We start from the raw sequence: 61278 nt of genomic DNA, 5'->3' as shown, positions 1-61278 counted from the left end.
ACGGTCGAGCTACGTCCGCGACACGGTGATGATGGTAGAAGAACATACATATCAGTGCGACAGCCGAGTGGCAGCAGTGTCTCAGTTCTGTAGTGCTACTGTGGTCTCATTTCTGAACGTGTTTAACTATTGTTAGGTAATAAATAATAAAATACTATTAAAGCTTGTTACATCCGATTTAAATTTATATTTTTCAATTTTAAACGAATTACCTGTAGACATGGAAGATGAGAATCATAGTGCTGGTATATATTTCGATGCATAACAATACCACAGTCACGTATCGTAAATATATATCAGCAAAAAAATCGTTATCTTCTGCCTTACGCATATCTAAACGTAATTAGTTTTAAATTTAAAATCTCAAACACAGTGATGGGTTCCTTCTTTTCTACTTTTTGCTGTTTATTTTATTATATTATACCTTTGGCTTAAGTTATTTGGTTCTACTTTTACTTTTGGTTTAACTTCGTTCAATCATAGACGGTGACGGCGCGGGCACGGCTCGGGCATCAAACACGGTGACGGTGCTGACGCGGTGCGGTAGTATGTGTCCCTACACGTTTGAAAGCATTTGTTTTCTCACTCGCCGTAGTACGTCCGTCACTTGGCCGTGCCACGGCGCGGGCTCGGTGCGGATATGTGTGCCCCGACCATAATTTGTTTATCTTCTCATAAACAGTTTGTTGCCAAAACAGTCACCTCAGCAACCGTGTTCACATGATTAGTATTCATGTAGTGGATGGAGCTTCTGATATTAATTATATTGTCATGCTACTCAACTATTATATTTGCTACGAAACTGTAAATTGATTTATGTTGTGATATAAACAATAATAATTCAATGTAGAAAGAGAAGAGTGCCTTTTCCTAGTATTGACTACTTTATATATCTAACACTCCACCTTGAAAAATTCCACAAAGGTGAAACCCAAGTAGGTTTCACTCCAATATTGTAGTTCCAGAGAAAACTTCTATACTAGATTGTTTATTCTGAGGTAGTTCTGGAACTTGGATATTCAAGAGCTTGCCTTTCATTATTTATATCTAGCAATAAAAAAAGAATAATCTGAGAATAAGATCATGATTTTTGATATTTGCTACATTTTAAAAAGAAATACGTTGCTCTCCAGGTTTTTGGGGAATAGTATTCAGTTGTTGAAGCCAATCAAGTCTGACAGGTCGTTCACAAATTCGACTCAGTCGAAGATCGACGAGTTGCAGTCTCAAATGACAGGCAGATGTTCGAGTCGGTCCAGCTTTACAGATTTCTGTGTAGATGGCAGGGTCGATGAGAGGGCAGTGAAAAATAATACGTGAAGGACCAGCTGCCGGCTGATGTGGGGGCGATTTCCCAGATAGCGACCATGTTCGATTTTAAATTGGACAGGTAAAAGAAGAAAGAACTGATATTTTCGGGGCAAAAAGGTGCGGGCTGGAGATTGAAGAGGTCAGCCTCCCTGATCTGTGCACCCTGTTCGCTGTCGCGGCGGCCGAGGCTTACAAAATAAATGCATTCTTCAACAAGCCTGTTCGGGAATATGGCGCTCGTTCAGGCGTAGCCAGGAGAATAGTTCGCACCACTCTGGCCCAATACGAAGATTTCAACCTTCGGGTAGCCTTCATTCAGGGGAGGCTGCTGCTTTGTCATCTATAACAAAAACCACCTTGATTTTTTCAAGCTCTCTATAAATATCTCCGCATCAGATTCCATCGAACCGAACGCATTTTCTTTCTCATCTGTCTGCAATAAAGACTCTCGCCACAAAGGTAAAAGGTGGGCCTTGCATTTCTTATCCCAGCACCCCAAGGGAGTAGATTACACTTGGTTGAACTAACGCGACTTCAATGATGTTATAATATAATAGTTCCAACTATTATCCGTCATGAAGTTTTTTTCAGAATTGATGTATTCGATTGCAGACGTAAGCAATCAAGTGGAAGGAAAAGGAATGGGCTGCTTCGGTGCTTCGATCTTGTTCTAGATTCAATTTCTATGAGACATTTACGAATCCCCTGAGTGCAGACCGATAGTCGAGTAAGTACGTTATTCGGCATTCCTATCGTAGATTCGGCCTCACTTAAAGGTTTTTCAACGAGGCGACGCGTTTGTCATTCTATCTCACTCTCTCTCTCACTTGCACTCCCCTACACGCGTGCTCCGGCTTGTTGTACAATACTCGATCAAATGCAATCTGCTCTAAGAGTCTGCAAATATTGGCCGCTCTGAAAAGTGTTTGCTTCGACTCATTCCTAAGTTGCGCCACTAAAATCAGCTACTTCCTCTCCTACTCCTCCTCCACCACCATCTTATTCACTCCTTCTCTTTAGTCAAACCATTCCTTCTCATCATCACACCCTCTAAGCTCACACATCCTTCTTCCAACCCTTCCTCTTCAATTTCCCTACACTGCCACCTACAGAACTCATCCATTCTTCAACTCCACTCTGCTAGTTTTATTCACTTTAGTTATCTTCCCTTTTCTTCTTCTTCTTCTTCTTCTTCTTCTTCTTCTTCTTCTTCTTCTTCTTCTTCTTCTTCTTCTTCTTCTTCTTCAACTTGAGTGTGTGCCTCACTTGCACTTATAGGCTAGCCTTGTTCAAACAAGGCAAAAGAACACAGTTTGCCGTTCGACTGCAGTGTGCAGTAGGTGGAATAATAAATCAGTTGCCGTCTTGGCCGTTTTCAATTCGATCGGTTCTGAAGGAACTCGGATAAATTAATTAGTGTTGATACAAACACAAATGGAGTTGTGTCTCTTGTGAAGAGGGTAGGCTGCTACTGTCCTGGGGTTCATTGAATAGCGATGATTTGTCATCGATAGTTCAAGTTCAAAGAGAATGTAGGATGACGTACATATAAGTATGTATAGGGGCAAGTATAAATCAGGACTATCGTAAGTGAAAAGGATTCTGAACCCACTAAAAACAAAAGGAACATGAAGAGAATCAATCTTGTATTACTCATTAAATCAAAACTCTACTCCCTTAGTCATGATTACATCTATCTGTTCTCCGCTGAGGGTGATGCTCACATGAGTTGCAGGCTTGTATATCTATATATATAAAAGCGAAATGGCACTCACTCACTGACTGACTGACTGACTGACTCACTCACTCACTCACTCGTACAACTAAAAATCTACCGGACCAAAAACGTTCAAATTTGGTAGGTATGTTCAGTTGGCCCTTTAGAGGCGCACTAAGAAATCTTTTGGCAATATTTTAACTCTAAGGGTTGTTTTTAAGGGTTTAAAGTTCGTCTTTTAGCATGTATATTCTTCTTCTCCCAATATAATTGAAATTTCCATATCATATGTTACTATAGAACTATAATCTAGATAGAGTACCTCTTCGAAACAGTTTTGTTAACTGGCAAATAAATTAATAATATTGTCAGGTTGGCATTAAGTTGAGTTGACTTTGTTAGGTTGGCACCAAGTTGAAGATTTAAATGCATTTATTGCGGAAAAATTGTTTGGGCACTGCTACTTCAATCCTGGGAATATTACTAGCCGTCAGGCTCGCTTCGCTCGCCATATCCGTTTAGCCAGACGTTTAGTCTGGACCCCCGACTGGATTGTCCTAACATATGATAAAAATGCTCAAATGAAAAATGCAGGCGAGCAAAGCGAGCCTGCTGATCTCATTCTTGGACGATCCAGTCGGGGGTCCAGGGGGCGGAGCCCCCTTGCTAGATGGATATGGCGAGCTAAGCGAGCCTGACGGCTAGTGGGTAATAAAACGGATGTTAATGATACTGATACATTATGATTGAATCCAAAACACTAATGAGCTGGCGGATGATCTAATAAACTCTTCTGAGCTCTCTCCAGTCGATGAATGACTAATTATATTTCATTGAATTCAAAATACCAACCAATGAGCTGGCGGATGAACGAATGATCTCTTATGAGCTGCTCTCTCCAGTCGAAGAAGTAAATGTGTTGAGAGTGTCTGGAGTCTAGTAGTAGTATAGTTGACTTTTGGTGCAAAAAATACCTTTTCACTATTGAAGGTTGAAAATGGTGGTTTCCTGCCGAAAGGTGAACTCCACGCATCACTTTCTCCCTCCCCAACTTCCACGAACATGAGAAAGCATAAAAATGAGACGAAACGACAGGAAGTCAAATTAAAAAAGTAGAAAAACTGTTCCAAAAAATTGGTCACGCACAAGAAAGCTGGAACGAAACGAATTCCTCTGGCACATGAAACTAATATACAAGACTGAACTTCTTGTTACTTTTTCCATTCAATAATTCTCCTTCACAACGCCAAGATAAATGCAGCTCGATTGCCATTCAGCATTGAATATTAATCGTAGCACTGAGCATTTGTGACTTCAATGAAGCATCAACTCCAAAGAAGCAATTTAATAAAAATTTAGTAAATGTAGTAGATGTATAATACTATAAAATTATTAAAAAAATCAATTTTTTTTAGTAGTTGATAAGGAAATCAAACCAGTATCATTAAGAAGGTGAAATTAGAACATCGTGTCGTGAAGTAGACATACAAAAGGTGATGTGAAATAAGAAATACATGAATGATAAGCTGGCATTATTTAGTCTTCACAAGGCTTCTCTCTGCTACATATTAACACTACTCCATGTTATGAGCATATTATGCATTCAATGATATATTATGCATTATGTAATTTTGCTTCGCTTTCGAGATTGTAATGGAATTTATTTTGTACAAATATCATATATGAGAATTCGTTAGAAAACTGATGAAATTTTCAGTTATTAAAACCCACTCCCGGCATTCCAATGAATCTAAAATTAGGGTTTATTCATTGTGATTATTATCGCTAATGTCAAATGCTGATTCGAGTTGAGCAGGAATATTGGAGTAGTGTAGTTATCATCATAAACATGGAGTTCACATCAATGTAGGTTGATTGGTGAGGCGACGGCATAAGCTTTCACATCCAAACATGAATGTATCCAATATTTGTCTCTAATATTGCAAATGTGCGTGCTGAAAGCTTAGCTTCATCATTAAAACAGACACTGCTCATGATTTATTTATTAGTTATTCAAAAGCACTATGAAGTGCTCATTATGAAGCATGATACATCAAAAAATAATTAATAAGCACGCTTTCTAGATAATTTTGCGAATACCAAATGAAATGTATTCTTCTCGACAAGGTAATTTTAATCACTTACAATATTTTAATTTCAATGTTCGCATTGTCTAATGAATATTCATCTTATAATGTTTCCAGAAATCAGAAATCGAGAATTTTCTCTTTTGAATAAGCAACATATAATTTATATTTTCACTCAGCTAACTGTACGGCGTAGTTGGGAATAATTTCTAATGTTTCATTACCACTTGTATAATATTACATATTCAAGACAAATTCCAGTTATTCGTGAATGAAAGCGAAGCTGAAAGCGTTTAAGATACCAGTTTAATCATGGAGATGGTATGAATTCATAAATAGGTTATTATTAATTATTATCATGAATTATTTATAGATGGTATGGTTATGATTATTGCACCCAGATTATTTAGATAATTTCTATTATAGTTGGAATTTGGATCGCTGAATTGATTGATACAAATCCTTTTGGAAGCAAACTGTTGGAAGCATGGAGTGAATAATGGTATTTGCTTGAACAAAAAAATATAAACAATTTGTTCAATGGTAATCATTCCTACGAAATAAATACTCTTCATATTTTTAAATTTACACTAGAAACAGAGATGTTGCGGAATTTCTTCATATAAAGGTATGAAGGTAAGGAATTCAAGAGAACTGAAAACATCTCTTTTATTTAATCTTATATCATATTTTTGCAGTGCCCTCATAGTAGATAATGCTACTGTAACTATATTTTGATGATTTTGTGGTTATTTTTGAGAGGACACCACACCTCTCAAACAATACACGCTTTGTCAGGAAGTCAGGATAGTGTGTTTACTATAATCAGGATAGAATCAGATCAACAATAATGATCTACAGTCAAAAACCCAGCACCTGGTTAATTATTGTTGGGCTATTCGGATCCCCTCACACAGCAACCGAGGATTAAATCGTGACTGAGACGTCTGCAGCCAGACAAAACACGAGCACGCACGCGAGGGTGCAAAGGGATAAACGCCAGGATTTATACCTATCTACTGATTCTATCTATGTAGAATACAGAGTGTATCCTGGACCAAGGGCACGCGACTATAGTCAAGCTCCAGAGCAGAAGCAGCAAGCAGCCTGCCAAGACCAAAGACAAAGGCTCTCAGCCTGAGCAAGCAGCATCAGCAGCACCTCTCCTCACCCACGCACAAACACAGGCACGAGTCGTGGGCTGTGGGCACACGTACAGTGGGCCTACCCACACATCGTGACGGCGACAAGTACTGGCTTTCAACGCTTAACTGCTCTCTCTCACTATATAACCTTCGCTTTATGCATGTCCATGCATATAATATGAATCAAAAGTTCTAGGGTCATAGATTATGAAATGGAATGAAAACGAAATAAATCTTTTTTGGAGGATTCAGGACTTCTAAGTCCTATCTACCACTAACCTTGAAAAGATTATGATTTTAATGATTATATAAATGAATCTAAAGAGTCTAGGGTTAGTGTTTGGACTATGAATTTGGTTTAAATGGAACCAAGATCAATCGTTTTGATTTAAAGAGTATAGGGTTAGTGTTTGGACTATGAATTTAGCTAGAATGAAATAAAGACAATTCTCAAAAACAAAGTTTAGATTTAGATCGAAAAGAAAACTATGAAAACGGTGAAGATACGGAATCATCAAGAGTGCATAGACATTGATTGATATGATTGCATCGAACAATCAGTCTAATCTTCCACTTTTAATCATTAAAATTTTCTTTGTAGAAACTATTAAATTCATTCAGTACAGTGAATCAATTTTTATGTACATTTACTCTCATGTCCTGTTCTACCAAGACGTTTCAACATGGTCAAATCGCCTCTACAACGAGTGCACTGAACATATGATTTCTATAGCGATGGTTACTATCGATAATTACAGTGTTCATTTTCAAAGCGTACCCAGCTTGAACATGTTCAAATGTCTTGACCGAGATTGATGTAACCGGGTATAGGTTTATAGGTTGTATAGGTATCAAACAAATTCAAATTTTATTTATTCAATTTACAATAACAAGCAATAAGAAAACCAAAACATACAGCTCATTAAGATAAAAAATGAATAGAATAAATACTGGTGTGTTCTATTAGAAAGAAATTCGTGAATTGGGATTTAAAAATACTACTTACTGAGAGCATAGCCTACAATAATCCACGTTTGTAAGTAGGAATGAATCAGATTAAAAACAATCAGATTGAAAAGCCGAATCTGTACTTGTTCTTCAAAAATCTATCGGCTGAAGGGTTAAAATAAATTATTATGGGATTGTTCTGATCACTTCACGAATGAAACATAGGATTTCCAGAATATACTACAGTACATGATTTCTAGAGGAACATAGAATTTTCATTTACTCTAAAATCAGCATTATAATTATATATATTATCTTCGGAGAAGTAAAGTTAGTAACTGGACCCCTCTATTATTCTCGTATTAAGAGGAATTCGAACTCAAGAAAATGTGAATTTTTTTAATCCCATTGTGAATCAGGACTGAAAAAGTCTGGGAAATGAATATAATGGAGAGAGAACGTTTTTCAACTGGTGAGATAATCAATCCACTCATATTCATTCAATAGTCTATATTCTCTCAATGCCGTTATTTTAAAGCTTTCGATCGTCAATAAATTCATATTTAATCGGATTCAATCTCTAAGATGCAATCCATTAATTCAACGAATGAACCAAGATAGACTTGCCTTGAGAACAGATTTTGTTTGGGAAATATTGTCGGAAGCTGTCTGCATGAGCACGAATAGAATCATTCGCGGATTGTTTCTGATGCTTGGAGTAATGGGAAAAAGAAGCAGGCTTGATGTGGCAGTGGGGGAGGGGGGATGAAAACTTGACGTTCACCGCTCTGTATAAATAAGACTACTGACAAGTTGTGAATGAATTCGAGCTCTAGGGCAGCCGCAACTTGTCACTCACAACTCAGCGTCGGCAAGCGCAGGAGCGGGGCACGGGGCGCGGTGCGCGGGGTGCGCCTTGATGGATTCGGCGAAAAATAACGAGACAGAAACCTCAACTCGTCCACAAACCGCGAGACAACACTGTTACCACACCGGCGAAGGAAAAGTTGGTGAGAAAGAGGAGAAAATCCATTTGTATAATTTTCGTTGGCTTCACGCTCTTCTTCCCTTGCAACGCATCAGTGGACTCATAAGAATAACATGAGTTAGGTTCGGCTTCGAGTTTATGGGAGAATGTATAATTTTCGAGGTATGTGTAGTGATATGTTTGATGCTGTGGTAAAGTAGTGAAGGCCAGTGATAATGAGTCGTAACATAAGTGAAAGCAGGATATTTCACATTCTAATTAAAATTTATTCATTTTCCAAAAGTTTCAATTCAGATAGACAGGACTTAATAGACATTCATAGACACTATAGTCCAGTCAATATAGACATAATAAAGGGGGTGTGCTTGCAATTTATATTGTGGCTCTGGTTTTTTAATATATTATTTGGGTACATAAGAGAAGTCCAAAACTAATTTCTACATGCAAAATTTCCTTGTGCTAGATACAGAGTGGCCCAAAAACCTTGTATTTTCGGCTCATTTTCGAGTTTTCAGCTATTTCTGCCAAATCTCCTGATCGGACAGAACAATTTGCTCTTCCCTTTTTTTAGATCATGAAATTCTGAATAAAATGAGATCATTCACTACTCTTCATCTCCAATGAGTAATGAGTTATGATTTTTCAAAAATGAGTGAAATTTGAAGGAAAAATCAATTTTGATGAATTTCACTTTTTGATCAACAATATTCTCCGATTGTTAATATTTAGATGTATGATTCAAAATCCCTCTGGGCGTATTCTTGTGCTCTACAATCTGAGATCAGGGAGAGCGCTCTAGGTCAGAAATAGCTGAAAACTGGAAAATGAGCCGAAAATACCAGGTTTTTGGGCCACCCTGTATCTAGCACAAGGAAATTTTGCATGAAGAAATTGGTTCTGAACTTCTCTTATGTACCCAAATAATATATTAAAAAATCAGAACTGAATTGCATGCACCAATGTATATAGTGACTGGACTACTACATAGATAATTTATGATAGCACAAATTTTATTGTCCAGGTATAAATAGGTATAACGGATGAAACATGATAATTGTATGTAGAAATATAATCGTGTAATATTGTAACGAGATTTCTCTGTAAGGTGGTTGATGATATTTACTTTTCATTGACTATCTCATACGTAAGAATGCTCAAAATATCTTGAACAGAGCATGTAACGAATGAAGAAGTTCTAAGACGGATGAAGAAATCTAAAGAAATTCTGAACACCATTAAGATCCGTAAGCTTCAATACTTTGGTCACATAATGAGAATGAGTTCAGCTACTCTCTGCTGCAGCTCATCATGCAGGGGAAGATAGATGGAAGGAGAAGACCAGGGAGACGAAGGATATATTGGTTACACAATCTCATAAGTGGAAAAAAATAAAAATGTGTAAACATTAAGTTCAAGTTCAATGGACCAAGTTTAAAGTTTGAACTTCAACTGGACAGTTAAAGTTCAATTAATTTGTCAAGCGTCAACATTTGTCAAATGTTGATTGTCAAGAAGAAATAGAGACAGATAATGGATAAATGTACAAGGTGATGTTTGAAGTACATTGACTACAGCTGAAAATAAATTGATGATACACTTACATGATGAAAACATTCACAGCAATAGAATAATATGTAGACAGGATGAAGATTATGAATAGCTTCCTAAGCTCATCATATTTGTGCGTGCATACATTCTCCGTCCTCTATGAAGATTATGATAAAAGTCTATTTGAAAGGGCTTATGGAAAAATAAGAACAAGATTAGAATTAGTACAGCAACTTAAGTAGAGCGTGCATAGGCCGGTGGAGCGGCGCGACGCGGCGCGGCGCGGGGCGCAGCTCGAAAAGTTTCTGGACTTTTCGGGACCAACATTAAGTTGGCTCTCCACTAGAATATTTTTGAATTCTCTCAACGCCATCGTTTTGAGCTCGTTTTGAGCTGATTTGAGCAACTTTTATTTCGTTTTGAGCACCCACCGTTTTTGAGATATGACGTCTCAAAAATTGGAGAGCCAACTTAATGCCAGCTATCCACATTTCGAAATCGAAAAACTAAACACGCCATCGTTTTGAGCTCGTTTTGAGCTGATTTGAGCGACTTTTATTTCGTTTTGAGCACCCACCGTTTTTGAGATATGACGTCTCAAAAATTGGAGAGCTAACTTAATGCTAATTATTTAGTAAATCAAAAAATCAATTATAACTCCTGAACTAGAGGTGCTCAAAACGTGGAAACCTGCACAAGTAAAAAGGTCTATGAGGAGCTACTCTCAGCAGAAATTCACGTTTTGAGCCATCACAATTCTCGAGTAATTCCCACTCATAGTATGTCCCATGTACTATATGGTAAATCAAAAAATCGATTATAACTCCTGAACTAGAGGTGCTCAAAACGTGGAAACCTGCACCAGTGTAAAGGTCTATGGGAAGCTACTCTCAGCAGAAATTGACGTTTTGAGCCATCACAGTTCTCAAGTAATTCCCACTCATAGTATGTCCCATGTACTATATGGTTAATCAAAAAATCAATTATAACTCCTGAACTAGAGGTGCTCAAAACGTGAAAACCTGCACAAGAGTAGAGTTCCATGAGAAGCTACTCTCAGCAGAAATTGACGTTTTGAACCATCACAGTTCTCAAGTAATTCCCACTCATAGTATGTCTCCTGTACTATATGGTATATCAAATAATCAATTATAACTCCTGAACTAGAGGTGCTCGAAACGTGGAGACCTGCAGAAGGGGAGAGGTCTATGAGGAGCTACTTTCAGCAGAAATTCACGTTTTGAGCCATCACAGTTCTCAAGTAATTCCCACTCATAGTATGTTCCATGTACTATATAGTTAATCAGCTATGAGTGGAAATTACTTGAGAACTGTGATGGCTCAAAACGTCAATTTCTGCTGAGAGTAGCTTCTCATGGAACTCTACTCTTATGCAGGTTTCCACGTTTTGAGCACCTCTAGTTCAGGTGTTATAATTGATTTTTTGATTAACCATATAGTACATGGAACATACTATGAGTGGGAATTACTTGAGAACTGTGATGGCTCAAAACGTCAATTTCTGCTGAGAGTAGCTTCTCAAAGACCTCTACCCTTGTGCAGGTCTCCACGTTTTGAGCACCTCTAGCTCAGGAGTTATAATTGATTATTTGATATACCATATAGTACATGGGACATACTATGAGTGGGAATTACTAGGAGAACTGTGATGGCTCAAGACGTCAATTTCTGCTGAGAGTAGCTTCTTATAGACCTCTACTCTTGTGCAGGTTTTCACGTTTTGAGCACCTCTGGTTTAGGTGTTATAATTGATTATATTATTTACCATATAGTACATGGGACATACTGTGAATGGGAATTACTTGAGAACTGTGATGGCTCAAAACGTCAATTTCTGCTGAGAGTAGCTCAAAATAGACCTCTACTTTTTAGCAGGTTTCCACGTTTTCAGCACCTCTGGTTTAGGAGTTATAATTGATTTTTCGATTTACCATATAGTACATGGTACATATGATGAGTGGGAATTACATGAGAACTGTGATGGCTCAAAACTCCAATTTCTGCTGAGAGTAGCTTCTCATAGACCTCTACTCTTGTGCAGGTTTCCACGTTTTGAGCACCTCTAGTTCAGGAGTTATAATTGATTATTTGATATACCATATAATACAGGAGACTTACTATGAGTGGAAATTACTTGAGAACTGTGATGGCTCAAAACGTCAATTTCTGCTGAGAGTAGCTTCCCATAGACCTCTACTTATGTGCAGGTTCTCACGTTTTGAGCACCTCTGGTTCAGTAGTTATAATTGACTTTTTTGATTCACAATATAGTACTTAGTACATAATATGAGTGGGAATTACTTGAGAACTGTGATGGCTCAAAACGTCAATTTATGCTGAGAGTAGCTCCTTATAGACCTCTACCCTTGTGCAGGTCTCCACGTTTTGAGCACCTCTAGTTCAGGAGTTATAATTGATTATTTGATATACCATATAGTACATGGGACATACTATGAGTGGGAATTACTTGAGAACTGTGATGACTCAAAACGTCAATTTCTGCTGAGAGTAGCTCCTTAAAGACCTCTACCCTTGTGCAGGTCTCCACGTTTTGAGCACCTCTAGTTCAGGAGTTATAATTGATTATTTGATATACCATATAGTACATGGGACATACTATGAGTGGGAATTACTTGAGAACTGTGATGGCTCAAAACGTCAATTTCTGCTGAGAGTAGCTTCTCATAGACCTCTACTCTTGTGCAGGTTTCCACGTTTTGAGCACCTCTGGTTTAGGTGTTATAATTGATTATATAGTACCATATAGTACATGGGACATACTGTGAATGGGAATCACTTGAGAACTGTGATGGCTCAAAACGTCAATTTCTGCTGAGAGTAGCTCAACATAGACCTCTACTCTGTAGCAGGTTTCCACGTTTTGAGCACCTCTGGTTTAGGAGTTATAATTGATTTTTTGATTTACCATATAGTACATGGTACATATAATGAGTGGGAATTACATGAGAACTGTGATGGCCCAAAACTCCAATTTCTGCTGAGAGTAGCTCAACATAGACCTCTACTCTTGTGCAGGTTTCCACGTTTTGAGCACCTCTGGTTCAGGAGTTATGATTGATTTTTTGATTTACCATATAGTACATGGTACATACTATGAGTGGGAATTACATGAGAACTGTGATGGCTCAAAACGTCAATTTCCGCTGAGAGTAGCTTCTCATAGACCTCTACTCTTGTGCATGTTTCCACGTTTTGAGCACCTCTGTTTAGGAGTTATGATTGATTTTTTGATTTACCATATAGTACATGGTACATACTATGAGTGGGAATTACTTGAGAACTGTGATGACTCAAAACGTCAATTCTGCTGAGAGTAGCTCAACATAGACCTCTACTCTTGTGCAGGTTTCCACGTTTTGAGCACCTCTGGTTTAGGAGTTATGATTGATTTTTTGATTTACTATATAGTACATGGTACATACTATGAGTCGGAATTACTTGAGAACTGTGATGGCTCAAAACGTCATTTTTTGCTGAGAGTAGCTTCTCATGGACCTCTACTCTTGTGCAGGTTTCCACGTTTTGAGCACCTCTGGTTTAGGAGTCATGATTGATTTTTTGATTTACTATATAGTACATGGAACATACTATGAGTCGGAATTACTTGAGAATTGTGATGGCACAAAACGTCATTTTTTGCTGAGAGTAGCTTCTCATGGACCTCTACTCTTGTGCAGGTTTCCACGTTTTGAGCACCTCTAGTTCAGGAGTTATAATTGATTTTTTGATTTACTATATAGTACATGGAACATACTATGAGTCGGAATTACTTGAGAACTGTGATGGCTCCAAACGTCATTTTTTGCTGAGAGTAGCTTCTAATGGAACTCTACTCTTGTGCATGTTTCCACGTTTTGAGCACCTCTAGTTTAGGAGCTATGATTGATTTTTTGATTTACCATATAGAACATGGTACATACTATGAGTGGGAATTACTTGAGAACTGTGATGGCTCAAAACGTCAATTTCTGCTGAGAGTAGATCAACATAGACCTTTACTCTTGTGCTGGTTTCCACGTTTTGAGCACCTCTGGTTTAGGAGTTATGATTGATTTTTTGATTTACCATTTAGTACATGGTACATACTATGTATGGGAATTACTTGAGAACTGTGATGGCTCAAAACGTCAATTCCTGCTTAGAGTAGCTTCTCATAGACCTCTACTCTTGAGCTGGTTTCCTCGTTTTGAGCACCTCTGGTTTAGGAGTTATAATTGATTTTTTGATTACCATATAGTACATGGGACATACTATGAGTGGGATTACTTGAGTTATAATTGATTATTTGATATACCATATAGTACATGGGACATACTATGAGTGGGAATTACTTGAGAACTGTGATGGCTCAAAACGTCAATTTCTGCTGAGAGTGGCTTCTCATAGACCTCTACTCTTGTGCTGGTTTCCACGTTTTGAGCACCTCTGGTTTAGGAGTTATGATTGATTTTTTGATTTACCATTTAGTACATGGTACATACTATGTATGGGAATTACTTGAGAACTGTGATGGCTCAAAACGTCAATTCCTGCTTAGAGTAGCTTCTCATAGACCTCTACTCTTGAGCTGGTTTCCTCGTTTTGAGCACCTCTGGTTTAGGAGTTATAATTGATTTTTTTATTTACCATATAGTACAGGAGACATACTATGAGTGGGAATTACTTGAGTTATAATTGATTATTTGATATACCATATAGTACATGGGACATACTATGAGTGGGAATTACTTGAGAACTGTGATGGCTCAAAACGTCAATTTCTGCTGAGAGTGGCTTCTCATAGACCTCTACTCTTGTGCAGGTTTCCACGTTTTGAGCACCTCTGGTTTAGGTGTTATAATTGATTATATGATTTACCATATAGTACATGGGACATACTGTGAATGGGAATTACTTGAGAACTGTGATGGCTCAAAACGTCAATTTCTGCTGAGAGTAGCTCAACATAGACCTCTTCTCTTTAGCAGGTTTCCACGTTTTGAGCACCTCTGGTTTAGGAGTTATAATTGATTATTTGATTTACCATATAGTACATGGGACATACTGTGAATGGGAATTACTTGAGAACTGTGATGGCTCAAAACGTCAATTTCTGCTGAGAGTAGCTCAACATAGACCTCTACTCTTGTGCAGGTTTCCATGTTTTGAGCACCTCTGGTTTAGGTGTTATAATTGATTATATAGTACCATATAGTACATGGGACATACTGTGAATGGGGATTACTTGAGAACTGTGATGGCTCAAAACGTCAATTTCTGCTGAGAGTAGCTTCTCATAGACCTCTACTTTTGTGCAGGTTTCCACGTTTTGAGCACCTCTGGTTTAGGAGTTATGATTGATTTTTTGATTTACCATATAGTACATGGTACATATAATGAGTGGGAATTACATGAGAACTGTGATGGCCCAAAACTCCAATTTCTGCTGAGAGTAGCTCAACATAGACCTCTACTCTTGTGCAGGTTTCCACGTTTTGAGCACCTCTGGTTCAGGAGTTATGATTGATTTTTTGATTTACCATATAGTACATGGTACATACTATGAGTGGGAATTACTTGAGAACTGTGATGGCTCAAAACGTCAATTTCCGCTGAGAGTAGCTTCTCATAGACCTCTACTTTTGTGCAGGTTTCCACGTTTTGAGCACCTCTGGTTTAGGAGTTATGATTGATTTTTTGATTTACCATATAGTACATGGTACATACTATGAGTGGGAATTACTTGAGAACTGTGATGACTCAAAACGTCAATTTCTGCTGAGAGTAGCTCAACATAGACCTCTACTCTTGTGCAGGTTTCCACGTTTTGAGCACCTCTGGTTTAGGAGTTATGATTGATTTTTTGATTTACTATATAGTACATGGAACATACTATGAGTCGGAATTACTTGAGAACTGTGATGGCTCAAAACGTCATTTTTTGCTGAGAGTAGCTTCTCATGGACCTCTACTCTTGTGCAGGTTTCCACGTTTTGAGCACCTCTGGTTTAGGAGTTATGATTGATTTTTTGATTTACTATATAGTACATGGAACATACTATGAGTCGGAATTACTTGAGAATTGTGATGGCTCAAAACGTCATTTTTTGCTGAGAGTAGCTTCTCATAAACCTCTACTCTTGTGCAGGTTTCCACGTTTTGAGCACCTCTAGTTCAGGAGTTATAATTGATTTTTTGATTTACTATATAGTACATGGAACATACTATGAGTCGGAATTACTTCAGTACAGTGAATCAATTTTTATGTACATTTACTCTCATGTCCAGTTCTACCAAGACGTTTCAACATGGTCAAATCGCCTCTACAACGAGTGCACTGAACATATGATTTCTATAGCGATGGTTACTATCGATAATTACAGTGTTCATTTTCAAAGCGTACCCAGCTTGAACATGTTCAAATGTCTTGACCGAGATTGATGTAACCGGGTATAGGTTTATAGGTTGTATAGGTATCAAACAAATTCAAATTTTATTTATTCAATTTACAATAACAAGCAATAAAAAAACCAAAACATACAGCTCATTAAGATAAAAAATGAATAGAATAAATTTAATACTGGTGTGTTCTATTAGCAAGAAATTCGTGAATTGGGATTTAAAAATACTACTCACTGAGAGCATAGCCTACAATAATCCACGTTTGTAAGTAGGAATGAATCAGATTAAAACCAATCAGATTGAAAAGCCGAATCTGTACTTGTTCTTCAAAAATCTATCGGCTGAAGGGTTAAAATAAATTATTATGGGATTGTTCTGATCACTTCACGAATGAAACATAGGATTTCCAGAATATACTACAGTACATGATTTCTAGAGGAACATAGAATTTTCATTTACTCTAAAATCAGCATTATAATTATATATTATCTTCGGAGAAGTAAAGTTAGTAACTGGACCCCTCTATTATTCTCGTATTAAGAGGAATTCGAACTCAAGAAAATGTGAATTTTTTTAATCCCATTGTGAATCAGGACTGAAAAAGTCTGGGAAATGAATATAATGGAGAGAGAACGTTTTTCAACTGGTGAGATAATCAATCCACTCATATTCATTCAATAGTCTATATTCTCTCAATGCCGTTATTTTAAAGCTTTCGATCGTCAATAAATTCATATTTAATCGGATTCAATCTCTAAGATGCAATCCATTAATTCAACGGATGAACCAAGATAGACTTGTCTTGAGAACAGATTTTGTTTGGGAAATATTGTCGGAAGCTGTCTGCATGAGCACGAATAGAATCATTCGCGGATTGTTTCTGATGCTTGGAGTAATGGGAAAAAGAAGCAGGCTTGATGTTGCAGTGGGGGAGGGGGGATGAAAACTTGACGTTCACCGCTCTGTATAAATAAGACTACTGACAAGTTGTGAATGAATTCGAGCTCTAGGGCAGCCGCAACTTGTCACTCACAACTCAGCGTCGGCAAGCGCAGGAGCGGGGCACGGGGCTCGGGGCGCGGTGCGCGGGGTGCGCCTTGATGGATTCGGCGAAAAATAACGAGACAGAAACCTCAACTCGTCCACAAACCGCGAGACTACACTGTTACCACACCGGCGAAGGAAAAGTTGGTGAGAAAGAGGAGAAAATCCATTTGTATAATTTTCGTTGGCTTCACGCTCTTCTTCCCTTGCAACGCATCAGTGGACTCATAAGAATAACATGAGTTAGGTTCGGCTTCGAGTTTATGGGAGAATGTATAATTTTCGAGGTATGTGTAGTGATATGTTTGATGCTGTGGTAAAGTAGTGAAGGCCAGTGATAATGAGTCGTAACATAAGTGAAAGCAGGATATTTCACATTCTAATTAAAATTTATTCATTTCCAAAAGTTTCAATTCAGATAGACAGGACTTAATAGACATTCATAGACACTATAGTCCAGTCAATATAGACATAATAAAGGGGGTGTGCTTGCAATTTATATTGTGGCTCTGGTTTTTTAATATATTATTTGGGTACATAAGAGAAGTCCAAAACTAATTTCTACATGCAAAATTTCCTTGTGCTAGATACAGAGTGGCCCAAAAACCTTGTATTTTCGGCTCATTTTCGAGTTTTCAGCTATTTCTGCCAAATCTCCTGATCGGACAGAACAATTTGCTCTTCCCTTTTTTTAGATCATGAAATTCTGAATAAAATGAGATCATTCACTACTCTTCATCTCCAATGAGTAATGAGTTATGATTTTTCAAAAATGAGTGAAATTTGAAGAAAAAATCAATTTGATGTTTGAAGTACATTGACTACAGCTGAAAATAAATTGATGATACACTTACATGATGAAAACATTCACAGCAATAGAATAATATGTAGACAGGATGAAGATTATGAATAGCTTCCTAAGCTCATCATATCTGTGCGTGCATACATTCTCCGTCCTCTATGAAGATTATGATAAAAGTCTATTTGAAAGGGCTTATAGAAAAATAAGATCAAGATTAGAATTAGTACAGCAACTTAAGTAGAGCGTGCATAGGCCGGTGGAGCGGCGCGACGCGGCGCGGCGCGGCGCGCAGCTCGAAAAGTTTCTGGACTTTTCGGGGTCGGAACGGCGTCGCGCCGCGCTCCTAGTGCATGGAGGGCAGGTCGGAAAAATTCCGCGCTCGGGTAACTTCGTGAGGGCTCGGCTGTTTCCGAGCTCTGCTTCTTTTGAACATGGCCAGGCTACAGTCACTATATAACCATAGTTGTTGTAATTGTTTTGTTGTATATTGCTTTTTCTCATTGCATTTTTGTGTGTTGTGAATAAACTGAATAAATAAATAAATAAAAAAGTTACTGGTTATTGAACGAGTGTTATCGAGTTCTCACTTTTGACTTATTGAAGGCGAAAGTCGTCCGTCTGTTTGTATGTTCTACAATAAATCCTTCAGAAGGGATAGATCAATCAGCTTCAAAGTTTGAACACGTATTCTTCGAACAGGACATGTTCGTTGGACAACAAAATTGACACACTCCTTCGTCCTTTTTCAGGATATAAAAATAACATTAAAAGTGCATAAGGAAGAATTGTTATGATTTATCATTTAGTAATCTGAAGAATTTATTGCATGCATTAAATTATACTACAGTTTTTCCATTCATTCATAACATCAGCTGAGGCAATTTAAGAGCTATCACACGCTCTGACACATGATTTCAGCTGGATAATAAACAACATGATTCACAACTTTTACATCTACAAAATGATATGACTTGATATTTCAATGTGCGGTTTCTTTTATTTTATTTTGAAACACTGTATCGAAATAATGTATCATGAATTTGGATTCATTGGATTTAAAGCGACAGAGTAAGTTAATATTTGAAGAGTAATTTTTCATTTCAAATAGGATCCCCAATAAAACCTACTGTTAAATTATTCTTGTAAGAGAAGTATTCAGCTGTTTTCAGAAACACTGTATTATTGAAAGTTGCGGGTTTCAAAGATTACAATACAACAGTTCTTGAGCGAGTTATAATCAATTTTAGTTCATAATTCACAACTTTTACATCTACAAAATGATAATATGTCTTATATAAATGTGTGGTTTCTGCCATTTATTTTCTTTTGAAACTCTGTATCTAAATAAGTGTATCATGAATTTGGATTCATATAAGCATATTTAAGATGTTGAAGCGAGAGAGTAAGTTAATATTTGAAGAGTAATTTTAAATTTCAAATTAGAACTTTAACTTCAACAACTTAGACCTATTTAAGTCCTAATTCAAATCGCAATTGACAAGTCCACGTCACGACTAACTAGTCCAAAACGGCGCCGCGTCGCCCCACCGACCTAGTGCACGCGCAGCTTTGATTCTATGGAGGAGATTCCAGAAAATGAAGATGAAAACTTTCTTTCGAGAGTTTCACCATAGAATTCATTGTAGATGATGTAGAGTGTAGTGAAAACATCACTAGATCCTGCCACGTCTAAGACCATGAAGAGATCTGGGGTACATTTTCAATAATAATTTAAAAATCAGAAAACAGTTTGAATAATTTCTATTTTAGATCACTCCACAGATACCTCACCTCCATACTCGAATCTCATTAACTTTGTGACTATGTTCACAAAGACTATTTTTTTCTCACCAATGTTGATATAATAATATCTCTTTACAGTCCATGTTGACTTCTTACTATCATATTCCCTTCAACAATGCATTCATTCATTTTATCTCTCTGGTTACAAAATATGCCTATCTTTCGAGTTGTTTGGACAAGTCAAACACTCTTCCAACAAATTCACAGATGTCAGCTTGCCAATACAATTCGATTACAATTTATAATGACGTAGCAGAGGGACTTCTACACAGGTTCTGATCACGCCTGATTTATTTGTTTGTAAAAAGAAGGAAGAAACAGCCTGCTACAAATTTGGTATGCTTTCAATACGTTCCAGCCAACAATATTCCCCCGAGCATCTCATCATCAAAAATACATTCGACATTTGTGGCAACTCGGAACTCGCTACTGTTTGCTTAACGCGAACTCTATTCTTCCAGCGCCCACCCTCAACTCATGTCTCTCTGTCTCTCTCCTCCACCTCCATATATCACTCTCTTTCTCCACTTTCCCAATTTTCTCCCTCGACCCCACCTATCCAACCGTTCATCAAATCTTCCGCCTTCCTGACTCACTTTCTAACATAAGACTTTCCGAACCTTACTCAAACTCTGAAGAACAGTTTTTCCACTTCTGCTCGTATAAGCAGGCTCCAAGAAGCATATTTTAACGAACTCTACATTCACCCTTCAGTACTTTCTTAAGTACCGGCAAGAATTCTTTCTCAAACGGATAGACTTCGATGTTTCCAATTTATATTTCGTTTCCCTCTGTTCCAGTAGGCTTTCTTGATATTTTAAAAATCAATATCAGTATTGTGATTAGTAGCACTTCACAGAGCCTTGAAAAGTTATCGGAAAATTTATTATATGAACTCATTGGAATGTTCATCTCGACCAGATGTACATGTTATTATTAATATATTTCTCAATAAAGATTATGTATCCATCTTCATTCATACAATAAGTACATCATCGGAATGATTATGAAGTCTCACAACTTTTTGTCAATATGGGCTAATATTCTGCCAAAGTATACTGGCAGAAAAGTATGTAGAAATGGGAAGCAGGAGTATTGGAGTGAGCAGAAAGGGAGGGGATAAGCAATGGCAGAAACACCAAGTGGTGTTCGAGCAAATAAAGATGAGAAGTAGAATATTAGAGTGTGACAAAGAGAGGTAAGGATGAAAAAAGTAGAACAAGAAAATAATTATTCAGGAATAAGGAAGTTCAACTTTCAATTCTAGCTTTCTGATTACTTGCTTTCTGAAATCCTGAAAAATGCGTGAGAATGGATGGGAAAGACTAGTAATGCCTAACTTATCCGAGCTCGGAGTAGAACTCTACATCTGGAATTGGGATCACCGAGTACTTCTGAATGCAGAGCTTAATAGCAGGATTACAAGTCTGGCGAAGAGATTACAGCTGGTTAGCTTGAGTATCTCAGTGAATTCAAGATTTGCCTAATAAATATAAAGCAATGAGATTAGCATAATTGGCGGAAATAAAGTTGATGGCGCGAGTTCAGTAACTGTAGTAAGACTGATTCAATATTGTAGCGTGTAGCTTCAAGTTTAGTAGTCTCTACTCAAGTTTCATGCTTCATAGAAGAAGAGGAAAAAAATCAAACCCGAAGTTTCTACTTGATGGAAGTCATTCTGAAGTCTGTCCGTCATTGAATAAATTAGGTCCTCTATATTTTTCTTAGCGGATATGTGGAATAATTGGAATGATAATAATGCAATAAGGCAAGATCCTCATTCTGTTTCAATCAAAATAATTAGATCGTACTATCTATTATACGAGATGTAGTATGTAGTTGTAATAGAAAGACCTGCTAAAGTTGATGGTAGATCACAGCATATAATCCTGAAACTTGGACAATAGCTTCGGGAAAATCTTTGAACAATACTGCACAAAGATATTTGTTTTGTCCAGGGAAATTTTTACAGTAGTGGTCATAGAAGTTCCTATAGCTTCAGTATTTCTCTGTGGGTGATATACAATATGTCTGCTATGTGGAGAGCTTTTCAATGGATCATTTAACTATCTTCTCTGTGGTCGATGTATACAATTTCCGCTATACGGATATTTTCAATGTACTTTTTATAGAACATTCCTATTGTATTTGATTTAAAAGTATAGAATTTTCATTCTATGAGCATCGATTATCGTACCCTATCCCATCGTTATTTCTATCCTTCCATCGTTTATTTCTTGAATTCACCTTCATTCTAGAAATTAAATACTCGAAATAGGATTTATACGCGTATATAGCTGGTATTTGTATCTTATTTGATTTAAACCAAGGTGCGGCAGATAACTCCGTCTAATTCTTTTCACTAAATTTCGCTAGCTGGTTTACTGGTCCAAAAACTTGAACTCCAGTGAAAATATATGTATTTTATCCTGGTACGATGCTCGCAGTTGATTAGAATACGTGTGAGAATTTATTATTACTTTTTATTGCGGATTATGCCCTCATGAGCAAAGTTGTTGGTTTATGGTGCTATATGGATTAAGGAGCGCAAAGAAGCTTGACCAATGGGGGCAGATCGAATAAATCGATGGTGAGGCGTGGAAAATTTTCTCAGCAGCTTAGAAGGAGGCAGGCGACGACGTCCGGCGAGCGTCTATGCATAAGCCGATTAAAGGCTCGATAGAGAAAGGTGCGCTGACAACATTATGGATCAAAACAGTTCCCACACGATGAGAGCAGGACAGCGCGATGAATGTTTGACATCCTTCGAATAAGGAATAGTGTGACTGAGTGCAACAGGCCTACACGTAATAAAAGGGTAGACTGGTTTCGTCCCTTGGAGGATGTGAGAAGAGGAAGTTAGTTTGATGAGAAGAGATGAACAGTATGAGAGTAAAAAGGAGAAAGAGATGTTGGGAGAGAATGTGTTAGAGAGTGTGAGTGAGAGGGGAAAAGTGGAAGAAATATTGCAAGAAGAGAGGCAGATAGTGGAAAACATAGAAAGAGAACAACGAAGAGAGCAGATGTGTGTGAGATGAAGGGTCTGAGAGAAACACATCAAAGATAGTGCAAAAAGTGATTCAGTAGAAGAGATAGTGCTAGTGCCTGATATGGAAGTCAACTGATCGATCCTATCTGCAAAAACTGGAGCATCAAATCAAGTGGATTGATTTATTGCAAAATTAACTAGCTTTTGGTTCAGCAATTCAGGCAGCATATCTACAAATTAGAGACGTTGATGACATATCCAAGCGGATACACTCTCCAGAAAAGCCATCGGATTCGATGAGAGCTCCCAGCAAATTAGTGTCTCACAAACTATTTCGAAAATTCTAGCTTATTATTCGGTGTATTCATGAAGATTTGCTGTATATCTATTTGAATCCAAGTAGCAGTAGCTTAATTAGTGAAAAAAACACGGACTTGTTCTGTAGAATATGATTGTGTTCTACTTCATTAACATCGAAACCTATGAATCTAATGCTCCTCAGATACTACTTCAAATAACTGTCAAATCACTGATTTCCACCTAGACAGTAAGCTACTCTATTACTCATGACATAAAAATAAAAATATTACTCATGACATAATGATTGATTGAGAAATACTTGTAAAGTATAGAATGCATCATGGAAATTTCTTAAGAATCAGTTGTATTGTTGGGAACAGAATAATATACGGTAATAACAAAAAAATGTTTGTCATTATTTCAATTATTATTAATAATACCATCTATTTTCAATATTATTATTTCACAATCTTCATTATTTCTTTAAAGTAAGAAAAAATTAGATTCTTCTAGAAATATGTAGTCTATTAGGAATACTCATATAAAAGTAGTTGAATATCATCTACATTGAATTGCGTTATTGAGTAAGTTTAGGCACAGAATATATTCTGAGGTTTAGGATAGCTTGAACAAAAGTTTTTTTCATGAATCAAACTGTGGCAAATAGTTCAGAGCATTCTCATACTGCATTTACATGCTGCTTCCCGGCGTTTTGTAATTGATTCTAATCAGAAGGAACCCATTATTCTTAAATCCCTTATTTCTGATAAAAAGTAATTATTCTAATAGCTTACAATGGAAATCTGTTTTTCTTCCATGCTATCGATATAATGGAAATTTGAAATTCATCTTGAATTATGTTCCAGATCCTTATGCACTGTTTTGTTTTTTCATGGGGCCTTTGCTTATTGTATCAATTCATTATGAAATGGACTATCGATTTTGAAGCACACCACTGGTAGGACCTGTAGAAGACATATACATATACTACTTGAAGCACGTTCAATTGTTCTACAAAAAAACAATACGATTCAAATTGTCACTTGAAACGTCGATTGTCCAGGTAAACAATATTCAAGCTCTAAACCACTTTCATACTCATGGGAGTTCTGATGATTTTGTTTAATATTGAATATGCATAAATTTGAGGATTTGAATGTCTGTTGTCGCAGAAGCGTTTGATATGTACGAGTACATCAGGCTTTTAACTAAATGAATGGATGTTCAATATAAATGTCAGCGACGCTGTATTCAGATGAGTCAACCAAGAATAGAATATTAGGTTGGCCACAACCACCTAGCGTCAATCCACTAACTTTTACCCTGCAATATATTATTAACAGAGTGGACGTGTGCTCTATCCTAGTAGTATTTCACGTTATGTATTATATTTAATTAATTATCCATGGTAAACAGCGTTGAAAGTAATGCATTAGCCGTGTTGTACTTGATATTTCAATTCCTATCCCTCCAGAAGTGGACTGAGTGAACCAAATGTGTCTTGTATACATCGATTTTGTATTCATATCTATATCCATTGGTTTCCATAAACCTGGTTGAATTAGACTGTACATAAGACATAAGGGAAAAGTTTATAACAACTGTGTCCCAAATACGAGTATAGCCTACATGGAGTTTATATTTTAATTTATCAGTGGTGATAATATAGAACACTCCAATGTAGATCCACACCAGAGCAAGCAAGATAATTTTAGTTAATTCAAGTTAGTAACTGTACTAACTTAACTTTAATAAGTTCTAACTCAGTTAGATATTAGAGAGTTGCAGAGTTAACTCGTTTGCTGGGAATAACATCTATTGATCACAGTTGGCAACAAGTTAATTTGGGGCCAACTAATCTCTAAAATTATTTATTTTGACAAGTTAAATTTTGTTCAATCTCAATCATTCGAAACAACAAGTTTGAAAAGGTATCTTAAATTAGGAGTGGATGGAGAAGGAGTATAACATCGAAGTCGTCAATGGAAAAATACTAACAAAAGTAAAAATGTTTCCAACTAATAAAGATTCAAAGCAAAACTCTCTGAAATAATACAATCAACCAACAATTTGCCGGCTGTTAATGTTTGGATACATGTTCTTGTACAGCATACACATTTTTCACTTACTCAGATCTCCTCCAACATTCAAACCACTTGGAGGAGCAATGTTTTCTGATTTTTGTTGGCGAAGACTCGTCCGTTTCTAGCCATGAAAACAGAGAAAATGTAGTTAGCCTTGGGTGCTGTGGACTGTGGAGTGCTACTCAGCTCCAACTCACAATTTTGCGAGAGGGCTCCATTTAAACGACCAACATCATTGACTCTGCGTTTCCTGTGGACTGACACGAACGATTCTAGGAAATAAGTGAATCTCCCCATTTACGCACGCTCATGCACCTCCCGTCATGTCAGTCGGAAATTTGTTATGACCGATTCTTGAAAGTAGTTACAATCAGACGGCGTTATGTTGTTGGCATTTAAGCTGCTCTGCTATCGCTGGCGTATTTTCCTGAGTTTCTCGTTTCTCATTTCACATTCCACTTGGATCTGTCATACACCCACTCTATCGAAGTCACCCAGTTCCTTTTACATACAATGATGAAATCTGCCAATCCTTCCTTAAATTTGCTTCTTATAGTTAGGTCATTAGGCAACATGATGTGAATTCACAATTCCAGCTACTGTGACTGTGATATAGTGGAATTCTTCACAAATGCTCCAACTTTCTCTATTTCTCCATAAATTCCACGAAATGGGGTCTTTAGAAGAGAATTCTATTTGGAACTCATCCGAAATGAAAATAGTTACAATCTCATGTGTAATGGTTATCATGAAAATTGCCAGGGCAATTTTAATTAAAATCTGAACCCACCATGGTATAAAATCTTAAATCCATTAATTTCAAATTGAAAATGAATATAATGTATTATTATAAAATCAATATACCACTCCAAATTATTATCATCATCATCATCATCTTCTAACAAGGATTAAGCCTGTACCGGCATTTCTTGATTTTCCTATGCCTCGCTTTCCTTCGGGTTTGTACTCTCATGCTAATTAATATTGGGAGCCTATTGGATGGCATTCTGAATAAATGATTAGACCAATTTTCCCGATATTTCTTCAGAATATCCAATAGCGGTTCTACATCTAATTCAGCTCTTATGTTGTCATTCCTTATTTTTTCCAGTCTACTACAACCTTTGACCAACCTCCAAATTATTATTACTATTACTATATACAGTAAATTGAAAAAAAAACTTCATATCAGTGAAGTCTCAGTAAATATGCTGCAATGTAGTAGATACGGGTATTCTTCATGAGAGTTGAAAACTAGCTATGTACCAGCAGAGAAAACTTTTATTCTAGATGATTCTTTGGTACTAGCTATGACACGGTCAATAATCAATCCGCTATGTCTATGTGACCTTCTAATCATGAATGCAATGTAAATGATGTTCAATAGCGAAAATGAAGGTCTTCTCAACAGGAAATCTGTAACAAGAAAATTCTTGGAGTCATGGCCTCACGAGAAGAGGACTATGAGTAATCGGATTTTATTTATTTGTAAATTGTAACAAAGTGTGTTTATCGTTGACAATAGAGATGTGGCTTCTTGTCTTGAGTGCAAGGCTCCGTTGCTGTGAATGATAGCCTACGTAGTTGACTTACGAGCAAGTTAAATGGAAGGAACAGATTGCGAAATTCTTATTGTTATCGCCCACTCCACAATCTAAAAGCCTGTTTGGCTTGATGCCTGCTAAAGAAATAAACAGACTGATGCTATAACGCTGGTATTCCCAGCAGGCGACTGACTGCTGTGCTGTGCTGTGCGGTGTGGTGTGCGCTTGCTTGCTCCTTCAACAATCTTCTATAAACTCTGTCTCTTACAATACTTGGGTTGTGGGTTATCTCTTTTTTAATCATCTTCTCTCCTCATTTCAATTGCTCTCTCCTCTTCTTACACGCACACTTGCATAAACGATTAGTACACAAGCATTGTAGAAAATTGAGAAATTAGATAAGGGAAGCGTTGACGATAAATCAGTTTGAGGAGGTCGTGAGGAATAGAATGGCGGCGAGAGTCCATTTTGCGCGAGAATCCTCGAGTGTGCAAGGGTTGACCTGAAAACTGTCCGCAGCCAGCCAGCATCGATCCCAAAAATATTCCTAGCAGACGGAATTTGTATGAAATTTCCATGTTGTTGTCAACCATTCTCGGACCCTTTTGACTTGACTCACACCCGGACCATGCGCGCTTTATTGCCTTGGGGAATCCAGGTCATGTCCGTATCTCTCTACAGTGCACCAGACAGAATTCACCATTAATAAACTCACGATAACAAGCCTCCCATTCCCTGTAACAATTTCATAAATTTTTTGAGTCAATTATCAATTCAGTTCTTGTTGTGCCGAGTAAAAAGTGAATAAGTTTAATAGATCTGCTAGGCTTATTACTTAATTTATTTCTGTGTCACGAAATTAGCACACGAATTTCCTTATTATTTTAATTGCCAATGTTCTTACATCATTATCATTTGTATCGAGAATAGAATAAATAATCTCACGACAACAATAAAGGCGAGACAATCAGGTGTTTTTACATGCGTTTTCAGAGTCGGCAGGGCAGGAAGCTCTCCGATTGGCTGTTTGGGTTGGCGCCTATAAAACCACCTAATATGGTCTCGCCCTGATTCTTCATAAGCTTGATCTTATTGATAACTATGATACCTACAACAGTACCAACTGTCGTTTGGAGTCCACCTAAATCTGTAGGCTCACTAGTATCCCATCATCATCATCATTATTATTATTACTAGTACCCCATCATCATCAGTCTCTTTACCCAGGCAAAAGCCTGGAACTCATGCGGGCATCATCCAATATCAGTATTATAATAACTGCTCATAATGGTGCATATGAGTGTAATGATGCAGTGTAATCTTATGCATTCTTACTCGTCGTAAACTCTTTGTTTAGTATGAATACTAATGATAGGAATACTAATGAAATATACTAAAGTATATTTCGTTTCTTTTCAGAATAAACTCCATGACGATGAAAGTTGCCGGGAATATTTTGGCTGGTGGAAGGTTTTATATATGAAATAAGTTCTCAGCTATGAAAGAATACATATTGCCACTTGAAAAAAGACAGCAATCTGTGAGATATATTATGGATACAGAAGTCACTAGTGAACGCCAGCAAAACGCTGCTCACTTGGAAAGAAAATGAAGTTGCAAATAACTTGTTATTATCTCAGTTGTAGAGATTTCATCTCATTATGGAAACGCAACAAGTATTCCATCATTCGAAGCTCTTCATACGGCAAAAACAGGATAACACTCAATCATATCTCCCAATACGACACATCCATGTTGATGGGAGAGAAAAAAGACGGAGATTTCCAGCATGTTTTCGTTCTCTAAAAAACTAATCTGCAATCAATCATCCCATGGAACCAAACCAGTCGTTTATTATACCTAGATTTCAGAAGTTCAAAAAGCATGTGGCTCAATTTTACCTCTGAAATTTCAATATCGGAGTATGCTCAAAATCAAACGTTCGGAAATTGTTGAGCAATCATTAAAATTATTTCCATTGCTGAATTCTAGTCCTGCGTTGCGCTCTGCTAATTCAAATCAGTTTCACGTGGAAAAATCCGAACGAGTAAAACTTTTCGCTCAACTTTTCACTCACAGAAAAACAATCTCTCTGAACTCTATGTCGATACAGCGTCGGTTATCCAGAAATAAACGAGTACTTGATTACTGCCAAAGGCCATAAAATATTTCGAAAGCTTCAGACATAAGATTGACTCTTCACTTACAATAGATGAATCAATTGCTCCTCTTGATTAGTGTAATAATGTCATATTTGCTGAATCAAGTAATAGAGTAATTGTTTCATATTTGTGAGTGACTACAAAAGGCCCAATGGGTTCATTAACGAATAGCCCTGGCTCAAATTACAAATAGGCTCATTTCAAAAGCCGTGAGTTGATAGGGCATGGATGTGATATTAATGTGGATTGAGTTGCTTGCAAGTATTTTGGGCTGTACTGCTTGATCTGTATTAGGATTGTGCGAATATCAGAAGCTCTTACATTAACTTTGAATTACCGTCATGTGGAAATTACTTTTTTGGGCTATTTTTTAATAGTAGGGCTTCATTTTTGTAGTTGTTCATTGATTGAATCAACTAGTTTTTAAGTCTCTACTTTTATATACCGTATCTGAGTTTTGACGTTCTCTGTTTTTGAACTGATTGATCAAAATCTGGTATATGCTTATTCAATTTATTCTACAATATCACCCTTTAATTGAATTCTATTACAGAAGAAAAATTTGTATTTTATTGGTCACGGTTGTAAAGGACAAGAATTTGAAAAGGTTATATACATTCAAAGTTTGAAATTTAAAAGTTCAACCACATTCTAAGTTATTCATTAAAATAATAAAATTCAAAAATTCAGATTGGATTATCAATAGATTACTAGACAAATCATAGCTGAAAACAGAATGTCACGTAGAATAAAAAAAATGCCGTACGCATTGGATAATCATCTACTTGGTGAATCTTCATTTCAATTTTGTCCTGGATGCTGCTTACACCAGGATTAGCCTTGAAGGAACAGATTGCGAAATTCTTATTGTTATCGCCCACTCCACAATCTAAAAGCCTGTTTGGCTTGATGCCTGCTAAAGAAATAAACAGACTGATGCTATAACGCTGGTATTCCCAGCAGGCGACTGACTGCTGTGCTGTGCTGTGCGGTGTGGTGTGCGCTTGCTTGCTCCTTCAACAATCTTCTATAAACTCTGTCTCTTACAATACTTGGGTTGTGGGTTATCTCTTTTTTAATCATCTTCTCTCCTCATTTCAATTGCTCTCTCCTCTTCTTACACGCACACTTGCATAAACGATTAGTACACAAGCATTGTAGAAAATTGAGAAATTAGATAAGGGAAGCGTTGACGATAAATCAGTTTGAGGAGGTCGTGAGGAATAGAATGGCGGCGAGAGTCCATTTTGCGCGAGAATCCTCGAGTGTGCAAGGGTTGACCTGAAAACTGTCCGCAGCCAGCCAGCATCGATCCCAAAAATATTCCTAGCAGACGGAATTTGTATGAAATTTCCATGTTGTTGTCAACCATTCTCGGACCCTTTTGACTTGACTCACACCCGGACCGTGCGCGCTTTATTGCCTTGGGGAATCCAGGTCATGTCCGTATCTCTCTACAGTGCACCAGACAGAATTCACCATTAATAAACTCACGATAACAAGCCTCCCATTCCCTGTAACAATTTCATAAATTTTTTGAGCCAATTATCAATTCAGTTCTTGTTGTGCCGAGTAAAAAGTGAATAAGTTTAATAGAACTGCTAGGCTTATTACTTAATTTATTTCTGTGTCACGAAATTAGCACACGAATTTCCTTATTATTTTAATTGCCAATGTTCTTACATCATTATCATTTGTATCGAGAATAGAATAAATAATCTCACGACAACAATAAAGGCGAGACAATCAGGTGTTTTTACATGCGTTTTCAGAGTCGGCAGGGCAGGAAGCTCTCCGATTGGCTGTTTGGGTTGGCGCCTATAAAACCACCTAATATGGTCTCGCCCTGATTCTTCATAAGCTTGATCTTATTGATAACTATGATACCTACAACAGTACCAACTGTCGTTTGGAGTCCACCTAAATCTGTAGGCTCACTAGTATCCCATCATCATCATCATCATCATTATTATTATTACTAGTACCCCATCATCATCAGTCTCTTTACCCAGGCAAAAGCCTGGAGCTCATGCGGGCATCATCCAATATCAGCATAATGGTGCATATGAGTGTAATGATGCAGTGTAATCTTATGCATTCTTACTCGTCGTAAACTCTTTGTTTAGTATGAATACTAATGATAGGAATACTAATGAAATATACTAAAGTATATTTCGTTTCTTTTCAGAATAAACTCCATGACGATGAAAGTTGCCGGGAATATTTTGGCTGGTGGAAGGTTTTATATATGAAATAAGTTCTCAGCTATGAAAGAAGACATATTGCCACTTGAAAAAAGACAGCAATCTGTGAGATATATTATGGATACAGAAGTCACTAGTGAACGCCAGCAAAACGCTGCTCACTTGGAAAGAAAATGAAGTTGCAAATAACTTGTTATTATCTCAGTTGTAGAGATTTCATCTCATTATGGAAACGCAACAAGTATTCCATCATTCGAAGCTCTTCATACGGCAAAAACAGGATAACACTCAATCATATCTCCCAATACGACACATCCATGTTGATGGGAGAGAAAAAAGACGGAGATTTCCAGCATGTTTTCGTTCTCTAAAAAACTAATCTGCAATCAATCATCCCATGGAACCAAACCAGTCGTTTATTATACCTAGATTTCAGAAGTTCAAAAAGCATGTGGCTCAATTTTACCTCTGAAATTTCAATATCGGAGTATGCTCAAAATCAAACGTTCGGAAATTGTTGAGCAATCATTAAAATTATTTCCATTGCTGAATTCTAGTCCTGCGTTGCGCTCTGCTAATTCAAATCAGTTTCACGTGGAAAAATCCGAACGAGTAAAACTTTTCGCTCAACTTTTCACTCACAGAAAAACAAGCTCTCTGAACTCTATGTCGATACAGCGTCGGTTATCCAGAAATAAACGAGTACTTGATTACTGCCAAAAGCCATAAAATATTTCGAAAGCTTCAGACATAAGATTGACTCTTCACTTACAATAGATGAATCAATTGCTCCTCTTGATTAGTGTAATAATGTCATATTTGCTGAATCAAGTAATAGAGTAATTGTTTCATATTTGTGAGTGACTACAAAAGGCCCAATGGGTTCATTAACGAATAGGGCTCAAATTACAAATAGGCTCATTTCAAAAGCCGTGAGTTGATAGGGCATGGATGTGATATTAATGTGGATTGAGTTGCTTGCAAGTATTTTGGGCTGTACTACTTGATCTGTATTAGGATTGTGCGAATATCAGAAGCTCTTACATTAACTTTGAATTACCGTCATGTGGAAATTACTTTTTTGGGCTATTTTTTAATAGTAGGGCTTCATTTTTGTAGTTGTTCATTGATTGAATCAACTAGTTTTTAAGTCTCTACTTTTATATACCGTATCTGAGTTTTGACGTTCTCTGTTTTTGAACTGATTGATCAAAATCTGGTATATGCTTATTCAATTTATTCTACAATATCACCCTTTAATTGAATTCTATTACAGAAGAAATATTTGTATTTTATTGGTCACGGTTGTAAAGGACAAGAATTTGAAAAGGTTATATACATTCAAAGTTTGAAATTTAAAAGTTCAACCACATTCTAAGTTATTCATTGAAATAATAAAATTCAAAAATTCAGATTGGATTATCAATAGATTACTAGACAAATCATAGCTGAAAACAGAATGTCACGTAGAATAAAAAAAATGCCGTACGCATTGGATAATCATCTACTTGGTGAATCTTCATTTCAATTTTGTCCTGGATGCTGCTTACACCAGGATTAGCCTTGAAAGAATAATTGCTTCTCTGGGATTGCGCAATTTCCACCTGCATTTGTTTTGTACATTACGGAAACATGATTCAAACTCGCCAATTATCATCAAACTCCATTAGCTGACATTGACATTTCGTCATCCTTTCATGATTTGATGATCCAGAGACCTTGACCATGAAACAATGCTTTCCACGTTAGAAGTAAGTCAAATTGTCTTCAATTTTCAAACATAGAGTTGGAGAATTAGGATCCATACCATATCCATGCCAATAAAGCACAAAAATTGTACTTGTATTAGTTTTTTTTCATTGTTATTATAGCACCTAGTAAGAGACGAATAAGCTATTCTATTTTGACTTGAATTGATAAGAATAATGATTGTGAAGGTATGACCCATTGGTTCAGCCATTTAAATTGGTTGAGGAAATGAGAATTTAAATGACTTTTTTCCACACATTCATAATATAATAACAGATACTCTGCTTCTGCACTTCCATTCTGACACTCGAGCACTAAACTAGTTCATGAGGCTAGTTTACGTCTTCTCAATTTATGTACGTTGAGCAGCTGGATTGCTTCAACATTCACATGATGAGGATCTCTGTATTTAACTGGTGGCTGTCGCAAGTCTCAGGTCACGGTGGAGATCAATATTTTTGTACCAATGACACGAATATAAAGGGTACCCTAATTACACTAATATGAGATTGTGGAATTTAATAAGAAATATTCATTTAGCTTGTTGGTGGAAAGTGGTTCGGTAAGGTGCGGCCACAGATTAAGGCAACTGTTCATTCAGTGTATGGTCTGACCTAGCTCTTTCCAAAATATTTTTTAAGATCCTGGCCTGTAAGAAGAATTTGACCTTCATTTGAACTAATTTATTAGGAGTATTTCGAAACTAAAATCATCCAACAAAGAAGCTTGAGATAAGCCTTATAAAGTCTCCGGAGGCATGTTTCACAGAAGGTTGAGACGCGGGCATTATGAGCTACGTTGATTATATTCGACCAGTGCTCCAGTAGAATTTCTTCAGGTCGTGTTCTGTGATAGCGAAAGGTCAAGCAAAGAAGAGACGTGCGGAGCTATCAATTGTAGCGGGCAGCGTGTAGAGCGGGGCGCGTAATTTCCGTTTCGAGATGTTTTACACTGCTGCAGCTGAAATTAGAGCCGCGCACACCGAGTCTGACTCGGTTTCTGGCATTAAAGTGGCTCAGTTATGGCCAACATGGGACAGTTTTGCAGCCTCCACCAAGAAATTGATGTGGCCGCTACGGTACCGACACGGACACATACGGATACATACACGGACATATACGGTCACATACACGGACACATACGCCAACAACTGCTCTACTTGCGCAAGTACAGTACAAAACCATGTAAGCCCTCAAGCTCTCATAGGTTGGTTTCATGATGTTGCGAGAGTACAGAGTACTGTACATGGACACACCACTGTACTTGGTACAGAAGCATTTTATGCGAGAAACGGAAAAGCATTTCCGCATCAGAACGAAATATTGCTAAGGTGACTGCCAGTTCACCGTAAATCTGAATCGCCTTTCACAGATTTGTTTTTCGTATCAGCTAGGTAGTATATAGATTGTGAGAATTACAATTTTTGAGTATGAAACGAAGATTTCTAATGTTAATCCCCGTATAAGGTCAATATCATATTATGATTACCGTGGATAACATCTACATTGACCCCACCCCACCCTTACCATGAACAAGTGGAAAAATGAAAATGTTGGAAATTGTGTTTTTTTGGCTTACAACAGTATTTCCAGAGATGGATACTTATATCCATCCACTAATCAAGTTCTTTAATAGTGCTTCTTGAATATTCAATGTTATACAAAATCACTTGTCACTTGTTTTACATATATTATTAGCTTTCAAAACATATAACAAGGGTTCTAGTGATTTTTTATGGATTTTTTAAACCCATTTATTTGTTTAATCATATGAAATACATACGATTTGGGTAAAAACAACAGACATTTGCCCAAAACTGCTTTAAACCTTGATTATATAAAATAATTATATGAATATTTGAATGGGAAATAAGAATGGATGAAGTCCAGTCTATCCAAAGAATCCTAACATTCTCTTCCTAGAGATTTTAACAGGTTCAACTCTTTTGTTAGCATTCAGTACGGTACTAAGATTCTCAGATACATCGATTCTATTGATAAAATATTTAGTCAGTTGAACCATAGACTAGGTACTCTAGGTTTCTCTAGCCTTACTATATGGTTAAAGAGAGAGGTACAGCGACCATCAATGAAATTCTCTCATAAATCTATCATGATAAAATCATTTATTAAAGTGAATATGGTATAGACATAAACGAAAAAGAAACCCATTCTACATAAATAAATCTTAGTATCATACGAATACTGTTATAGCAAGCCAAACAATGGCGTTGAAACTAATCTTGATCATTTAACAGTTTTCATTTCCCTTTTTTTATAATATGGCAAATAAGTATAAACATCCAGGAAGAAGAAGAAAGACAAGAAGAAGAAGAACGAAAAGAGGATTTTCTATTTCTGCTTATTCACGTGCAGATATGACTGAGCCAGCTATGGGTGACACTACCCGGGACAGTGCTCGTACTGCTGCTAGAGGGAAATTATTCTCTCCTTGTTCAGTTGCAGGCGAGCAGCCCTTGGTTTTTTAACATCAACTCCACTATGTGATTATTCACTTCAATTCTCATTCTTTCAATTTTGTTAAGTAATTTTGAATATTTCGATATAATGAAGATATTTTTATATAAGTTATATTCAAACCCGCTATTAAAGGTGAACTATTTGTTATATTATATTATACTTTTGATAGAGCAGATTGATAGAATGCCGACCCCATTTAAATGGGATAAGGCACAGCCACAGAAGAAGAAGAAGAAGAAGACGAAGAAGAAGAAGAAGAAGAAGATTGATAGGTTATGTGCGAAGTTGATATTTAAAAATTCTTGTTCATTCTGAGAGTTGGCTTACTTAAAAAGTAATTCACGCAAGTATTATTATTATTTTGCTCCTATAAATATCATGTGATATAATTCTTTGAGGAAAGTGATTATCAATAGTTTTCTCAAACGTTATAATTTGATAATTGACTTAATGTGAAAGTAATGTGTATAATTATAATATGTTACAATTTAAAGGGTTGAAGTCTGAATGTATTTGATATAATCGTTCACACTAATGTAATAATTGAATTGTTCTTTTTAGAAAGATAAGTAGTAAGTTAGAATTTGAAATTATTCTTGGCTGTTTTGTTTCACAGCTGTTTGTGGCAAACTAATTTACGACTATGGAAAAACGATCCTTGTTGATGGCAAATTAATTTACAATTATGACTAGATTAAGCGGAGCAGATTAAACGGATATGGAGGATAGGAGACAATATTGCCAAGCTGTGTTTCCTTTTAAGCAATTATTATTATGGAACATCTTACTAAATACTCCGCGATGTAAAACGGCACCGAGGAGATGTGATCGATCAATTAATATTTTCCTGTCATTAATATTCATGAAAGACTTTATTAAGCCAATATACAGGGTGAGTGAAAAGTCCGAGAACGGCTTAATATCTCATACACAAAGGTTATTTGACGGTGGTTGTGATTGGGGATCCTACTCAAATTCAAAATACTACTTTCCTATGACTTTAAAAATCTGGTCCGCCATATTGAATGCAACTTTATTTTTCTAAATAGGAAGGTGGTCATGCGATACATGATTTCGAAATTTCAAGAAAAAATAGATGGCGAAAACCGCATATCGATATCTCAAACCGTTCAGGAGATATTCACATTATTAATCAATATCATGCATTATCAGAAATGAAATACATAAGTGGTATTGATTAATAATGTGAATATGTTCTGAATGGTTTGAGATATCGATGTGCGGTTTTCACCATTCATTTTTTCTTGAAATTTCGTATCGAAATCATGTAGCGCATGACAATCTTCCCATTTAAAAAAATAAAGTTGCATTCAATATTGCGGATCCAAGATGGCGGACCAGATTTTTGAAGTCATAGTAAAGTAGTATTCTCAATTTGAGAGGGATCCCCAATCTCACCCACCTTGGAATCACAATATTTTATGAGATACTAAGCCGTTCTCATACTTTTTTCTTTCCTTTCTGCTTTGAATAGTATTGATTAATAATGTGAATATGTTCTGAATGGTTTGAGATATCGATGTGCGGTTTTCACCATTCATTTTTTCTTGAAATTTCGTATTGAAATCATGTAGCGTATGACAATCTTCCCATTTAAAAAAATAAAGTTGCATACAATATGGCGGACCAGATTTTTGAAGTCATAGGAAAGTAGTATTTTCAATTTGAGTAGGATCCCCAATTAAACCCACCATCAAATTACTTTTGTGTATGAGATATTAAGCCGTTCTCGGACTTTTCTCCCACTCTGTATGGGCCCATCTTCAATTTAGAATAATGCTATTGTCATTTGTATATAATATTTTGTGATAATGGTATTTCTTTTAAATGATGAATTTCAAAACATTTAATGTGTTCGTTTGATTTTTTCCCGAGTTCATTCCATTTGATGAGAATACCGATTATTAGTAATGGGGTTTCCTTATTACCGTTCATAAACAATTTGTAAATTATTTAAATATTTTTAGAAAATTGTGGTCTTAACAAAAAGTTTTTAAATTTGAAAGTTTCTTCTCAAAAATAAACGACAGCGATTTCAGCATACAAAGCTATTACTGTAATTAATGCAAACTCGATTCACAAAATGGAATAGTCTGTATACTTATGTATTGCCTCAATTCATTCTCCATTGAGGATTCTTCCAATCTAATCCATATTGCAATCTTCATCAAAACATTAATTGAAATAATAATTTGGAATTAGGTGAACCTGTTTTTGTAACACATTTCACATGGGTAAATAATCACACACAAATATTGCGTGAGGTACTCTTCACAGTACATCTCAGCTTCTAAACAGTGTAACCAAATATCAATCAAAATGACCGAAGTTGGATGATAATTGAATTGATCCAATTAACGTGTTAATTACATAAATTTGTAATCAGTTTCGAACGCGCGTAGTGGATTTTCGTTTTCATGGAGGATACTATATTGAGATCTGTAACAATTAATTACTTTATCTGAACAGATTAAAATTTGTAGAACACGTATCTGTACGACTTTAGGTAGGCTGGTGGGCCCTGCGTCAAATCCAATTAGTTTAATCATCACGCAATCAAAACGCGTTCAATTAATTTGCCAGTCATGCTATAATGGTAATTATCAGTTTTGTTGATCGCATCATTTTGAGGTAGAAGCGTCCGTCCCATGCGTCACCGGGGGACGAATCTATACAATTTAATATCTGTGTAGTAGGCTCCAGTGGCATATATACCCTATAAATCCAAAGTTATAATGTACATATATATGCATGGTATCGTTATGAAAATTGATGATGCTAAGCCATTTACGGTTGGGGGGTAGCCAGTCATGAATAAATGATCATAGATATCGGAAATCTGTGCCACGTGATTGAATAACCTGGATTGGTGTGATTGGTGATTGTGGAATATCGGTTATGTGAACTGTTTTATGCTTCCCGGGACTGAATGAAAACTAACGCACACCTTCATTGAGTGTGTCATGTAACAGATCATGGAAATTTAAAATTATAAAATTCCACAATTTAAAGGACGTTCCCAAAGCGAAATCCGTTTGATTTTGATTCCTGGATTATGTAGGCTGTGGAATGTGATGTGAGTAGGACATGTGTTAAGCTATCAGGATATGCTTCATAATGATCAGAGCATCACTTTTGTCCGGATTTCAGATAGAATGCACATGGCTCTAATGATAATCTTCAACTAATGGCTGTATTTATCATGCACATGGCTTTTCAAGTTCCATATTTTGGTCGGTATAATATTCAGTTTCTTAATATGACGAACACTATTTGAGGTAGAACTTGCTAGACTTACTTTCAACAATATCAACTCCTATGATGTCAGATTGACTCATCTATTGATGGATAAAACTGAATCAGGCTATCCTTTATAGTTCACTTGGTCGCAAAACTTCTATATTCACACATGTCACGCGCACTTCAACAATTCTTCTTCTTCCTCTCCTTCATCTTTCATTTCCACTTCTACTCCTTTCCCTACTCTTCTTTTTCTTCTTCTTTCTTTCTGTATATGAGTGACCATACACAGTTTTACAAACTATTCATTGAAAAAAAGCCTTGAATTGATATAGATTATTTCAATATTAATCCTTATTATTTCGAATTATATTATTGAAATTTCTCATCATATTGAATATCACGTCGTATCAAACACAATCCGGCAGAAAGTATAGAAAATGTGTATCAACCATATTAATCCTATGAAATGATGATCAAGAATAACCCTACATAGATCCTCTTCAAATTTACATTGTAAATCAAACAATCCCATGCCTGACTCTCTCTTTTCAGACGCTATATCTTCTGCACTGTATATTTTATTTAATACTCCTCACGTTAGCTTTGATTAAAAGGAAAGCAGTCATGCACGAGTGACTTCGACGAGTAACTTCTTTCGAACTGTTCCTGTCATCTATACAATTCAATTATTAATTCTACTCGGTTTTGTTGCGGACAAAGCAAGGAAAAGGGCGAATTGTGCAGCAGATTGTTGAGGGAGCTTTTAAAACAAATAGGGCGTTCTATCGTTGAAATGAACCGGACCGATGTTTTGACATGTGTCAACATGTTTCCCCTTCACAAGCGGCCCGGTAAATACTTCTTCAGATCAAGCGGTCTACCCTCCCACCCCCTCCACCAGGGCACTGTCAGCATGATGTGTATCATGTCTTTGTATTGTTTCATTCCTTCTCTTAACAATGTTGTCGGGCTGATTGTGTCACCCTTTCTGCTCATCTTCACATTGTCGTCCACCCCATGTTGGTGGACTTTTGATTTGATTTGGGTGTTTTCGAAATAGCGAATCATTTCTCTGTTTTTTATATTTATCATACACACGTTCATTTTGAAAAATATACGGAAAATTGACGGTGGAATTCAAGCTGCAGGAATGAGGTTTCTAAGGAATAAATTTGGCTGTACTGGAATTGATAGAATCAAAAATACTGATATAAGACAGGTTTTATCGTTTGCTCCTCTGCATGAAACAATCATACAAAATAGACGCAACTGGTGCAGTCATTTGAATAGAATGCCTCCTGGAAGAATGCCACTTGAAGTCCAAAACTATAAACCTACTTGAAAAAGAGATGTAGGAAGGCCAAGAAAGGTATGGGTACCGGAACAGGTTGATTAATAAACCTAATCCCTGAGGTGAAGATGATGAGATGATGATGACGTACATTTATTTTTCCAAGATGAGATTAGATAACAAACTAATCGTGAGCAATACGATTCGATCAATGAGAAGTTATCTTGTCATACTACAAGAAAAAAATACCTGAGAACACCTAATTCTGATTACTATCAGAAGTATATGATCGAAGTAAGTAAAAAAAAAAATCGAAGCACACTTCATTTACGAAGACATCAGCTTCAAAGCAATTCTGCCCCTGCAGTGGACAATGTCAATATGTCAATGTACTATTTCTAATTCTGTCTAGTACCCCACTCTTTTCGTAAACACTATCTTATTTGTTTGATCACTTTTTAACTGACCGGTTGGGAGGGACGACTCGAGGCCCAATCCGTTACACTACTATCAGACTAAGTCATCTATTTAGCAATTTAAGGCTTGACCAACCTCGATGCAGGGGCATTGCCTAGTGGCGAACATGACCCTGGGGTCGGAGGGTTGTCGTTTTTAAAGGGATCAAAAGATTAATAGTAGCATCCAGGTTGCGTGATGAGCGCCCTAACCTCTCCACCCTTCTTCCCCCCATCAATCGTAGCTCTTAAATAAAAACGCGCCCTTATCGTTGCAGAGCATACTTTGTACGCTATCATGTGATGTCTAGCGTCTGTTTACTGTCACTCTGTCCTCGTCCAATCACAGTCGCAGTACCTAATATCGTCTTGGCTCTTGGCTCCCCTCAGCATTATCACTGTCTGATGAGCAATCGCCGCAATAATTTTTCAAATAGAGGGTGCGTCAGAATGCCGTCACTTTCTAATTGATAGATGCGTTCTGTGCCACGTTGCCCATCTTTTATATTGACGCATTCTTGTTTCGACTTATCTTTATTGCGTTGGGGTTGGAAGCACTCCCACCAATACTCCAGATTATTCTTGTACGTATCATTTCATGAGAATCTTACACACAGTACAGAAAACCTTATAATATATATAGCATTAATCGTTTACAGATTGAGTCTGGAGGTCGAGTGGAGATAACCTTATTGATCTCACAACAAATAAGTACATACAGCTTTATGAGCACTCATGAAGGGATACTGGACCTGTATCATGATTTATAGCGATCAGAAGGTTATAAGGAATGCAGTACAAACAAACCATTATACAGTCACTAATTTCTCTTTAGCTTTAAGTTAGTTTTTAGTTTTTGACTTTTTCATGTATGTTTTGGAAAGAAATAAATGATTGATTGATTGATTACATTGTAATCGCATAGAATGAAACTTATAATCACTCCATTAGTGGTCACATATGTGGTTTATAGATTATGTAGTTTGAGTTTATATTTATGATTTATTTATAATTTTGATTGTGAAAGATTGGAAATCAGATTTCAATCTGAAAATAATATATTTGCTGTAGTTGACCGAGACCTTCTGATTCAGAGCGATTGAACAACTGGAGTTTTAGTAGTGTACAGTAGACGTTGATTTGTGCTTTCGGAGTTTGAAGTAAATCAGCACACAGAGAAGTAGGAAGTAAGACTATTGTAAGCACGTTCTAAAATATGATCATTTATCGATTTATTGAACTCTGACGGTTGATCTAGTTTCCAAATTCAGATTGTTGCTGTATGAAAGTTGAGAGATGAAAGCTTGGGGATTCGTGTGAGGATAATTTCTAAAATTATTTGAGGGATAATCTATCTCAATTAACATCGGAGGTGAGAGACCAATTTTCTCAGCGATTGAGAGATTTTCCTGAGAACAAAGGAGGGATAATATCTCCAGAAAGGGGAAATTTGAATTAAAATCCAGCCGATGTTGATCCAATGGAGAGATCAAAGACTCGCTAGCTGAAAATACCTGCGCTCATACGTCCTGTTTTTCCACAGCGAAATCATGCATTTGAACGGTAAAACACGTTTAGCAAGCAAATTGGAAATGTTTTCAAAGCTTGGAGGATTAGATGCTAAAGAGCCAGCGGACTAGGAGTCATTAGTAGAGAGTCAAAAGTAAAGTGAATGTCAGACGGGCAAGCGCAATAATTTATGACCGAGGGTGAGCTTTACGATGTTTTTAAATGCTATTTCCACGTAAAAATCAACAGTTTATTGAACTTTTGTTGACTATGGAACCATGAAACCGGTTTTAGATTCAAGTTGGCCATTTAGCTATCGTCATTTGCCTTCTCATCAAGATATCTTCACATTGGGAGATGCTGTTTTATTCCATCATAAAATTTCTTCAATCATGGATCCTTCCAAGATCATTGATTACAAAGCTGTCTTCTCTCAATAGCTCTCTAAATTTTACACAGAGACGGTGGAGATAAAAATATGTTAAACAATGGTAAACAAGAAGGTCCCGCTTCCAAGCAAACGTTTTCCACTGATGATTCTCAAGAACCTGCCTGACTTTATTGCAAAGATTCCCCTATTCTTGTACAATCATCAAAATTATCTATTCATTTCATTGGAAATACAGAATAATTGGATGGTGGTTATTATGGACTTCTTATACTGACTGAACAACACATTATTATATTTGTCATTGTCTTGAGCAGTTTCCAGTTTACATAGTAGCATGATGTGAAATGTTGGATGTACTGTTACTGTAGCATGTAGACGCATAAATATTCTATCGATACATTTGTTTGAATACTAGTTAGTTGAGTTTCAATTGTGAATTGGAAATACTATGAATTTCTATGCAAATACACATTATATTCTCGGCCTCATCCGTTCTTGGAAAGCATTATATAATGTTAAAAATATGATCACCAAATTCATTTTTGTGATAGCCAACACCAGAGGGTAGGCATATATTTATTTCCCAGTGTTGAGAAAATAACGTTATAGATAAACAACTGCAGGCTTGGAAGAACAAACAGCCGTTGGCCACTCGGCTATTCGAGTTTAAACAGAAGATTAACCTTGGCAGCCGCTGAATTGTGATTAGCAAATGTTGACAACTCGTGCCTCTTCCGATCAGGAAAAGCTGTTTTTGAGCGGCTACAGTCAAAACAGATGTGAAATTCAAAACAAAGCTTCAAATAATATGTTTACGTTCGATTAGCAATTGAAGATCATTATTGCAGTAGCGGTTCACTTTCGTTTTCATTTGAGCTATTCATGCATTCCATGCATGGCCCACTCTCTGGCACAACTCGTCCCTCCATCTGGTCGGTGGCCGTCCTCGTCTCCTGGTCCTGTCCATCGGTACCCACTCCGTGCAAATCCTTGTCCATCGATCTTCAGGCAGTCTCGCTACGTGTCCGGCCCACTTCCATTTCATTACATGAGCCTCTTTTTGCAAGTACTTCACCTTTACTTTCCTTAATATATCCCTGTTTGTAACTCTTTGTACTTGCTTCAGGCCAAGAATACTTCTCAGCATTTTAGTTTGCGTCGTCTCCAGCTTCTTATCTTGATTTTCTGTGAGTGCCCAGGTCTGCGCTCCATATAGTATTGCAGGGTATACGCACATTGATAGAGTTCTCGCTTTTAGATTGTTGGAATAGTTTCCCTTAAATATTCTTTTCAAAGCCCAATACTTTTTCCATCCTTTGTCAATCCTGTGTTTCACTTCCTTTGCCGCTCTATTCGTGAATGATAGAATCTGACCCAGATACTCATATTCCTCCACATACTCAATACTTCCGCAGCCTACTTGCACACTTATTCTTTCTGCATTGGTCATTATTCTTGTCTTCTGTGCATTTAGATGGAGACCCATCGCTTCACTAGCACCAACTAATTCCTCTATCATTCCCTTCATCTCTATAGCGCTGCTTGCTATGATCATAACATCATCTGCAAATCGGAGATTCGTGAGCTCTTGGCCGTTAATCCGAAGCCCTCTGCCTTCCCACTCCAATCTGCGAAATATATACTCCAAACAACAATTGAATATAACCGGGGACAGTGGACAACCCTGCTTGAGTCCTTTCTCTATTTTAATATTTCTCCCTCTTCTCTCAAGCTCGACATATACCTCCGTGTTCTCGTATAAACTTCTAATAACATTTATATATTCTCTATCTATTCCCGTTTCTCTTAGTGCATCCCACATCCTACAATGATTAAGACTGTCAAACGCTTTATGGAAATCGATTAGACCCAGGTATATCGGTATACTATATTCTGTGCACTTCTCAATAATCTGATTCGCAGCCTGTAAATGATCAGTTGTAGAGTAGCCGGGTCTGAATCCTGCCTGCTCAGTTGGATGGTTTTCATATACTTTATTTATTATCCTGTTTTTTATGATTGAGGCAAATATCTTATATATAACTGAGGAGAGAGTAATCGGTCTGTAGTTTTTAATATCAAACCTTGATCCTTTTTTAAACAGTATTATGATCTTGTTTGTTTTCCAATCACTGGGTATAACCTTTTCCTTTAGAATCTTGTTGAATAGTATAGTGAGTGGTTTTATGAGTTTCTCCATTCCTGTTATTATTGCTTCACATGTGACTCCATCCTTTCCCGGGGCTTTTCCTTTTTTAAGATTTTTAATGGCATGTCTTATTTCATCTTCCAATATACTTAATCCTTGAAACTCCATTTCCACCTGAAGACTATCTGTCTCTGTACATATTTCGTTGGGGTTATCTTTTTTATACAATTGCTCATAAAAGACTGTTACTTGATCCAAAATTTGTTTTCTTTCAGTTGCTGTTCCATCTTCAGTATTCAACTTGGAGATCCATTTCCTTGTAGTGGAACTAAGCTTCTGATTTATCTTCTTTGTCGAACCCGAAGTTGACATAATTGTACTTATAACATTTTCTTCGTAATCTTTCAGCTCTCTCCTTATTCTTTTTCTTACTTCTTTCCTAAGATTGCTATGTTCGTACTTTTCCTCTTCAGTCTTCATAGGAATCCTATTTAGTGCTTCTCTCCTTTCAATCAGACACTTCGTTTCAGGCGAAATTTTATTGCTCCGTCTTCTCCCATTCTGTTGCACTCTCTCCAGTCCACTATAAGCCATATGAATAGATTGTATTATATTTTCATAAATCACTTCAATACTGCTTGTTTCCGTCAAGTTACGACTCCTACTCCTTATTTCCTCCTCTAATTTCTCCACAAACCTTGCATAATTTACTTGCTCTATCCTTATGCATTTCTTCTTTATGAAAAACCTTCGCTTGTGAAGTAATACTCCAGCCATCAACAATCTATGATCAGAGTCGTACTTGAATGTTTTAACTACCTCTAATTTCCGAACCATATCGTTACTCTCTTCAATAATCAAGTAATCTAATTCGTGCAGGCCTCCCAATGGTGATTTCCAGGTCCATTTATCTTCAATACTTCCTCTGAAACTCCTATTTACCACTTTTAGGTTGTTTCTTGAAGTGAAGTCCAGTAGCATTTCTCCTCTTTCATTTCCAATTGCTATTCTACTCTGATCTTTATTTGTTATTCCAATCTTTGCATTAAAATCTCCCATAATGATTAATTTTTCTCCGCATCGCTTCTGAGCAATTATCTCCTCTACTGCTTCGTAAAACATCTCCACCTCCTCGTCTGAGCTGACCGAAGTCGGTGCATGTACTTGTACTATCATCAACTTATTGTTTCCGATTTTGATTCTGAGAAGCGCAATCCTGTCTGACACAGCTCTGAATTCTGAAAATCCACCTTTAAGCTGTTTGTTAACGAAGAATCCAACCCCTCTGTTTCCTCTAATAGCAGCTGAATGGCAAAAGATATGTCCACTGTTTCGTTCCACTATTTCTTCAAAGCTCCTCCTTATTTCCGCTAATCCAACTATGTCCCACTTGATTTCTTCCATTGCTTCTTCCAATTCCATAATTTTATCCTCTCCCAAGATTGATCTCGCATTAAATGTGCCGATGTATATAAATTTCCTGTTGCTATTTGTTTTACTTCCTTTCCGTTCCTGTGTGAATCCGATCTTTCTTTCTGTCCGTTGCTGCTATGACTGTTTATTTGGAGGTCCTCCTTTTTCCTCGTTCCTTCCAACCGATTTCTGAGACATGTCCTTTGACTCCCCCTGCTCATCAGCCTGTTTGGTGTCCATGTTCCTTTCCGTGCTTTTAGTGAAGTACTTATCCAAGCTGCTGTCTCTGACGATTTTCCTCCCTGCAATTTTTGACTGATTTCCTTGGGTATAAGTGTTTCCTTTTTTCCTCTCCTTCGGGGATATCTCTTCACTTCTAGCTCTTTTTGAAAAATTTACTTCCTGCTTGTTCAAATGCTCAAGTGACAACCAATCATTGTTTACCTTCAGTTTATTTCCAATCATTATCACTTTGTTTCCTTCTTCCTTCAATCTAATAAGATGTGGAAATAGTAGTTTCCTGGTTTCCCTAATCTCTTTCGTGAAGTCCTCTTTAACCTGAATATATTTGAAACGCTGTTCTCCTCGAAGTTTTCCTTTCCCCCTTAATATCATGTTTTTTACTGTAATGGAATTCAGTACAACGACAACTGGAGATCCTTCCTTGCTCCTATTCGTTCTCCATAGGTCCCTAATATAATTGTTATTTATTTCCGGAACCAGAAATTTCAACACACTCATCACTTCCTCATTCATGTCAAAGAAATTTCTACTCTGAACTCCAAATATTAACAAATTGAATTTTCTCTCTCTTTCCTCCTTTATTCTCTCAGCTTTTGAGTTACTTTCCTTCATATTTTGGATTTCAGACTTAATCTCATTTATTTCCTTCTCAAAATGGCAGTTCAAAGTGTCCACTTTATTCTCTACAGTGTCTAGTTTTTCCAGCTTTTCCAGAATTTTGTCTAGTTTTTTCTCAATCTCAGCCATATTGTACGACGCTTTTATTCTCTTCTCAAAAAACTGTTCTATCCACAATTACTTATTATATTGTTATTCATTCGATATATATATATATATATATATATATATATATATATATATATATATATATATATATATATATATATATATATATATATATATATATATATATATATATATATATATATATATATATATATATATATATATATATATATATATATATATATATATATATATATATATATATATATATATATATATATATATATATATATATATATATATATATATATATATATATATATATATATATATATATATATATATATATATATATATATATATATATATATATATATATATATATATATATATATATATATATATATATATATATATATATATATATATATATATATATATATATATATATATATATATATATATATATATATATATATATATATATATATATATATATATATATATATATATATATATATATATATATATATATATATATATATATATATATATATATATATATATATATATATATATATATATATATATATATATATATATATATATATATATATATATATATATATATATATATATATATATATATATATATATATATATATATATATATATATATATATATATATATATATATATATATATATATATATATATATATATATATATATATATATATATATATATATATATATATATATATATATATATATATATATATATATATATATATATATATATATATATATATATATATATATATATATATATATATATATATATATATATATATATATATATATATATATATATATATATATATATATATATATATATATATATATATATATATATATATATATATATATATATATATATATATATATATATATATATATATATTGTCTTATTTTATTTTCTATACTTGTTGCTCTATATATTTATTTATTCGTTAATATTTGTGTAATATATTTGTGTCAATTTTGATGGTGTATCCTTTATTTATTTCCTATCTCATGCAGACAATCTCGTTATAATCTATTAGTTACCAGATTAAAAAATTATTAAGATTACCAGCCAACTATATTCTTCACCGAATAAGTTGGGGAAAGCAGCGATATACAGCATTGATTATCAAATCTTTGGAAAATATACGTTCCAGAGATTTATATAAATTATCCAGTAACAGCAAATCTGATTTGAAGAATCTCAAAGTCATAGTATTAAATTGCAGCAAGTAAATTCTTGAACCTGCACTTGAAAAATGGTCAAGCAATTTCTTTTGCCGATGACACTACTTTAATTTTTTCTGGTCAAACTTGGGAGGCAGCTAGAACTTCAGCTGAGAAGGGTTTTTCGTAGGTCAAACCTTGGCTTGACAATCATACTCTAACCTTAAATTATAAAAAGTCTTCCTTTATTACTTTTACACCAAATACTGCAACTCAACCATTGAATCAAATAATTTTGAAAAGTCACAAGAATAGCTGTAACGGACTAGGTTCAGGCTGTGACTGCCCTTCACTGGAGAACTCGAAGTCTGTTAAATACCTGGGAGTAATGATTGACCAACATCTAAGATGGGATACTCATATTCAGTCATTATGTCATAAAGCCAAATATCTAATACAAAAATTTTATAGAATTAGCCTCTTGAAACTACCACAGCTTGCCAAAATGACCTATTTCGCTTACGCTCAATCTGTTCTGCAATACGGGATAAGAGTCTGGGGAGGCGCAGCTGAACGACACATTGGTAATGTTTTCAACATACAAAAACATATAATAAAAATTGCACTTAACAAGCCGCGGCTCTACCCGACCAGAAGACTTTTCGAGGAAAGCAAAATACTATCAATCAAACAGCTCTATTTAAAAAACCTAGCATTATACGTGGTAAAAAGTAAAAATTTATTTAATATCCGGTATACTCCATACCATACACGTCGAGTTTTTAGATCTTCTGACATGACTGAAACAAATCTTAGTGTTTGTAGGATGCAATTTCCTTATAGGTCATTTATAATTCATTTAGAATATAATTCCCCAAACTTTGTTTGCAAATTCTCCACCAAATAAACTAAAGATTGAAACCATAAATTGGATCAAAGCATCCACTGACTTCTCTGGTAACATAAGATAGTATTTTTGTGATTGGATCGTTTCTCACTACTTTCTCCACTATATCAGAGCCCTAAGTTTTTCTAGCCCAATATTATCATTCGAGCTTACCGTACTCTAAAACAGCTTTATGCTTTTCTCAGTTGCGTTCCTGTTGTGCTGTCTAGCCTAGCGATGTTTAAAATGTATAACTCCACTTTGAAGATTCTTCTACCTGCATTTCAATTCCATTATTTACTACTTTTTTTGTATGTATTTTTTATCTCCTACTTTTTAATCCTACTTTATTTCATATTCTTTTATGCTACTTTGGTTATAAATTTTTTGTAATCTATTTCTTTTTGAAGCTCACGAACGGACGTAAGTCTTGTGAGCTCCACATTCTATTTCTTGTAATAATTTTTGTATGTACATTGTCAATGTGATTTTCTATGTTGTACAAGAGATGAATGAATAAACTTGAAAACTTGAATAAACTTGAATAGTAGTGTACAGTAGACGTTGATTTGTGCTTTCGGAGTTTGAAGTAAATCAGCACACAGAGAAGTAGGAAGTAAGACTATTGTAAGCACGTTCCAAAAAATGATCATTTATCAATTTATTGAACTCTGACGGTTGATCTAGTTTCCAAATTCAGATTGTTGCTGTATGAAAGTTGAGAGATGAAAGCTTGGGGATTCGTGTGAGGATAATTTCTAAAATTATTTGAGGGATAATCTATTTCAATTAACATCGGAGGTGAGAGACCAATTTCTCAGCGATTGAGAGATTTTCCTGGGAACAAAGGAGGGATAATATCTCCAGAAAGGGAAAATTTGAATTAAAATCCAGCCGATGTTGATCCAATGGAGAGATCAAAGACTCGCTAGCTGAAAATACCTGCGCTCATACGTCCTGTTTTTCCACAGCGAAATCATGCATTTGAACGGTAAAACACGTTTAGCTAGCAAATTGGAAATGTTTTCAAAGCTTGGAGGATTAGATGCTAAAGAGCCAGCGGACTAGGAGTCATTAGTAGAGAGTCAAAAGTAAAGTGAATGTCAGACGGGCAAGCGCAATAATTTATGACCGAGAGTGAGCTTTACGATGTTTTTAAATGCTATTTCCACGTAAAAATCAACAGTTTATTGAACTTTTGTTGACTATGGAACCGTGAAACCGGTTTTAGATTCAAGTTGGCCATTTAGCTATCGTCATTTGCCTTCTCATCAAGATATCTTCACATTGGGAGATGCTATTTTATTCCATCATAAAATTTCTTCAATCATGGATCCTTCCAAGATCATTGATTACAAAGCTGTCTTCTCTCAATAGCTCTCTAAATTTTACACAGAGACGGTGGAGATAAAAATATGTTGAACAATGGTAAACAAGAAGGTCCCGCTTTCAAGCAAACGTTTTCCACTGATGATTCTCAAGAACCTGCCTGACTTTATTGCAAAGATTCCCCTATTCTTGTACAATCATCAAAATTATCTATTCATTTCATTGGAAATACAGAATAATTGGATGGTGGTTATTATGGACTTCTTATACTGACTGAACAACACATTATTATATTTGTCATTATCTAGAGCAGTTTCCAGTTTACATAGTAGCATGATGTGAAATGTTGGATGTACTGTTACTGTAGCATGTAGACGCATAAATATTCTATCGATACATTTGTTTGAATACTAGTTAGTTGAGTTTCAATTGTGAATTGGAAATACTATGAATTTCTATGCAAATACACATTATATTCTCGGCCTCATCCGTTCTTGGAAAGCATTATATAATGTTAAAAATATGATCACCAAATTCATTTTTGTGATAGCCAACACCAGAGGGTAGGCATATATTTATTTCCCAGTGTTGAGAAAATAACGTTATAGATAAACAACTGCAGGCTTGGAAGAACAAACAGCCGTTGGCCACTCGGCTATTCGAGTTTAAACAGAAGATTAACCTTGGCAGCCGCTGAATTGTGATTAGCAAATGTTGACAACTCGTGCCTCTTCCGATCAGGAAAAGCTGTTTTTGAGCGGCTACAGTCAAAACAGATGTGAAATTCAAAACAAAGCTTCAAATAATATGTTTACGTTCGATTAGCAATTGAAGATCATTATTGCAGTAGCGGTTCACTTTCGTTTTCATTTGAGCTATTCATGCATTCTATTCATGGCCAATTTGTGAATAATCCAAGTCCAGACTCCAGAAGATAAATAAATATTTATATTTTATAAAACTTATAATCTAATCAAGAGTACCGATTGGGTATAACTATACTGATTTTAAAAGGTATGATAAGTCAAATTTCAATATTTATTATTTACACAGTATATTTTAATTTGAAGAAATGAGATTGTTGGTCATGAAACATTTCTGTTATTCACATACGATTTTCAAGTTTATCAAGTTTTTCAAGTAATAATAATAATAATTTACGTGCTCCGCAATGGTCTAATTTAAAACTTGACTAACTGAGAACTTGACCTACTGAAATCTTGAAGAATTCAAATAGTTCCATAACCATCCTCGGTTAATTAAGATCCTCTATGCTGTGCCTTTCGCTAAACATTCAGCAGCAGTGGCGCAGTTGTGTGCCTGCACTTTTTAAAAGATAATAAAGAAGATAATTTTGAATAAAATTTAGAATTTAGAAATAGGCCGACACATCTAGAAAATACCTGAGTCTATACCTAATTCATGCAGGTGAACGGGCTAGAGTCAGAAAACTTCAATTAATCTTGCCATGCCTGATTTAATAGGTTTTACTATAGAATAACACTACAATTTGAAATAATTGAAAAATACAAACAGCTTCAATAAACATTGGCAACTAAAATCGAACAACAGAAACAACAATTTCATGTTACTTTGTTGACATTCTTCATCTGATTCGGGGGCGCATTACTATCCCCGATTAGATAGCAATACGTCACAAAACCAAACAATATCAGTCATCAAATAACAAGTTAATTTCAACATAAAATTACTCAAGAAAGAAAATCCCGTTGAACCCAAGTTTCGTCGATAGTAACCCATATAACCCATTTCATAATAATTTTGAATCCCCACTTTTGATTGACATTCTCGAATGAACCTTTGTTTCACTACACTGCACTTTCGTTGGTCTGTACGTTGCTTTATCGTCGGGGTTACAGTACCTTGTTTTTGGCGGTGAACTTTTACCGGTTGAATTTGGCTTGACGGCGACGTCCTTTACGTCCCTAGACCTGTCGTCTGAACGGGTGTCTTGAAGCGGTGTTACATAAAATTGCGGAACCAAAGTGGTGGTGGTACATGAAGTTGGTTTGGGGACACACATGAACCGCTTAGCGGTTACTTGAAGAAACAATTATTCGTACATGAAGAAGAAACACAATTAAACCTTTCAGGACATGGCACTACTAGAAAATTTGAACTTTAATAAAAATAAAACTAGCTCCTACATTAACTAATTATATAAACTTATAAACTTGCCCAAAAAGGGCGAAACATAATGACTACATCTTTACTCTCGTAGTGCTCCTAGCAAAGTCCTCCGAAACGTAATCTGGTCTCTCGACTGGGGAATCCCCACTACTGTATTTAGAAACAGATCTCCTATTGGGCGAAGGGAATAAATTTGACCAATCGTCGCGTGGCTTCTAGAGCCTTTGGACCAAATAGTAACTGCAAAATCGGTAGTTTGTTATAATTTCATTGCTTGCTGTTTTCCAACTTATCGTACTTTATGTCGCGACACGAAGGCTAAATTTTAGAGATAATTCCATAATCTACATTCCTCGACGACTCGGAGCCACAATTTTTAAATATCTATCATGGGAAACTCGAAGTCATGGCCGTTCATAATAGAGAGAGAAAATAATTTATTTCGCTAACTCACTTACAATAATGGCTCTAGTCTATTGCATATTAAATTTACTATTATAACTTGGGAAAAGGCCTGAATTAAACTTAGTGCTCGGCACACTCCCCCTCCTTATGGTGTGAAACACGCAAAAAGAAATCTAATCAGGATATGTTACCATAGAGGCATTCTGTATAATTTGGAGAGTCGAATTTCTGGATAGATAGTAGGATCCAATTTGAAGCGGGCCCTCTTCAAAAGAAATCTCTTTAATCATTCCGAAATTCAGCAAAATGTATAACTAATTGAGATTTGTGGCAAGAGTCTTTAAAACTGTGGCAAGAGTCAGGACAAAACAATATGGACGTGTCCACCTTTTAAGTAGGTACTAAAGACGGACCGAGTATAATAATCTTGAATACTTCAATCACTTTATTGAGTCCCTGGTTATTTTCTTGGCAAACCCTAACATGGGAAAACGTTTAAAAGACATCATAGTTTTAATTGGTTCTATGTTACTCTGCTGTTGTAAAATATGAAGTACGTTGATTATAATAGTAAAGGATGAAACTTTTTCACTCAGCTGAATGTATTGAAATCTAACTATCATTACTATAGAGTTGAGAGTGCAACATATTTTTAACAATATAAAGCAATTCAGTAGGCAATACTATTCTACATCGACTACGATTCAAAGATAATAATTATTGAAACTGCATTATTAGATCAACGCGAGAGCTATATGACACAAGCGCGATTTTGCATTCCACAATCATGAGAAAAACACTTTCCATTATAATATTCCAGTAGGAAACTTTTTACCACAGAACGCTAGTCAAAACAAAACTATGATATCGGGTGCCAGGCTTTAATCTACAATAATAATTCTGTATTTCGCTTCTCACTAGAGTATTGTCATTTTCTCACTGCCTACAACTTCAACTAGATAAATTGACTCGACAGCGATCATGGTTATTTATCTCAAACTCAAAGTACGTGACATTTTCTCTAAACACTGGAAGCATACTTTTCATCGCATGATTTAATACTGTAAATATGAAAATTCAGCTCGATCAACTAGCTTAGGACTGCTAATGCTTGACTTCTGATTATCAACATTATGAAATTTACCAATACATTAACACATAATTAGACTACTATTACACTATTACTGATTCTCAAGTTCACTGACATTTCCAACCTTACTGGAGCCTCACATAATTATTTCTCAACAATAAACTTCATATCCAACTAGTTTCAATTACTCTACTAGATCTCAAAATATCTCAACTTATTCACATGGAAAACTCGATTCCAATTTTACTATTCATCATTAAAAAAAAATTTATCATTTCATTAAAGATTTTCCTATTTTTTTTTATTTATTAATACTTTTTGACTACTTATCTCTAAAGGGTCCTACTACTGTTAATTACCTCAATTTAATTTTCCCAACAAAAATTCTATTTCCTTTTTGACACGAATTTTCCTACATATTTCTACTTATATCCCATTTAACTTTTTAATCAACCTTTCAACTCTCAACTACAGAATAATTTAAACTCATGCTTAACTCAAGAGATTTTCCTTTTCATTTCAAATTCACTAGAAGAATTTCACTGTTAATTTTATTTTAATTTAACCCGTTCAGTACTGTTCCAATATTTATTTCTACTTTCACTGATAACCATTTGTACTCGAAAAAGTTTCTCTGTTATTTTATTTGAATACCTTAACTAATCACTTTAAATATTCATTGACTGAAACCTTCAATTTTCGTTACCATACCAAATTTCTAAGCAACTTTAAACTCAATAATATCCCCCCTTTTTTTTGTTTACTAATTATTACTTGTGTTTTTGCGGCTGACTTTCCTACCAAACATTAACGAACCTTTTGACTGGGCTTCCCTAAACTGCATTACAGTGATTGTTTTCCTTACAATCACTACGAAGACTCACTAAATATTCTAGATTTCGGTTTACGTTATTCTACTGACGAGCCCCATAACTCTCGAATGAACCAGACAGTTTACTAGATACCAAAAAAATCTTAGCTCACACCACCTTCGGTGCCTTTCGCTAAAATTATACAATTCCACCGTACAAATTTGCAAGGTTAGTCACAGCTAAATTCCTTGATTTGTTACATGGACAACTATCGGGCAGTGCTCCGTTCTCTCTGGACACGGACCTACACTCGCGCCAATTACCTAAATTCAACAACACACATAGGCAGGACATCCCCGTGTCCTCCTCTAAATCTTGAGTCTCAACTAAACAAAAAAATTCCCCACAGCCTACAGGAAACGTCACCAACACAACGGATCTTTACACTATCACTACGCATGCCTACCGCAAAAATCACACCTAAAAAAAAATATTTCCAATAATAAAACTGATTCACCTTTTCGAGAATAAACATTTCTGATAAAGGGACTTAACAACCTCATCTGAATCAACTTATTTTCATACAAATTCCCAAGGATTTGATTATCGTTTCAACTTTAATCTACAATACCCAATTATTTAGTTAAACATCTCAGGCCAAAACTACTCATCAACTTTTCAAAACTACATATCAACAATAACTAATAAAACAGTTTCCTATTTATTCTCTGATTACCTTCGATCTACCTAAACTTATCAAAAAAAATTTCCTATTTTCCTCAAACATTCTCCCATAATAATTTCAGAATTTTCCTAATTTACTTGGGTTGACCTTTAAAATCTCAATATTCACTTTCACTACTACTATACTGATATTCAACTACCAGACGTGAGACCAGAATACGTACGTTGACATTACAATAATTTCTATCATCATTCACGGAATTACAGAATACAAAAAATTATTCAGCACTTAGAATCAGTTGTTTTTCACCTATCTTAGTTTCTTCTACCAATTTTTATTCTACCGTTAAACCTTTAATTTGTCAATAATCAATTTCAATATAAAGTTTTAGAATACTTTCAACTTAAGCTTCAATAATACCTAACTTTATCTTTAAGCACTTCAAAAGATTATCATTTTAATGGATTTACTGAACTTAATAACTTCCCTATTTCATCTACAATTATTTAAACTTCAAAAAAATTGGAGTAGCAACTATAAATTATTCATTCAACTCCAAACCTAAAATATTGACAGTTAACACGTTCACAGAATGAATTATTAAGTATAGACTCAGAAAAATTGATCTAGTATGATTAGAGTAAGTTATGAAAAATTTAATTTTTTAGAAAATTTGAATTCCAGAGATTTAAATATCTCTAGACAGCAGAGTCACGCAGTTGTGTGCCTTTCGCTAAACATTCAGCAGCAGTGGCGCAGTTGTGTGCCTGCACTTTTTAAAAGATAATAAAGAAGATAATTTTGAATAAAATTTAGAATTTAGAAATAGGCCGACACATCTAGAAAATACCTGAGTCTATACCTAATTCATGCAGGTGAACGGGCTAGAGTCAAGAAAACTTCAATTAATCTTGCCATGCCTGATTTAATAGGTTTTTACTATAGAATAACACTACAATTTGAAATAATTGAAAAATACAAACAGCTTCAATAAACATTGGCAACTAAAATCGAACAACAGAAACAACAATTTCATGTTACTTTGTTGACATTCTTCATCTGATTCGGGGGCGCATTACTATCCCCGATTAGATAGCAATACGTCACAAAACCAAACAATATCAGTCATCAAATAACAAGTTAATTTCAACATAAAATTACTCAAGAAAGAAAAGCCCGTTGAACCCAAGTTTCGTCGATAGTAACCCATATAACCCATTTCATAATAATTTTGAATCCCCACTTTTGATTGACATTCTCGAATGAACCTTTGTTTCACTACACTGCACTTTCGTTGGTCTGTACGTTGCTTTATCGTCGGGGTTACAGTACCTTGTTTTTGGCGGTGAACTTTTACCGGTTGAATTTGGCTTGACGGCGACGTCCTTTACGTCCCTAGACCTGTCGTCTGAACGGGTGTCTTGAAGCGGTGTTACATAAAATTGCGGAACCAAAGTGGTGGTGGTACATGAAGTTGGTTTGGGGACACACATGAACCGCTTAGCGGTTATTTGAAGAAACAATTATTCGTACATGAAGAAGAAACACAATTAAACCTTTCAGGACATGGCACTACTAGAAAATTGAACTTTAATAAAAATAAAACTAGCTCCTACATTAACTATTATATAAACTTATAAACTTGCCCAAAAAGGGCGAAACATAATGACTACATCTTTACTCTCGTAGTGCTCCTAGCAAAGTCCTCCGAAACGTAATCTGGTCTCTCGACTGGGGAATCCCCACTACTGTATTTAGAAACAGGTCTCCTATTGGGCGAAGGGAATCAATTTGACCAATCGTCGCGTGGCTTCTAGAGCCTTTGGACCAAATAGTAACTGCAAAATCGGTAGTTTGTTATAATTTCATTGCTTGCTGTTTTCCAACTTATCGTACTTTATGTCGCGACACGAAGGCTAAATTTTAGAGATAATTCCATAATCTACATTCCTCGACGACTCGGAGCCACAATTTTTAAATATCTATCATGGGAAACTCGAAGTCATGGCCGTTCATGATAGAGAGAGAAAATAATTTATTTCGCTAACTCACTTACAATAATGGCTCTAGTCTATTGCGTATTAAATTTACTATTATAACTTGGGAAAAGGCCTGAAATAAACTTAGTGCTCGGCACAATGCAAAATTTCAAGTTGATCAAATCTGTAGTTCGGACATAATGATGCGTCATTCATGAATTTCCTATTCCATACGTGCATGAGACAATTCTTTTCTTCATCATATTATATAATATGGGTGTTATTTTCAGGAAAATGGTATTTATATTTCAATTTGAAACTACATCTAGTTTGTAAAGCATTAGCCGATGAGACTTGGAAGAATGATTTATGAGTAATTCATTAATTCAATAATAATAATAATTATTATTATTATTCGTCCAATTTACCGCCCACGGAAGGGGTATTTGGATATGTCGATAATATGTATTCAAATGGAGTCCTATTTCTATTATTTTAGATAAAATTACATGAAATAATACTGAGCAGCCTAATTCATCTCGTAATGTGCTTCAAATTCATCAATTTAGTATGCACAAATGCTCAAAAGCTGCTCCTTCATCAATACTCTGAATTTACGTCCTGTATTTTCTTTTATGTTAGCTGTAATTTATTGTATAGTCGAAACCCATCACTCTTTATCCCTCTCTCATACATGGTGGTCCTGTATGTATCATCTCGCAACTCTTCCCTATGCCTTGTTCTATGATTGTGGAAACGTGCGCCAGTTCTGAATTTATTCTTGTTCCTATCTATGAAACATACGGCCTCCAGGATGTACAAGCTCGGAAGAGGGAGAAATTTTCATCTCTTCAAAGTACGGTCTGCAGCTTGAACCTATGGATTCTCCAACAATCAATCACTCGTATCATCCACTTCTAAATTCAATAATTCATATATTCATTTGATTAATAGTACAAATAAAAAATCATGGAATAGTTATGACTGGCAGACAACAAGAAGAATTAAGAAAAGAATCATATCTCTTGCATAAATCTACTAGACTGGAAGGCAAAACCAGTGTTCTTCAAATGCCACAGGGCCGAGGGAGAAATATTTTGTAGATTGTTATCTGGGTAGGAACACTAGGTTTCATCGAGCACCGAAAGTTGTTAGAAGTCTCGGTAGAGAAAATAAACCGAGCAGAGTTTAAATCATAAGACACAAGGAGCAAACAGAAAACAGACATTCGCATGTGCTTGAAATAGGAGGCCAGTCGCCCGAAGGCACTAGAGACTGGAGACGGTGAAAGTGGTGTTGCAATGGCAGCTAAGAGGTAAGAGAACAAAGAAAACTGTGACAGAATCAGGAAACGGTTTGAGAACTCAGACAGACCAATGCGTGGATAAATATAATGAGAATTGAAAATAAGTCGATAAAAGTAAAAAATTGAATATAGAATGAGAAATAATTCAGAGGGAGAGATAAAACTTATGGAGATATACAAATAAGAGGATGAGGGAGCACAGTTACTTTGTACGAGTTAGATGGTCTTAAGAATTTGTAGTAGAAACAATTAGTCCTTTATAATGGAGCTGAATTTATAAATAACGCACCAGACTGCTACTGTTGAACAAAAATGAAAGAATTATGATTTGAGATTGTCAGGTAATTTTCATCGAAAGGAGGAAAAACATCCTGGTTGGGATGAAAAATGTACTGTTTTTATTTTTTATGAGTGATGAGAAGAGAGTATGCCTTGTGTTTCAGGCAAGAATATTTCAAAGGACTTGCAAGTGAGTTTCCAAAGTTTTCTTGCTTTTAAAAATGAAGAAGTTCAACTAACCGAACAACTATTTCAATATTAAACAAGTTATGCTCCTACTCTCCAGCGCTGAATTTGCAATGACCATCTTGAAACAACTTCACCTCATCTTTTCCATGCAAAACAAGTTGATTATAAGAATTCCCTAATTAAAATTTCGGTCCACTTCCAACCTCTAGCACTTTCTTTCCCAAATTTTCAAAGAATTTTTTCCTGAAAACTTTTCAAAAGGTGTTGAGTTGATGGCAAATCAGAAAAGTTCCAAGTTTATTAAAACTCTACAATAGAGTTGTTATTCATTCTCATATAAATACGCTAAAAATAAATAAGCATATTTTCATCATCTCGATCGATGATGTTGATTCACAGGAAATCGTTAAGAAATAACAAAATTATTGGGGTACGAACAGAATAACGGATAGACCGATAATATGTCGATTACAGCTCGCTAGCGTTCTTCTATTTATTATCTATCAATGATTCCGAATAATGTTTCTATCATCGCACAGCTGTTTAGTGGCATCGATCTTCACCGCGACTCACTCGTTGTGTTCGCACCTCCAATCACCTCTATCTAATAATTAATTAATTTAAATTATTATAAACTATCTAATTTGAATTAATTAATCTGTTAAATTCAAAATTATTTTAGTACATACATTATTTGGACTCAAAATAGTATGTGAATTGAGTTATAATTTACATAACCTCTAGACTGTGTATTCCAAATTAAGGTTTAAAGCAGTTTTGGGCGAATGCCTGTTGTTTTTACCTGCATTGTATCTATTGTCTATGAATAAATGGATGAATGAATGAATGAATCTAACAAATGAATTTTTGGTTCATGCATTACTGATATAATTTTGTTATAGTAAAGCCTATTCTATGGTTCAGGGTTACAATAATTGTTCATTCATTGTCCTATCCAATTCAAGAAGATCATCAAAATGAAGCATTTTATCTAAGAATTCAGGAAACAATTTTACCAATAAAATTGAAGAATGGTTACAAGTAAATGAGTTTATGGAAACTGTTTACAATAAATTGATTTAAAACTACAATAGCTCATAAACCTTATCAACTAATTACTTTCTTGAACTCATTCGATTTTCATAAAGAATTACTCACTCGATTTACTTGAGAATTATAGTTGAATTAATGTTGTGATGAATGTTGCAGAATTGGGGATATTCGTTACACTCACCTATGGAGAAAAATAATCAGTATTAGTACTTCAAGGAAGGAAAGAGAGAGTTCGATGAAGATAATATATTTTTCAAGGAAGATTCCAAATTCATTCCAAACTCAACCTCATAGAAGATTGTGGTGAGCTTACACTTATATATGACAACAAATTATTTTCAAAAACATAACGCATTGTTTGAAAACATACATTACTGAATCATAATGATAATAGTGAAAAATGGAGAAGCATACAATTAGTTTATAATGATCACAACAGTAATGCTCTTATGGAGATGAGATTTGGAAAAAAACTTCAACAAACTAGACATAGAACGTATAAAAATATTATCTTAGCTTTCAAGATATGAAGTTGAATCGAATAAGAAAATCTTTGAAGATGCTCAATTATAATAATGATACAGAGGGAGGAATGGGGTTTTGCGTGATAATGGAAAAAGATCCTTGAAATTTCTAGAAGTGAATGCAAAGATTTGAAAAGGAAATTATGAGAAGTACGCCATTGTGAGTAAGTTAGAGGACTGTTTACATGCTAATCGGAAACGAAACTGAAAGGTTTCATAAAAGCATGCAGATGAGGAGGTAATAAACTACTCTTTTTCATGATTCAGTTTCTCTAATCACTGGCAAAAGAAAAGAGCGGGGGATTTAAGATGCACATCCTAATGCCCTCTTCAAGTCCAACTCGGCTTCTTTATAAATGGATTCCGATAATTGAGAAAAGCTCTTCCTCAAACCGGAATAAAAATCCATTCCTATGTGAAGCTCTCTCAATATGAATGGTTTTTATTAGATTCAGAACTGATGGGTTACGTTCAAAACCACGAATCACATTTTCCAAGGAGACAATAGAAAAATCTCGCACAAGCATCTCTTTCATCTTTATTAAAGTACCTTATTATTATTTTTATCTGCTTATTTGCTATTGTTTTC

At 35.6% G+C, this 61278-nt stretch overlaps 1 long non-coding RNA gene across 1 annotated transcript; it reads left to right on the top strand.

Annotated features, from left to right (window-relative positions):
* Positions 1-18928: 18928 nt before the first annotated feature.
* Positions 18929-29140, top strand: LOC111043279. The gene is made up of 3 exons (XR_002605556.2): positions 18929-19081; positions 23972-24168; positions 28153-29140. It is a non-coding gene; the product is annotated as an uncharacterized LOC111043279 (long non-coding RNA).
* The last annotated feature ends 32138 nt before the right edge of the window (positions 29141-61278 follow it).

The sequence above is a fragment of the Nilaparvata lugens genome, chromosome 5 (genome assembly GCF_014356525.2).
Source record: "Nilaparvata lugens isolate BPH chromosome 5, ASM1435652v1, whole genome shotgun sequence".
Classification (NCBI taxonomy): domain Eukaryota; kingdom Metazoa; phylum Arthropoda; class Insecta; order Hemiptera; family Delphacidae; genus Nilaparvata; species Nilaparvata lugens.
This window is presented reverse-complemented; position numbering and strand designations above follow the sequence as displayed.